The following is a 72,089-nucleotide window of genomic DNA, read 5'->3' as shown; positions in this document are numbered from 1 at the left end:
GCAAACTCGACACATCCACTCCACCTCCATCGCCCACACCCTCCCCGGCCGCCTTCCTCACGACCTTCGCCCTCTACTTCTTCTCAGCAGGCTCAGGCACCACTCTCTCACTAGAACTTTCGGCAGATAAAATAGGACTTGGGTTTAAAAGAGAAAAAATAAATTACAACAATATTAAAAAAGCCAACAAAGGATACCAGATAATCTTCCCTAACCGAGAATCTTACAACGCAGCAAATAAAATAACTCAAATATTCCACGTCACAGTAATCAAACAAACACCTAATTGGCAACAATATACACGAGGCGTAATTAGGGTTAACCCAAGGGAAACAACTGAGGACTTACAATTATACTCTCTAGAAGCTAACATAAACCAAGACCAAAACCCTCAACCCCTAATCACCAGCACGCGTAGAATAACCTCAACTAGAAACGGAAAAACGGTCCCAACCTCCATTGTCATAATCAACTTCAAAAAGACCGCTAAATTCCCTGAAGCCCCCAAACACATATCCTTCGGAGCCCACACCAACTTAGAAGTCAAACCCTATATAAAGCAGGTTAAGCAATGTACAAAGTGCCTCAAATACAACCACACTGCCTCCCAATGCACATACCGTAAAACTAAATGTAAAAAATGCGCACAAACAGACTGCCCAGGCACATGCACACCCTGGTGCATCCACTGCAAATCCACCCAACACACTTCACTCTCAAACCAATGCCCATACAGACACACACTCACCCAGCAGGCCAACAAACACATAAACATAGACACGGCTAAAATCCAAACACGAAAATTTGCTACACCTGCATCTAAACCACTCCTCCCTACACCACACCCAAACACCATCCCACAAACAAACACCACGCCCATAACCGACAGCTCTGTCTGGGGCCCCTACCGAGAAACCGCACCCACCTCACACATACAAGCAGCCACTCAACCAACCACGAACCCTCCCACATCTCACACAGCCAAAACATCAACCCCCGCATGCAAAACAAACCTCAAAATGACCACCACAACACGACCCTCATCCAAGCACCCTACAGCCAATATGGTAACAACGCTCTCCCACAAGCAAGCACAACAACAAAACACAAACACTATGATATCATCAGCTACACCCATCCCACAAACACCTTCACAATCCTCCACATCACATGCCTCCCCCATGGAAACTCAATCAGCTAAACCTAATCTAACCGATGACGAAGATTTCTCCACTACTGAGGAAACAATAGACACTACTCCAACTAAAACAAACCAAACTCCCAAACCAGCCAACACCCAAAACCTAAACAACCTCACCTTACTCCTAGCATACATGCATAGTCAAAACTCACCAAAAGCTAGCATGAAATCCTTCTACAAAGTAGCTTTCAATCTAAAATTAACCGATCTTCCCTTCTTCCTCTTTAACCTCCATCTAAAAAAACTCACCGAAAAAAAAAAAAAAAATAAAATAAATCACCAATCACCTGAACCCAATATTCGAAGGACTAAATATTTTTCAGCGGAACGCCAACGGACTCACCTCCCACGGCCATGAACTAAAAACTAAATTTAAACTAAATAAAGGCCCTCACATTGCTTGTATACAGGAAACCAAATTCTCAAAAAAATCCAAATTCACACTACCTAACTACAACTCAGTTAGAACTGACAGAGCTAAACCGAAAACAAGAAGAGCCGCAGGAAGACTAATCATATTTATCAGGGAAGATATAAATTACGAAGAAATAAAAATAGACACGCCAAACCTAGAAGCCAACGGCATTAAAATCACATTAAATAACCGAAACATAAACATCATAAATATTTACCACTGGGCGGAACAAAAAGTCCAACCTGAGGATCTAAACAAACTACTCCAAATAAGCGATAAATCTACTATATTCCTAGGAGACTTTAACGCTCACCATCCTACATGGAGCATAGATGATAAAATAGATAATCATGGCAAATTAATCTCCGAATGGATAGAAACAAACGACCTAGTACTCCTTAATAGCAACCAACCCACGAGGTACGATAAGATAAACCAAAAAATGTCGGCTATCGACCTAACCATATGCACCGCAGATCTAGCCCAAAGTACTCAATGGGAAGTGCACGACGTCCCGCTAGGTAGTGACCACTTCCCCATAAACATAACCATAGGAAATACAAACGTACCAATCCAAACAGAAAACCAAGAACCAAAATTCCATTACAATAAAGCTAACTGGGACCAATTCCAAGATATCTGCAACGAAGCTAACCTAAACGAAATAGAAAATAATGATCCAGAAACCTATTGTAAAAACCTAACAGACTATATAATAAACGCAGCCAAAACCTCCATCCCCTTCAAAACATCTAAGACAGGCAAACCGACGGTACCATGGTGGAATGAGGAAATAGAACAGACTAGACGAAAACGTAAATCAGCCTTCAATAAAGCAAAACGCGACTACAAATATTTAAACATAGCCCACGAACTAAACCACCAGGTTCAAAAACTAGTCCAAATAGCCAAAAGTAGAGACTGGAAAAAATTCTGCGAAGGTATAAATAACCGTACAGATGCCAGAACGGTCTGGCGCAAAATCCACGCCATCAGAGGCTTAAAACGACATAAAAAAAACCCTAACATTGACAACTCAACCAACCCCTGCCCAAAAAGCAAATAATCTCGCCAACCACTTTTCGGCCGTTAGCAGTAACACCAACTTCAGTAAAAATTCCAAGATAAACTTAAAACAGAAAACAAACCCACAAAAGAACCAAACAATAACAATCTAGAAATAAATCAACCTACACAATGGAGGAGCTCCTCTACGTAATCCAAAACAGGAAAAAGGGCACAGCCCCAGGATTAGACCTAACTTCTTACCAAATAATTTAAAAACTCCCCCTAAAACTACTCCAGGCACTACTCAAACTATACAATCTCATCTACCTAAACGGACAGGTTCCTACTCCCTGGAAACAGGCCCTAGTCATACCAATCCCTAAACCTAATAAACCAGCTAATCAAGCTAACTCATATAGACCAATATCCCTAACTTCAAACTTATGTAAAGTAATGGAATCAATGGCTAAAAATAGATTACAACATTACTTAACCCAAAATAACATCATAAACCCAGATCAAAGCGGTTTCACTCCTGGCCGCTCAACCCTAGATAACCTCACCCGACTAGAACAAGATATTAAGACAGGACAGCTAAATAAACAATATACCACAGGCATCTTCTTAGTCTTCTCTAAAGCTTTCGACATGGTATGGCACGATGGGCTAATACAAAAACTTAAAAAAATAGGACTCAAAGGTCAGATAATAAACTACATCCAGGACTTCCTAAACAATCGTAAAATAACCGTGGGTATAGACCAAACTCTATCGGACCAATGTCCCCTAGAAAATGGTACTCCACAGGGCAGTATCCTCAGCCCCACCCTCTTCAATATAATGATAAACGATCTATTCGAGGGCCTATCCCCTAAAGTAAACACATCAAAATTCGCGGATGATGGAGCCATCTGGATCCGCACTAAAAGCATGAACATGGTCCAAAATTTACTCCAAAAATCTCTTAATAAAATACAACAGTGGGCTGACAAATGGGGCTTCTCCCTTAACTCAGAAAAAACAACAGGAATAGTATTCAAACATAAAAACATGAAACCTGCCTCCCCAATCCTCCAGCTAAACAATCAAACAATCAAATTTCAAAAACAAACCAAATTCTTAGGACTTATTTTCGATGAACATCTCACCTGGGATGCTCACATCCAAAACCTAACAACTAAATGCAGTAAAGACCTAAACACCCTAAGATGCCTAACTGGTTCTAACTGGGGAGCATCCAAAGATACCCTCCTCTCTCTCTACATATCACTAATTAGATCAAAACTAGACTACGGCTGCGCCATATACAACACCCTAAACAACTCTCTATCTAAAAAACTTGACTCAATACAATATCAGGCTCTCAAACTAATTACACGCACCCAACATGGCACCTCCTACACCTCACTTCAGGCCTTAACAGGAGAAATGCCACTAAGTCTACGCAGGGAACAGCTAAGCTTAAATTTCTGGGCCGCGTCCCAATCAAACCCTCTCATCCAAAACTTAATAAACCAAAACATCAGCCCCAAAAACCAAGCTCTAGCTCGTAAACACCCCTTACTTACCCCAATATCCCAAAGAATAACAAACTACCTAAATGAACACCAAATTAAAAATCTTAAACAAAACTGCAAACAATCAAATATCTTCACCCCTAAACTTAAAATACCCAAAATAGACACAACACTAGCTAGCCAAATAAATAAACAAACCGACCCAAACATAGCTAAAACTACCACACTAGCATACATACACGAAAATTGGCCAAATTGGTGTCACATTTACACGGACGGATCCTCAGATCCGACCTCCAAACACACAGGTTTCGGAGTCCATACCACACAACCAACTAAAACCACACAATCCTTCCGACTCCCAAACAACCAATCAATATTCACGGCAGAACTAATGGGCATGGCCTCAGCCCTCCATAATCAAGAATCCAAAAACCACAAAAAAATCCTAATACTTACCGACTCCCTAAGTGGACTGCAAGCCCTCCAAAACAAAAATACCAAAAACCGACCTAAATTAATAAATCAAATACTTAAAAGCTCCAACGACCTAACTAAGGCAGGCAAACAAATAACCTTCTTGTGGATACCCGCCCACGTAGGAATATACGGTAATGAAAACGCCGATAAAGCAGCTAAACTATCCCTCAAAATCCCAGAAATAAGCTTAAACTTACCCATCTCAAAATCAGAAATTAAAAGTGTAAACAAGCAAAAAATCACCAAAAAATGGCATAACCTATATCTAAACTCAAATAGCCAAATCAAAAAAGTGCTCAGCAAACCACTAACCAAACCAAAAATTCTCCATCCATCCAAAAAAATCGACAGAGTAATCACTAAACTCCAAACAGGACACACCAACCTAAATAACCACCTAAAAAATTAAAAAAAACACACTACAGGTAACTGCCCACACTGCAAACAACCAGAAACCCCAGAACACGCACTCATCCACTGCACACACTACCTAACACATCGAACCGCATTACAAACCACCCTCAATCTAAACAAGGCTCTAACTCTAGAAGCAATACTAAACCCACAAAATAAACTAGAAAACTTCAAGGCCTTAGGCGTATTCTTAATCAAAACGGAACTAATAAAACGCATCTAAAAACACAATAACTCACCAAATCAAAATCACTTAAACAAACAAACATCCACCATACCCAGCTCCCTTAGTTCTCCTCCCCAATCCCATCGGCATCTATTCCAAATCTCAAAATTCCCAAATTCTATATAAGCAACCCCTAAAACCCCCCTCTTGGGTTGCACAGACCACCTTCGCCCCTTTCGGAAACACATTAAATGGCCTGGCCGGGCCCGTGTGCGAAATACGCATCAGTCGGAAAGCGCACGTTAAATCTCCAAAGTAAGTAAGTAAGTTGAGACCAGTCAGCCTCCATAGCAAAAAAATGGCAAACCCAATGGGACGCAAGTAAGATCGGCAGATGGCTATACAAAATTCAACCCAAGGTCCAACAAAAGCCAAACTCATACTCAAATGAAAGGGAAATTGAAACTGCTATCTCACGCCTCAGACTTGGTCACAAAAAGCACTATGACAAGGTTTGTTCATCTTGCAATCAGGCTGAAACCATTGACCACCTGTTACTAGAATGTCAAGACCATGTCCCGGCCCGGGCTAGGTTAAAACAAGAATTGCAGTTAGATCCGCTATCTGTCATAGATCTCCTAAAGCCAAGAGATGCAATAGCGAAGGCCAAACTAACTCTATTTCTGAGAGATGGACAGCTGCTCGAACCTATATAAACAGAGCAGCCAAGGATAAAAATGAAATCATATCAATATAAGAAAATAGAAATCATATCAATGCAAAAACAGAAATTATGTGAACACCGAACTCACAATAGATATGTGAACCCTTCTCACACACAGGAGTCCCAAAGAGGGACAGGTCAGCCGAAATTGCCTAGGCAGAAGGCGACCTCTTAAACACCTCATGCAACAACAACAATGAGACCAGTCAGTTCCAAAATATTCTACTTTCTTCCAGATATATTCACCATTTTCCCACTAACTTTGAAATATGAATAAGATAAATGTGTACGTCATGGGACACAGTTTTGTCAAGAGGCTAAGCACTCATGCTCATGGGGATTTAGATCTCAATGGGGTCACAGCACATTTTCGAGGGATAGGTGGTGCTGATGTAGCCAGAATGATGGAAGAGGTGAGGCAACTCCCTCAAGGATTCTGTGGGATAATTTTCATGCAGATCGGTAAGTAAAATATGTATTTGCTTTTGTAAGTGATTTTGTTATTAGATTTAGCTTAAGATCCCTAGTCATAATACCGGCCATTCACCCATGGTCAGAAAACTAATATTGGACTTAATTAAATTTAATCATAAATATCAAATTATTTAGGGTAACTGTTTGCTTATTTTGTTTATTTTGAAGGCTTATAACACCCAACTCCATTGTCCAATCTTTTACAACTATTGTATTTTTCAGGCGAGAATGACATCAGTTCTGCAAGAGGCGCTGGGGAAATTGTAAACGCGATGGAAAGACTTGCTTCCCATGTCAGTGCTGCAATGCCAACATCACATCTGATTCTTGGATCTCTATTTGACAGACTCAAGCCAAGGGGCATGAGCAGAAATGCTTATAGTAAGAAAATGAGGACAATTAACAAGACTCTCCAGGAACAATTGGGTGACAACCCTCATGTCACCATATGGGACCACAGCCGCCAGTTTAACATGCGGGATTCCTCGTTTCTGCCTGATGGTGTCCACTAAGTGAATAAAGGGAACTCTAAATTTTACCATTCAATAAACAAGGCAATTGTATGCAACATGCCCCATTGATTGACAGAAGATTGACTGAAGGCTGTAAAAATAAATAAAATATTTGCATGTAAGCACATGAAATTTTGAGCGTCATTTTTGTCTTTATTTACCAGGATGACCAGTTATCTATGGGGTGAAAAAAGGATCACTGAACAACAAATTTGGTTATAAATACCAGTTCTTTTGGGTCAGTCCAATGACAATAAGTGAATGGCAGTTGATTCTGGTTGAAATCTTTATAATTATTCAGGTTGTAACATTTTGTGTTACAGTGTCAATGACACGGTTAAGAAGTTCCTGGTGCCTGAAGGGCACTTGATTTTTGTAGTTATGCCTTTGTATTTATCTAATCCATGTCAGATTCCAATTTATCTTCTAATTGAGGCTTTAGATTTTAGTAGGTTCAACCAATATCCTTATTAAACAGTCAACTTAGCTGAAGTAATGATTCATTACATACATGTTTTGGTTTAGGCTATCAAAATCAAATAGGATAATCCATTTCATAGTGTAGATTAATTGGCACATTCAGCTTACTCCGTTGTATGAGGACAGCCTGTTAACAACCCACACAATTGTTATAGCAAGCAGGATCCCTTCCAGTTGGGGTCACTCAAACCATTAAGTCTCCTATTGCAAGTACTTTCCTGAGGACTTGTTTATGTCCATAAAATTCACAATTTATATCATTAAACAATAATGCCCACTGAGTTTAAGCTATCTGAAAGGCAGAGGGGGGAACTTTTGTTGTTTTAGTGTTTACTCCTTATGAAGTTACACTATATGTAAGATAAAACTGATTTAATCTCAAACATTACTGAGGATATTGAGGAATGTGATGACTCAGAAAATCACTGCAGTTGAATGATATCCCACACTGACACATTTATTGTTAAAAAATACATGAAGAAAATTTGCATCGGGAAACCTTCAGCAACCTTCAAATCTCTTGGTATTTTCAAGATTTTTATATGTTTCACACTTAAGTGAACAAAATGCACCCCCCAAATTTTGACATATTTTTTGGAAGGTTTCCGGAAGGTTTCCGGAAGGTATCCGGGCCGGATCCAAAATGGGAAGACGGAAACCTACACTTTTTTTGCTGTGAATGCTTTCATTGGATTTATCAAAAAGGACCATATCAGGTTTGCTCGCTTGAATACGTCTGACTCTGTATGTGGGCGTATTCCAAAGAATTTTATTTGAATTATCATTTCCCACGACGCCCTCTGCATATTCTGGGTTGTACCATTGATGGTCTGGAGTCAAAACCACACATTACGGTAACAAGAGGATCGAACCATGCCAAAGATACTGTGTTTGTGTCAAGCTGGACATCAACTTTGACACAAAATCACACATTGACGTTTTCGAGTGGCAAGTGACTGGTTCTGGGTCGATTTGATATGGCACTTCGCTTGATTGACACTCATTTATGTACCGTCCAGCACCATCAACAAAATAAACATTAACATTGATATTCAGTACTGCATCAATGGGTCGTTTAGGAAAATCCATTGAATGACTTGTTTTCAGTCTTGACATGCTTCACAAGAGGATAAATAAATATGTGCATTAGTGCATGATTAAATTCAATCATGAAAGGCCTCCTTGTTAATCAGACCATAGACGTTAAAATATGGTGATGATCCTCATCATAAACAACTATCATCATCATTATCATTATAATGTTTATGTTCCCGTCACAGTACATCGTATTTAAAGAAAACAAGGTATAAATATCAACACATTTGATGATACATCCATGAGTTTAAAGTTGATTTTGACAGCCCGGGCCAAGTCGGACCCAACACAAGCAAAACACTTTTGATAGAGACTATGTTGAGAATGTAGAGGGAAAAGGGCTTCACTTTGAGCACCAAGTTTTCTTTAAATACAGCGAACGGAGACTCTTTAAAGTGGTATATAGGTAGATATTAAACTCGTTTATAGATGAGAATACATTTGAATATTCATCTGTGAGGTTTAAGTTGATTTTGACAGCCCGGGCCAAGTCGGACCCAACACTTCAGACAGAGATTTTCTTAAGAAAATACAGTGAAAGTGTTTGACTTTAACGGACCAGTTTTCTTTAAATACGATGTACTGTGACATTATAAAGTGGTATATATGTAGATATACCCGGGCCCAGGCCAAGTCGGACCGAACACTTCTGACACAGATTTTCTTAATAAAATATAGTAAAAATGCTTCACTTTGAGCACCTTGTTTTCTTTAAATACGATGTACCGTGACATTATAAAGTGGTATATAGGTAGATTTAATACTAATCTATAGATGTTAACATATTTGAAGATACATCTGTGCGTTTAAAGTAGATTTTGACCGCCCGGGGCAAAGTCGGCCCCAACACAAGCCAAACACTTTTTATAGAGTCTAAGTTGAGAATGTAGAGAGAAAAGTGGCTTCACTTTGAGCCCCTTGTTTTCTTTAAGTACAGCCATCTGACAAACTATAAAGTGGTATTTAGGTAGATATAATACTAATCTATAGATGTGAATCCATTTGATGATACATCTGTGAGGTTTAAGTTGACTTTGACAGCCCGGGCCAAGTCGGACCGAACACTTTTAACAGGGATTTTCGTAAGGAAATACAGTAAAAGTGTTTGACTTTAACGGCCCAGTTGTCTTTGAATGCGATATACTGTGACATTATAAAGTTGTGTATAGGTAGATATAACACTAGTCTATAGATGTAAATACATTTGAAGATACATATGTGTGTTTAAAGTAGATTTTGACCGTCCGGGCCAAGTAGAACCCGACACAAGCCAAACACTTCTGATAGAGACTATGTTAAAATGTAGAGGGAAAATGGCTTCACTTTGAGAACCATGTTTTCTTTCAATACAGCGACTTGAGACACTATAAAGTGGTATATAGATAGGTATACTGCTAGTCTATAGATGTAAAAACATTTGATGAAACATTTGTGTGTTTAAAATTGATTTTGACAGCCCGGGCCAAGTCGGACCCAACACTTCTGACAGAGATTTTCTTAAGAAAAGACAGTAAAAATGTTTGACTTTAACGGATCAGTTTTCTTTAAATACGATGTACTGTGACATTATAAAGTGGTATATATGTAGATATAATACTAATCTATAGATATTCACACATTTGAAGATACATCTGTGAGGTTTAAGTTGATTTGACAGCCCGGGCCAAGTCGGACCGAACACGTCTGACACAGATTTTCTTAATAAAATATAGTAAAAATGCTTCACTTTGAGCACCTTGTTTTCTTTAAATACGATGTACCGTGACATTATAAAGTGGTATATAGGTAGATTTAATACTAATCTATAGATGTTAACACATTTGAAGATACATCTGTGCGTTTAAAGTAGATTTTGACCGCCCGGGGCCAAGTCGGCCCCAACACAAGCCAAACACTTCTGATGGAGGCTATGTTGAGAATGTAGAGGGAAAAGGGCTTCACTTTGAGCCCCTTGTTTTCTTTAAGTACAGCCATCTGAGACACTATAAAGTGGTATTTAGGTGAATATAATACTAATCTATAGAAGTGAATCCATTTGATGATACATCTGTGAGGTTTAAGTGGATTTTGACAGCCCGGGCCAAGTCGGACCGAACACTTCTAACAGGGATTTTCTTAAGAAAATACAGTAAAAATGCTTCACTTTGAGCCCCTTGTTTTCTTTAAAAACGATGTACCGTGACATTATAAAGTGGTATATAGGTAGATTTTATATTAATCTATAGATGTAAACACATTTGAAGATAGATTTTTGTGTTTATAGAAGATTTTGACAGCCCGGACCAAGTCGGACCTAACACAAGCCAAACACTTCTGATAGAGACTATGTCTAGGATGTAGAGGGAAAAGGGCTTCACTTTGAGCACCTTGTTTTCTTTAAAGACGATGTACTGATACATTATAAAGTGGTATATAGGTAGATATAACACTGATCTATAGATGTAAACACATTTGATTAAACTTCTATGTGTTTAAAGTTGATTTTGACAGCCCGGGCGAAGTCGGACCTAACACAAGCCAAACACTTTTTATAGAGACTATGTTGAGAATGTAGAGGGAAAAGGGCTTCACTTTAAGCCCCTTGTTTTCTTTAAGTACAGCCATCTGACACACTATAAAGTGGTATTTAGGTAGATATAATACTAATCTATAGATGTGAATCCATTTGATGATACATCTGTGAGGTCTAAGTTGATTTTGACAGCCCGGACCAAGTCGGACCGAACACTTTTAACAGGGATTTTCTTAAGGAAATACAGTAAAAGAGCTTGACTTTAACGGCCTAGTTGTCTTTGAATGCGATATACTGTGACATTATAAAGTTGTGTATAGGTAGATATAACACTAGTCTATAGATGTAAATACATTTGAAGATACATATGTGTGTTTAAAGTAGATTTTGACCGACCGGGCCAAGTCGGACCCAACAAAAGCCAAACACTTCTGATAGAGACTATGTTGAGAATGTAGAGGGAAAAGGGGTTCACTTTGAAGACCTTGTTTTCTTTCAATACAGCGACTTGAGACACTATAAAGTGATCTATAGGTAGGTATAATGCTAGTCTATAGATGTAAACACATTTGATGAAACATGTGTGTGTTTAAAATTGATTTTGACAGCCCGGGCCAAGTCGGTCCGAATACTTCAGACAGAGATTTTCTTAAGAAAATACAGTAAAAGTGTTTGACTTTAACGGACCAGTTTTCTTTAAATACGATGTACTGTGACGTTATAAAGTGGTATATATGTAGATATAATACTAATCTATAGATATTAACACATTTGAAGATACATCTGTGAGGTTTAAGATGATTTTGACAGCCCGGACCAAGTCGGCCCCAACACTAGCCAAACACTTCTGATAGAGGCTATGTTGAGAATGTAGCCCCTTGTTTTCTTTAAGTACAGCCATCTGAGACACTATAAAGTGGTATTTAGGTGGATAAAATACTAATCTATAGATGTGAATCCATTTGTTGATACATCTGTGAGGTTTAAGTGGATTTTGACAGCCCGGGCCAAGTCGGACCGAACACTTCTAACAGGGATTTTCTTAAGAAAATATAGTAAAAATGCTTCACTTTGAGCACCTTGTTTTCTTTAAATACGATGTACCGTGACATTATAAAGTGGTATATAGGTAAATTTAATACTAATCTATAGATGTAAACACTTTTGAAGATACATCTGTGCGTTTAAAGTAGATTTCGACCGCCCGGGCCAAGTCGGCCCCAACACAAGCCAAACACTTCTGATAGAGGCTATGTTGAGAATGTAGAAGGAAAGGGGCTTCACTTTGAGCCCCTTATTTTCTATAAATACTGCGATCTGTGACATTATGTAAAGTGGTATTTAGGTAGATAGAACACTAATCTATAGATGTAAACACATTTGATGATACATATGTGTGTTTAAAGTTTATTTTGACAGCCCGGGCCAAGTCCGTCCAAACACTTCTGATAGAGACTATGTTGAGAATGTAGAGGGAAAAGGGCTTCACTTTGAGCCCTTTGTTTTCTTTAAATACGATGTACCGTGACATTATTAAGTGGTATATAGGTAGATTTAATATTAATCTATAGATGTAAACACATTTGAAGATAGATTTTTGTGTTTATAGAAGATTTTGACAGTCCGGACCAAGTCGGACCTAACACAAGCCAAACACTTCTGATAGAGACTATGCCTAGGATGTAGAGGGAAAAGGGCTTCACTTTGAGCACCTTGTTTTCTTTAAAGACGATGTACTGATACATTATAAAGTGGTACATAGGTAGATATAACACTGATCTATAGATGTAAACACATTTGATTAAACTTCTATGTGTTTAAAGTTGATTTTGACAGACCGTGCGAAGTCGGAGCGAACACAAGCCAAACACTTTTTATAGAGACTATGTTGAGAATGTAGAGGGAAAAGGGCTTCACTTTGAGCACCTTATTTTCTTTAAATACAGCGAATTGAAACACTATAAAGTTGTATATAGGTAGATATAATGCTAGTCTATAGATTTAAAGACATTTGATGATACATTTGTGTGTTTAAAGTGCATTTTGACAGCCCGGGCAAAGTCGGACCTAACACAAGCCAAACACTTCTGATAGAGACTATGTTGAGAATGTAGAGGGAAAAAGGGCTTCACTTTGAGCTCTGTGTTTTCTTTAACTACTGAAATATGAGAAAATAAAGTGGTATATAATTAGATATTATACTAATCTTTAGATATAAAGAATGTTAGGAACTTTAGAAGTGCTTGGACAGTTATTACCACGTGTCAGTCCTTTGACATTCGCGAATATCCACTTCCAGAAAACATCCTGTGTTGGTTTAACACGAATTAGTAAAGGTTAATTAGGGATGCCCAACACGTTAATTAATGAAAGAAGAGTAGTCAAAACTCTGTCGTTTCCTGCCCAGGACATCACACCCCTACACGCCAAGGTCGGTGAGAAGCATTCTAATCAAAGAATACACACAGTCAAGACACTGACTTTTCCACGAGACTCACGGTATGTAGTCATAATCATCAGTTTATTACATTGTTGAAGGTGCATTTTTATTCAAACTCAATTAAATGAGCAAAACTATACGTTTGTGGACATTTGAGATCTGCCTAGATATGCGCGTTTCGTTTTATTATTCTGCAATCCATTTTTAGTATTACCCGCTGGCCCGGCCCGGGCCGACTTTTCTTGGCCCGACTTTTAGGCAATTCCCGGTAAAACCACTAATTGGCCTGGCGGGCCCGTGTGTGAAATACGCATTAAATCGGAAAGCGCACGTGAAAACAGCAACTCTCTCTTTCTCGCTCACTATCTCTCTTTCTCATTATTGTGGTGAACGTTTTGACATATGTCATGCATTTCAGGGTTTGAATAAATCTTAAACTGAACAACTAACAACATATCGAGAATATTAAGAACTACTAGACCAAATGAGACATGCTTTGACATATTTCAATAGTACATACGTTCCTTGATCGTTTTAGATAACTATTGCAAATAGAAAAAAGAAGTTATTCAGAATGGTATATCAACACAGGCATTTAGAACCAAAAATAATTGTTGTCCGAATGCAAAATCCGTTCACTAGTTTCACTTTTATATGTTTCGCTATTGTTTGTTGCCGCCGTGGAATGAACTCAGTAGGGGAGGTAATAACCTGGGCCCCGTCCCTCATTTCAAGTCGACGACGCGCATCGGGAGCCGGGAGTTAGTGAGTGAGTGAGTTGAGTTTAACCCCGCTTTTAACAGTATTCCAGTTATATCGCGGCGTGTCAGCTTAATGTGGGAGGAAAGCCCGAAGTGATGCAGGTCTCAGACGTTTACCACTTCGGTGAAACCCATGAGCACGAGTATGGTGCTGACAAACCTAGAAACATAATCGGGAGGAACCGTCGGGAACCGGGAACAAACTCTCACATTGTACAACATATTTCTGTGAACGAGTAGCGGATGACCCCTAGTGAGAAATATCCTCTGCATGAGATGTCAACATCAAACATCACCCAATGTGTTAATAATATTTATAAGTATTTAGACAAGTCTAGTGATCACGAGTGTTCGTACATCAAGTGTCGGCAATCTGGTTCCCCGCTCATCTCACTGACTAAGATTCTATCTTAATAAATGACAAAAAGTAGGAAAAACAGTTCATAAAACATAACAACCTTAAATCATCGTGAAGATTATAACACAATCAGTAATCACATAACTTCGTTGATACATGGCAAGAAAATAAACTACAAATTTGCTGTAAATTTTGCAGGATTCTTGAGTTTCACAAACGGTTTTTAATCTATTCCATTCTTCACGTTCATTGGCGGCTCGAGCATAGGAACAATCCGCGCACACCTCAGAACAATCTGCTGATTAGTGAAGCCTTCTTTGGTTTAGGGCATCTTTTGACCCATTGGACGTCGAACAGGAGCCGGATGTGGTGGAAGGGATGGAGATGAGGTTGCCGCTGCCTCCGGTCCAGGGACGTAGGTCTCCTTTCTCATCATCATCATAGGGTGCGGTGGCAACGGTGAGCGTACTGTCAGGCTGGAGCATGGGGTCCTGAAGGTGAAATGAGAACATTATATTGACTGAACCCTTACCATAACTAAAAGGAAATACACATTTTTAGATTCATTATTCAAAATTATCAGAGTGTTTTCTAAACACAAATATCTTTGCTTTAAAATAGCATATTTGCCTTGATTACTTCTTGTCACTAATTAACTCTTATACTCTTCAAAAAAGGAAACTTGACACTGACTTTCAAAATGTAATATAATGCGATTGTTTCAAAATAGGACACAGAAATCATAATTGAAACACTGTTTGAAGATCAATGTACACAATGTTCAAAACATTAATCGTGTCACCTAGACAGACACACGTACACGATACAGTTAATGTCACAGGGGTACAGAAAATGTCAGTATCGGTTGTGCCCACCACGTGCATCAATCACCGTTTGACACCGACGACCCATAGATGCAATCAATTTGTTAATAACACGCTGTTGGATGTGCTGCCAATCATGCTGAAATGCATCAAGAAGCGCCGGAAGTGTTTGGGGAGGTGGATTCCTTCTGCGAACGCGTCGATCCAACTCGTCCCACAGATGCTCAATCGGGGATAAATCTGGTGACCGGGCTGGCAAAGGTAATATCTGGATGTTGTTGTGCTGTAAGAAGTCCTGACAAACACGTGCAATATGCGGTCGAGCGTTGTCCTGCTGGAACTGTCCGCCATGAACGTTGACGTGAAGAAGAACGTAAGGCTGTAGGATCAAGTCTCTGTAACGCACACCTGTCAATGCACCTGCCACATGCACGAGAGGCGTCCTACCACCGTGATGAATTCCGGCCCATACCATGACACTCCCGCCGCCAAACGGGACAACCTGCGGCACACAGTTGGGGGCGTAACGTTCAGCCCGAAGTCTATAGACACGTGCGCGCCCATCAGCACGTGTGAGTAGGAAACGGGACTCGTCAGTAAACAGTACATTTCTCCATCTTGCACGTGCCCATCTAACCCTCTGTTGGCGCCAAAGCAGACGGTCCGCCAGATGACGTGGGGTCAATACATGACGTCGAAGAGGTCTTCGTGCAAAAGTCTAGCCTCCCTCAGTCTGTCGCGTACCGCTTGATCTGATATTCTGTGTGGTTGTAGACGTGGCTGTGGTAGTGCGGTCTCGGAGGTGTCGCAGCCGGATGTATCGATCTTGTGCTTGGGTTGTCACCCTTGGTCTTCCTGACCTTGGTCTGTCGTCAACTCTGTTGGTGTTGTTGTATCGGGTCCACAGTGCGGAGACTGTCTGTCTGGATACGCCAAAGTGCCTTGCCCATTTCTTGCTGAGTTGCTCCAGCTTGTAATCTCCCAATGGCGTTGTTCCGTTGAGCTGCATTCAGTCTTGGCATTCTGTCACCGCCTCTACTGCCGTTATAATGACTGTATGAACAGCCGTTATTTCAGTGACAATCGTGTGACGTATTGATGACTGTGACGTTTCTCTGTATTCGTGCAGTTGGTGATAAACAATAAAACAGGGTGAAAGCCTGAAAGTTGAGAAAAGTGATATATTAATTGCAGTGAACATTACACTTGATATTTCATAGCAGTGAACATAACACTTGATATTTCACTGAGTGACCATAACACTTGATATTTCACTGAGTGAACATTACACGTTGACGGAACTATTTGTATACAATAGTTACCTCCCCTCACATTGTCTCCCTTTATTGTAAGTGTCTGGCACGTACACAAACTGTTGACTGTTTACGTTAGTTCCACATTGTCAAGACAAAAATTAATGACATTTATGGAGTTAGTATCGCTTCTTGCCATTTGTTATTCTCTTGAAATTGTTTAGTTATGAACTGTAAATGTCTCATTATAACTCGTCCATCGATACTGTTCGTTTCGCAAAGCGCCATTTTTGTGACTTGACCAGCATGCATTCACCAGGCTTCCAACAGCGGTCTCGTAGTTTTCAAGAATATTTATTTTGAAGTTGATTTTGTGTATAACCATATCCAAATCTAGGATTTAGAATTTTAGTGACCTCAAATGTTTTTTATTACTTTTGTTTATATTTGTTAAGACCCGGAACTACTTTTTGAGGCGTAATTACAAGGGGTACTGAAACGTCCTTGTGTGTTAGGTAGGGAGAATTTACGTTTCAAGGTTTTGCATTTGGAATGAAATAATAAAAATGTACCGGTAGAACTACTCCAACAGTATATAATAAACAGGATATTCCATTTGTAGTGTGAAATATCATCTTTCTCTCATCAAGTGACGAGTAAAAGGAGATATTTTCACCAGTGGCGAAACTAACGAGCACTGGTATGGTGCTGACAAACCCAGAAACATTATCGATGAGAATCGGGATTCGAACCCACAAGCATAGGGTTCTGGCGTGCCCAAGGGACGCAACTCTGCACATCGAATCCCAGCGCCTCAGACGGCGGGGCCACCTGTGCCCCCTTAAGTGTTTTTTTCATGTGTTTTGTTCTGGGTGATTATTTAATTAGGCTGGACAATGAATTCTTTTTGAAGAAACAAAATACAGCAGAAGAAAGGCAGAATATTGCATACTGGTGAATAATATCGAATCCCATCTTTCCAGACATCTGACCCAAATCAGCCCGACTATCATGTTCGTGTCATTGGTAGTGTGCATCGCATCACTCCCTGGTCAAACAACATCATCCGCCTTTTGTACCGTTTCCAGAGAAATCATCCAGATGAGCGAATGACAAATCAGTGGTACGTATTAAAACTCATCTGTGACGTCATTCTATTGTTTGAACGCTCCATTATTTTTCAGGAATGGAAGGTTGTTTTTTCAACTATACTTTATATTGAACCAACATTTGAATGAATTTCCACTTGGAATGGACGGAACTATTTTTAAAATTTATTGACAAGAGAATAATTTCGATTTTTTTTCCCTAAAATATGTGTCGCCTGCAGGGCCTCTGCTCCATTATTTTTAAATAATGGAGAGTTACTCGGACATTCCCCTCTACGTAATGTCCTTTAATTATACCTACTAGCAGCATCAGTCCGTACACCGCAGAAATAGGGTTTAACCTATGTAAACACTGTTCAGCATCTTTGTGTACACCCGTGTGCAAAAACATACTGACAAGGCAACACGAGTTTTGTCCCTTTACTTAAATCAATACGAGCACGCTTTCAAGCGTAATATGAGTCTAACATTTATTCCAAATTGATGTAATGTTGATATGGTATATTTTGAATACAAAAATATTTTCGTGATTTACATATTGTATATAAACCTGTTCTTGGTGTTAATGGCTTGCTACTGGTCACATCTAGTGACCGACGGTAACGATGTTGTGATATACACGTTTAGGTACCCGACTTCCGCATTATATTATAGAAGATACAGTTTTGAAACGTTGAGGTGTTGAAAGAAACTGATTGGGTGTTGCTAACTGGCTATCCTGAGTGAGTGAGTTGGGTTTAACGCTGCTTTCAACATCAGCTGTATCACGGCGTGTCAACGTGATGTTTGTGGAAGACTGAGAAGGTGCAGATCTTAGAAGTTTACCACCTTAGTGAAACCCACGAACACAAGTGTGGTGCTGTCAAACGTAGAAACATAATCAGGGTGAACAATCACAGGTTCCTGGTATGCCAAACGGATGCACAGAGAATTGCGTCTTAGGCCACTTGACAGCCAACCCACCCCCCCCCCCCCCCCCCCCTAATTATCGTGGGGTACAAGGCATCCCAAAAGTGGTACGAACATTAGCGTCTCATCTCATACTGGTGTCAGTGTGTCGTTCCTATAATGACGTACGGTCATCTCGAATCGGGCATAAATAGTGTTACAACTTGTACAACTCAACCATATTATGACTGAGGAATGTACGAATTTGTGGTTTGTACGAATAATTTAATAGAAATATTAAGTCAACTTCTTTGGCGCAGTTTTCCACACACACTTAGTTGGTGCTCAAGGCGCACTTATTAACCCCGGTCGGTGGATCAGTGTGCACACCAATTTTTCTCAGCTCCCTGTGGGGCATACAATCCAAGGTACATTTCGAACAAAGCCACTTGCAAAGGAGACACCACACGTGTGCTTCAGTGCGGGGCAGGACAGAAGCCCTTGAAACTCTCAGGAGCCAAGCTGCCGAACACGGCCACCTATCCAATGACTTTCCGTAGTTGTAGAGGTGGTCGTGTTGGATTTTAACATTCGTCAGTCGTGGCATGTTTTCGCTTTTCACTTGCTGTAATATTGTGATGGCAATCACATGAAAACCCAGTGTTTTAAAAACCCAACAAGTGATGTTCCGCGTGCATGTCAGGGTGGTGTGATTGGGCGCCAGGCATGACGACAGTGACATAACCATAGTTGAATTGGGCTAAAACCCATTTGAAATGTAGCATTAATACATAGTGATATCTTATTCATTAATAAGACGTGTAAAAAGAGAAATCAACGAATATTTCCCTTTATCCCTGTTTCTTCTTTAAATACAAGGTGATGTGAAATCAGGCGCGTGTGTGTGTCTGCTTGTACTGGTCCTGACTATTGTTGATTATATTGACCTAGCCAGGTAGGGCAGCAACAAATACCATCTGTGAACGTCATTTAGTACGAGGGGGTCAGTGGTTGGAACCACCGACCTTCTCCTTACCCCTTCTTCCTACTTCATGTAAGCAGTCCAAATAGACACATGTACACATCTTAATTCTTTAAGTCTTCTAGCGCGCCGCAATTCGATGTGCAGAGTTGCGCCCCTTGGGCAGACCAGACGCCTATGAACATTGGTTTGAATCCCGATTCGCGACGATTATGTCTGTCAACACCATAACCGTGCTCGTTGGTTTCACCAAAGTGGTAAACGTCTGAGACCTGCATTACTTCGGGCGTTCCTCCCACATTTACCTGACACGCCGTGATGTCACTGCAAAATTGTTCAAAGCAGCGTTAAAACCAACTCACTCATTCTTCGAATAAATTTATTCTTTTTCGCATATGTACACATTTTTCTAAAACGTCAACATATTATTACGAACTGTTATTTTACAGTTAGTTTCGCTTTTGATTGTACTTTTTTGAACGCGATTCTCGGACAGTTCTCGGGGAATGATGTTTGTAACACTGACAGGTTAAACATCAAAACAAATGATGTATGTCAAACAATAAGAAGAACTTTAATTGTTTCGTGAAATGATTACGGAACGTACTTTCTGGGGTTGATATATCTCACACATCTCTCATCTGAACATGATATATACCGCATGTAACATAATGTTTGTTTGTTGTTCAACGCCATACTCAGAAATATTCCAGCTATATGACGGCGGTCTGTAAATAATCGAGTCTGGACCAAACAATCCAGTGACTGACATCAAGAGCATCGTTTTTATGGTGTAGCTGACAAAAAACAAAGTTAAAGCCTGTATGTAAATATAATAAAAGCAATGCGATATTTCGAATGCATTGTCGAATTAATGCTGTCATATGGGCGTGTCAGAAACCTTTGATCGTGGGTTCGAATCCCGGTTCAACCTGATCATGTTTGTGGGTTTGTCTGTACCTTCCATTCACCAAAGTGATATGAAGCGACAAGGGGATCGAACCACCGACATTCCACTTACATGTACGCTCTATCCACAAGACCACGGAGGCTCTCACGCCCCAAATATCATTCTACGTTTGTCAGCACCATACCCGTGCTCGTGAGTTTCACCCGAGTGGTAAACTTCTAAGACCTGCATCACTTTGTGCTTTCCTGTAATATCAAGCTGCGCACCGTGATAAAACTGGAAAACTGTTAAAGGGGAAGTGTACACGCAAAAATCACTTTCTTTCTTTTTCTAAACAAAACGCAATTGTTAGAATTAGTTAGTATCTGTGTTTGAAAATATACACTCATTTTTTTTCACAGTGAAAGTAGGAAGCTCACAATAGTGTTAAAATGATATGTCGTTATTAGGCCTTCGTTTTACGAGTGAAATAGGCCTGAGTTATCCCCCTTAGATTATGACGTAATTGGTGCCAATTCAACTGGGTCCCTGTCTATTCTCAACGCAAAAGATATCAAGGACCAGTTTGCGGTAAAACAACATGGTCTACGACACACTCCGGCGCAGTGGTGACTCAGCATAACACAATTCTGGCTGGCATCTGAGACGCTAGAATCACAAAACTGTACCTACACCACGTGAAGCGGCTCTAACAAAGCATGATGACGTCATAATGTTTATAAATTGGCACCAATGACGTCATATTGCAAGGGGCATAAGCCATGGTGTTTTTGTTATGGAAATAGAACACTTGGTAAATGTGAAAAATATAAATCGTTTTAATGCAAAAGATATGTTAATTAAATATAATGTTTTTATATTTTTGTCTATGACACTTCTATGTTAACACTTTTAATGTGGAAAAAGTACAAGAAAAATTGGTTCATTTCCGTGTGAACTTGCCCTTTAAACGTGACTTTTAACCTAACGCACTCAGGTTACTTTAGGAATTTTCTCAACATGTATGTGAAGTGGTGCATATTTTAGGCTCAGGTTTAACACGTCTGTGTTATGTATCGTGCAGAGTCAGCCAGACATGAATCCCGAGGAATCCCACTCGTCTTGCGGTGTAACCGGATGTACACATGGTGCACGCGTCGTCACATCTATAAATAGATATGTACTGAAGTTATATAATAGGAATAGCTGAATATGCTGCTTGTATGCTTGTGTGTAGTGACGATAGTCCACTGTCAAGACTGCACACCCATACACAGGTGTACACACACGGAAACTGTGACGAGGACGCAAACAGCGAACAGTAAACAGTGAATCTTTGGTTTTCTGCAGAACAGAGGATCACTGATGTGCCCACAGACCACCGTTGAGATTACCGTTAGCAGTGGATCATTTGAGAGTTCTTATCAACAGAAGATCACTGACGTTTGACATAACAGAAGATCACTGACGTTTAGACAGAACAGAAGATCACTGACGTTTGACATAACAGAAGATCACTGACGTTTAGAGAGAACAGAAGATCACTGACGTTTAGACAGAACAGAAGATCACTGACGTTTAGACATAACAAAGATCACTGACGTTTCACATACCAGTATCAGAAGATCACTGACTTTTAGAGAGAACAGAAGATCACTGACGTTTAGACAGAACAGAAGATCGCTGACGTTTAGAGAGAACAGAAGATCACTGACGTTTAGACAGAACAGAAGATCACTGACGTTTAGACATAACAAAGATCACTGACGTTTCACATACCAGTATCAGAAGATCACTGACTTTTAGAGAGAACAGAAGATCACTGACGTTTAGACAGAACAGAAGATCGCTGACGTTTAGACAGAACAGAAGATCACTGACGTTTAGACATAACAAAGATCACTGACGTTTCACATACTAGTATTAGAAGATCACTGACGTTTGGATATAACAGAAGTTCGCTGACTTTCAAACAGAAAAGAAGATCAGTGACGTGCGTACAGAAGATCATTGCGGTTACTGTGGACAGTACATCTCTGACGATCTTACAGTTGTTCTGTGGGTATCTCCAGGTAGGCGAATGTTTGTCTTAAGTTGAAGTGTTCAAGTTGTAGAGGTGTGTTGGTGACGAGTCACCCTTATACCACTGCCACGAATGACGTGTTCACAGATACAGGCATTTTATGTAAACAGATATGTCTTGAAGAAACTTTCCTCAGAGGTTAAATAATGTTGTTTTTGTCCTAAAGATTTTGTGTAGCATATTTCAGAGAGAGGATTGTATGACTTGAATGAATGAGTACTATTTTACGGGTGGCCCAGTCGTCTAAGGCGCCGCGATTCGCTGTGCAGAGTTGCGTCCCTTGGGCACGCCAGAAACCTATGATTGTGGGTTCCAATCCCTGTTCGCCCCGATTATGTTTCTAGGTTTGTCAGCGCCATACCCGTGCTCGTGGGTTTCACCGAAGTAGTAAACGTCTGAAACCTGCATCACTTCGGGCTTTCCTCCCACATTAAGCTGATACGCCGTGATATAACTGGAATACTGTAAAAGCGGCGTTAAACCCAACTCAGTCACACTCTAGATCGCGAGATCCCTTACGGTATTCCATCTAACCCTGACGACGGCGTCCAGTATTTAGAAATGCTTACAAAGTTACAGTATACATGGCTCTATAAGTCAACGATCGCGTGTCAAGTGCAGGTACAAAGGCGCAGTGTTATACTGTGGGCTGATAGAATTCTCAAAGAATGACTGTCGCCTGAATGCCCCTGGCCCGTCGTCCATATATGGACATTACTAAACAGGATGTCGGAGGCATTGTCGAATACCTGGCTGTGAGTATAAAACGTCCTTATGCAGTGAAGTGTCGGGTAACTTAAGTGTTAATAGTGTTTGCTCGTCATGCAGTAGTCAGCTATTTGGTTGTCCACATGGGTACAAATTGTGAAGCCGTGATAATGCAGGAATATTGCTACAAGTTTGACGTTAGGACCCACGCTTGTAAACGAATATCTACATCTGATGCTTTTAGTTAATGCGAACTTTGTACGAACGTTCAACTTGTATATTGCCTGCACGTGCGCAGGAACGACAGAGTGCAAGCAGCAGGCCATCATGTCGGATGTAGAAGACAAAGACGTGGGGTCCGAGGATGCAGCGTCAGACGTTCACGAGGATGGTGAAAAATCGGAGACAGCGTTGCGCTACACCCTCTCAAAACCACCTCCGGTTCTTTTCACCCTCGGAGCAGCTTTACAGGTTAGACAAATGCTCTGCTCTACTTAAACCAGGCTTAGAACATTTATTACACGAGCATCCGTTGAGCTAGGTACCCAAATCTTGTGTCGCCGAAACGTCCGATCCGAAAATTCGAACCGATCATTAGAAAGGTTTTCCGAATTTGCTGGCATGTTATATTTGATTTCGGGTCCGCATTTTTACAATTTCTTTCTATTTCAAAAGTAACACTTTTGATCTAACCTGTACCAACAATGCTTAGATTGTTTAAGTGGTATTAAACCCATTTTTTTAAACTTTAAACCGAAAGTTTAAGTTTAACCGAAAACTGTAAATTATCTAAATGATAAAGTTCGAGGCAGGGTTGTGTTTGCTTGGACCTGACACTGCCCTGGGCTAGATGTGTTTTCTTAGTTTTTTTAGATACAAATTTGTTATTTGGGTTAAAGAAACCCTTATTTACACCATCAATATACAAATTCGACCACAGTATAACTCTGTCTGGCACTTCCTTTCTTTTTATTGTTTACCGTTACAGCCAATCAATATATACAAAAATCGATAGTTTTGATTTCCTATTTTTTCTGTTCTGAGCTTCAATCGATCGTGCTAAAAGACACCCTAGGGCGGTCGGTTAGCCTAGTGGTTAAAGCGTTCGCTCGTCACGCCGAAGACCCAGGTTCGATTCCCGACATGGGTACAATGTGTGAAGCCCATTTCCGGTGTCCCCCGCCGTGATATTGCTGGAATATTGATAAAGTGGCGTAAAACCATACTCTCACTCACTCACTTAAAGACACCCAACATCTTTCATGTGGCTGGTTACAACAGCTGGTGACTCATCCCTTCCACCACTTTCACTTTCACTTTCACTTTCACTTTCACTTTCACTTGCCTGCTTGTCGGACGAGGGCTCGCTGCCTTGGTTGATGCATGTCATCGTATCCAAATTGCGTATATCGATGCTCATGATGTCAATCACTGGATAGTCTGGTCTAGACTCGATTATTTACAGACAACCGTCATATAGCTGGAATATTGCCGAGTGCGGCATCAAACAAACAAACAAACAAACAAACAGAACACTTTCACTTTTATTGCAAATAAAAGTCCTTTACTGTTGGTAGGGGCGGTCGGGTAGCCTAGTGGTTAAAGCGTTCGCTCGTCACGCCGAAGACCCGGTTTCGATTCCCGACATGGGTACAATGTGTGAAGCCCATTTCTGGTGTCCCCCGCCGTGATATTGCAGGAATATTGCTAAAAGCGGCGTAAAACCATATTCACTCACTCACTTTACTGTTGGTGTATTTCTGAAAATTCTTGCCTCCATATTCTAGTTATTCCATACGTTTGTCGAATTTGACAGAACAGTCGATAAAAATGTGAGAACTTTTTACATTAATCTTTAAATCTTTCTGTCATTTTTTGGAGGGCATTTAAAACGGTTTGTGTTCTATGTGAGTTTGAAATATACCTACGATACTGTATGATTATTATCTCGAGTTAGATTAGACCTCAACTGATATAGGGTGAGTGAGTGAGCGAGTTTGGTTTAACGCCGCTTTAAGCAGTATTCCAGTAATATCACGGCGTGTCAGCTAAATGTGGGAGGGAAGTCCGAAGTGATGCAGGTCTTAGACGTTTGTCACTTTGTCAAAACACAAGAGCACGGGAACGGTGACAAATCTAGAAACAAACAGGGCGAAGCGGGATTCGAACCCACTATCCTAGATTTCTGGAGTGCCCAGGGGATGCAACTCTGCACAGCGAATTGCGGCGCCTCAGACGATTGGGTCAAACATGCCCCACACTGATATGGAGGTCAGACGCTTTGACAAATTGTGCGTAGGATCCGTGCTCATACTTTCAGTTACTGTTTATGTTTTGGTACTCGATCCATGGCAGGCTGTTGTCTGTAAACAGTGACGTTAAATAACATTCAAGCTAGACAAAAAATAACATTTATAAATCTTTATACAACCTATTCCAACTCTGAAATCCATGTACTGAAACACATTTATCTTATCATACTCATAAAAGTCGGATTCTTATTGGCTGGGAACCTTTCTATTATTTTCTACATACCCCTTAACATTTAAGACACATTTCGTATCTCCCCCGCTCGAATTGTTTGGGTACGAATATGTAAGAATACCACAGTTTTGTATTTATAGCAGACGCGGAAACAAACTTAGAGTTATTGCCCCTGGATCTATTTCATTCGGAAAATATCGTAAATATCCGGGGAAAGGCCTCTCACATCATTAATTCGAGATAAGACATACCTGCATAGATAAGACATACCTGCATAGATAAGACATACCTGCATAGATAAGACATACCTGCATAGATAAGACATACCTGCGTAGATAAGACATACCTGCGTAGATAAGACATACTTGCATAGATAAGACATACATGCATAGATAAGACATACCTGCATAGATAAGACATACCTGCATAGATAAGACAAGCCTGCATAGATAAGACATACCTGCGTAGATAAGACATACCTGCATAGATAAGACATACCTGCATAGATAAGACATACCTGCGTAGATAAGACATACCTGCATAGATAAGACATACCTGCGTAGATAAGACATACCTGCATAGATAAGACATACCTGCATAGATAAGACATACCTGCATAGATAAGACATACCTGCATAGATAAGACATGCCTGCATAGATAAGACATACCTGCATAGATAAGACAAGCCTGCATAGATAAGACATACCTGCATAGATAAGACAAGCCTGCATAGATAAGACATACCTGCATAGATAAGACAAGCCTGCATAGATAAGACATACCTGCATAGGTAAGAGATACCTGCATAGATAAGACATACCTGCAATATCATGAGGTGTGCGGTAAGATACATTCGTTGTCGACCGGTCAGTCGGGTGACATGGGTTGAACATAACCTAACAAAGGCAACATCAACCCATACTTGCTCGGGTGTACCCTCTAGCCTTCGGGGAACATAAACTAACAGAGGGTACACCAACCCATACCCCCTCGGGTGTACCCTCTAGCCTTCGGGGAATATAAACTAACAAAGGCAACATCAACCCATACCCCCTCGGGTGTACCCTCTAGCCTTCGGGGAACATAAACCAACAGAGGGTATACCAACCCATACCCCCTCGGGTGTACCCTCTAGCCTTCGGGGAACATAAACCAACAGAGGGTTCACCAACCCATACCCCCTCGGGTGTACCCTCTAGCCTTCGGGGAACATAAACCAACAGAGGGTTCACCAACCGATACCCCCTCGGGTGTACCCTCTAGCCTTCGGGGAACATAAACCAACAGAGGGTTCACCAACCCATACCCCCTCGGGTGTACCTTCTAGCCTTCGGGGAACATAAACCAACAGAGGGTTCACCAACCCATACCCCCTCGGGTGTACCCTCTAGCCTTCGGGGAACATAAACCAACAGAGGGTTCACCAACCCATACCCCCTCGGGTGTACCCTCTAGCCTTCGGGGAACATAAACCAACAGAGGGTTCACCAACCCATACCCCCTCGGGTGTACCCTCTAGCCTTCGGGGAACATAAACCAACAGAGGGTTCACCAACCCATACCCCCTCGGGTGTACCCTCTAGCCTTCGGGGAACATAAACCAACAGAGGGTTCACCAACCCATACCCCCTCGGGTGTACCCTCTAGCCTTCGGGGAACATAAACCAACAGAGGGTTCACCAACCCATACCCCCTCGGGTGTACCCTCTAGCCTTCGGGGAACATAAACCAACAGAGGGTTCACCAACCCATACCCCCTCGGGTGTACCCTCTAGCCTTCGGGGAACATAAACCAACAGAGGGTTCACCAACCCATACCCCCTCGGGTGTACCCTCTAGCCTTCGGGGAACATAAACCAACAGAGGGTTCACCAACCCATACCCCCTCGGGTGTACCCTCTAGCCTTCGGGGAACATAAACTAACAGAGGGTTCACCAACCCATACCCCCTCGGGTGTACCCTCTAGCCTTCGGGGAACATAAACTAACAGAGGGTACACCGTCCCATACCCCATCGAGACTTCAATCCCCATTTTCCCCTAACATCAAAGAGTTTTTATCGTTTTGTTTCCATGAAATACCCGGAGTTATTGAAATAAATCAAGCGTATTTTTAAGAATTACAGCATTTGTTTTAGACATTTCACTTCAGTAATGAGAGGGAGACAGGCTGAGACTGACCCGGACATGACGGTTATACACCTCATAGGTTTCTGTTCACTCAACCATAAATTGTCTTGTTTTCAGCTGTCTTACTAATGTGTGTCTAAAGAATGCCAGGTCTCCGACACTACACATTATCTGACTTGCATTATCATTTTAAATCAGGTCAACTTTGGCGTCTCGAAAACAGGATACGAAAAGGGGGAATTAACCGCTCGGCGTTTTTAAATACTACATCTCCAGTTGAAAACCAATCAAGTTGATGTCACCAGTCAAGGTTTTCTTGTAAGGCTAGATGTGGCTACGGGTGTCGTTGTACCCGGAGGAGTGTTGCTTGTTTAAAAGCCTTGCTAGAGCGCTTTAATAACAGAACGCCGTGATGTACTTTGTCGGGCAAAAGAAAGTATACATCCTTGTCTGATGGTGGTGATAAAAATGACAAACAAACAAGACATGGTTGATGGTGAAGTATTTGATTCGAGTATCATAGGTGATATTACATGCATCATATCAGTGAGTATCGCACACCAGGTCACGTGCACATAACGTCTCAAGAAACATGGGGGGTCGGGGGGTGTCGCAATTTCACAGTCCACAGTTATGAGCAGAGTGAAGTGAGAATGTTCCAGTATATACTTTCTTCTGCCCCGCAGGTTTGATATAGAGGGACTATTGCTTTCTGTGGCGTCATAGAATACCATTCACTCAGTCGCACATGTCTGCCATCCTTGACAAATTGCGTGTCAGTGTCCCCTTACACTATGGGCGTTGCTCACGCTATCAACCACTAGTTTGTCATTCCCCGACTCCATCATTAACACCCTGACGTGATGTAACAGGATTATGTTGACAGCAGCGTGATAAATCAACAAACAAACAAGCGTAGTTGTCCAATTGATGCGTATGCCAAGTTCGTCCTGCAAAGATATAAGTTTTCTGTGAGTCCGCCATGAATAGGACACAGGGAAGTATGTTGTTTCGTTTGATTAAAGACGCAAATGCATTCACTATTTTATATTCACAGCATACGTTGATGTGCGTTCCTTCATTTCTGGTGATGAGTTTCCTTGCCGCTGAGATAGTGGGCGCAGATCATGACAGTCTTATTAGAACCCAACTCTTTTCTACCGTAATATTTACATCAGGCGCCTGTACCCTGCTTCAGACAGCACTAGGTGCCAGGTAAGTGGTAGCATGTATTAACTGTCACCCTTTGTCTTGTTTGGGGGGAGAGAAGGGTTGCCTCATATGTGGATTCGCCAATCATATCTAAGTTTACCGCTTTAATTGTCTTAACGCTGGGTACACTTCGTGAATATGGTCCCCGACACATAAATCCCCACACCCTGCACCAAACAGAGCATATCCAACACTCACCATCCCTCAAACCCACACACCACACCACACCACACCACACCACACCACACCATACACCACACCACACCACACCACACACCAGATCACACCACACCACACCACACCACACCACACCACACCACACCACACCACACCACACACCAGACCACACCACACCACACCACACACCAGACCACACCACACCACACCACACCACACCACACCACACCACACCACACCACACCACACCACACCACACACCACACCACACACCACACCACACCACACCACACCACACCACACCACACACCAGACCACACCACACCACACCACACACCACACCACACCACACCACACCACACACCAGACCACACCACACCACACCACACCACACACCAGACCACACCACACCACACCACACCACACCACACACCAGACCACGCCACACCAGACCAGACCACACCACACCACACCACACAACACCACACCACACACCACACCACACCACACCACACCACACCAGACCAGACCACACCACACCACACCACACCACACCACACCACACCACACCACACCACACTATACACATTTCACACTTTTACATACACTCAACACACCACACACTACACGCTACACACCACACTCTACACACCACACACCAGACACATCACACACCACACTCTTCACACCACACACATCACTTTTACATACACTCAACACACCACACTCTACACATCACACACCACACACTACACGCCACACATCGCACACCACACGTCACACCACACCACACACTACATACTCCGCACCACACACGTCACACTCTACACATCACACACCACACCACACCACACACGTCACACACCACACTCTACACATCACACACCACACCACACCACACACGTCACACACCACACTCTACACATCACACACCACACCACACCACACCACACCACACACGTCACACACCACACATCACACACCACACCACACCACACCACACTCTACACATCACACACCACACCACACCACACCACACCACACCACACCACACCACACCACACCACACCACACACAAGACACTCAACACATCACACACCACGACACACCACACCACACACACCACACTCTACACATCACACACCACATCACACACCACAACACACTCAACACATCACACACCACACCACACCACACCGCACTCAACACATCACACACCACACATCACACACCACACTCTACACATCACACACCACACCACACACAACACACCCAACACATCACACACCACACACCACACTCTACACACCAGACACCGCACCACACACTACACTCCGACTACAGCGTAACTTGGCCACGTCAATCTACCCGGAAGTTGGTGATGCTTGTTTATCATGGGCCTGTTCAACAAAGGGAACTTCGCGCTAACACTTTCATAACGCCCACTTTTTAACATAGCGCTGATTTCGCTGTGTGCAACGGGCCCCAGGCTCAGGTTATTTAATGGTCGCCTTGAGAAAGATCGAACATAGCCGACTGCGGCACAAAACACGACTCATTCATACTGATTCCTTGTGGCAACTGAGAGTGCCTCGTTGCCATTACTCTTTCCCCAGGCTGCCGATGATCCAGGGTCCAGCGGCATCATTTCTACCTGCCTTGCTGGCAGCCCAGAGAAGCAGGGAGTGGTCTTGTACAGGTGAGTTGATGTGTGTGTGAGTGAGTGAGTGAGTGAGTTTAATGCCGCTTTAAACAGTATTCGAGTTCATGTCGGTGTTAGAGGAAAGCCCGAAGTGAGGTAGGTCTTAGAACTTAACACTTTGTCGAAACCCACGAGCACGTGCATGGTGCTGACAAACCTAGAAACATAATCGGGACTAACCGGGATGCGAACCCATGATCAAATGTTTCTGGCGTGACCAAGAAACGCAACGCTGCATAGCGAATTAGACGAATGGGACACTCAGCACCTGTGCCCCTAGTGAGTTGGTGAGTTAGCGAGCGTGTTAGTGTGCAGGTGAGCGAATGTGTTGGTGGAGGGAGTGGGTGACTGAGTCTGGTCGGGTGGGTTGGTGGGTGGGTGTGGGTGCGGTGGGTTGGTGTTTGGGTGGATGAATGGGTGAGTGAGTGAAAGCCCTGGGTTGGTGTGGGGGAAGGAGGGAGCAGGGCCGGCGTTGTGTTACGTCTATTCTCCAGGAGAGATCGCGCCTGGGATCTTGGGGACAGTACAGTAACTTCCTGATTGAGGCCGAGCAGGTTTCGAGTCATTGTCCTAACATGTCAAAGTCAACACTGTATCCGGGATTGCTAACTTACCCGGGGATGACAAAGGACCTACACTCAGTGATGAAGTCCTCCTGTGACTGTTGTGTGTGAGTGAGTGAGTGTGTGAGTGAGTGTGTGAGAGTGTGAGTGAGTGTTAGTGTGTGAGTGGGTGTGTAGGTGGGTTGCTGAGTGAGTTATTGAGAGAGTGGGTGGGTGGGTAAGTGAGTGAGTTAGGTGGGTGGGTAGGTGGGTGGGTAGGTGGGTCAATGGGTGGTTCAGTGAGTGTGTGAGTGTGTAGGTGGGTTGATGAGTGAGTGAGTGGGTGTTGATTTTTGAGTGAATGTGTATCTGGTCGGTAGGTGGGTGGGTAGATGGGTCAGTGGGTGAGTGTGTGAGTGTGTGTGAGCGTGTGAGTGAGTTTTAGTGTGTGTGGGGGTGGGTTGGTGAGTGAGTTAGTGAGAGAGTGAGTGGGTGGGTAGATGGGTCGGTGAGTGAGTGTGTGAGCGTGTGTGAGCGTGTGAGTGAGTGTTAGTGTGTGTGTGTGGGTGGGTTGCTGAGTGAGTTAGTGAGAGAGTGAGTGGGTGGGTAAGTGAGTGATGGTTAGGTGGATGGGTAGGTGGGTTAGTGGGTGGTTCAGTGAGTGTGTGAGTGTGTAGGTGGGTTGATGAGTGAGTGAGTGAGTGAGTGTTGATTTTTGAGTGAATTTGTATGTGGTCGGTAGGTGGGTGGGTAGATGGGTCAGTGGGTAAGTGAGTGTGTGAGTGTGTGTGAGCGTGTGAGTGAGTGTTAGTGTGTGTGGGGGTGGGTTGGTGAGTGAGTTAGTGAGAGAGTGAGTGGGTGGGTAGATGGGTCGGTGAGTGAGTGTGTGAGTGTGTGTGAGCGTGTGAGTGAGTGTTAGTGTGTGTGTGTGGGTGGGTTGCTGAGTGAGTTAGTGAGAGAGTGAGTGGGTGGGTAAGTGAGTGATGGTTAGGTGGATGGGTAGGTGGGTTAGTGGGTGGTTCAGTGAGTGTGTGAGTGTGTAGGTGGGTTGATGAGTGAGTGAGTGAGTGTTGATTTTTGAGTGAATGTGTATGTGGTCGGTAGGTGGGTGGGTAGATGGGTCAGTGGGTGAGTGAATGTGTGAGTGTGTGTGAGCGTGTGAGTGAGTGTTAGTGTGTGTGTGGGGGGGTTGCTGAGTGAGTTAGTGAGAGAGTGAGTGGGTGGTAAGTGAGTTATGGTTAGGTGGGTGGGTAGGTGGGTCAGTTGGTGGTTCAGTGAGTAGGTGAGTGTTGGGTTTGTTGAGCGAGTGTGCGAGTAGGTAGGTGAGTATGCGAGTGGGTAAGTGTGTAGATGGGTGCGTGAGTGAATGGGTGAGTAGGTAGGTGAGTATGTGATTGAGTGTGTGAGTGTGTAGGTGGGTTGGTGAGTGAGTGAGTGTTGGGTTTGTTGAGTGAGTGTGTGAGTAGGTAGGTGAGTATGCGAGTGGGTAATTGTGTAGATGGGTGAGTGAGTGAATGGGTGAGTAGGTAGGTGAGTATGTGATTGAGTGTGTGAGTGTGTAGGTGGGTTGGTGAGTGAGTGTGAGAGTAGGTAGGTGAGTATGCGAGTGGGTAAGTGTGTAGATGGGTGAGTGAGTGAATGGGTGAGTAGGTAGGTGAGTATGTGATTGAGTGTGTGAGTGTGTAGGTGGGTTTGTTGAGTGAGTGAGTGTTGGGTTTGTTGAGTGAGTGTGAGTGTGGTGGGTAGGTGCATGGGTAGGTGGGTCAGTGGGTGGCTCAGTGAGTGGGTATGTGAGTGGGTTGGTGAGTGGTGGCTAGGTGAGTCGGTTGGTAGGTGAGTGAGTGAGTGTTGCTTTTGTGAGTGAATTTTTGAGAGAGATTAAGTGGCTTAATGGACAAATGGTTGGGTGGATTGGTACGGGTGAGTGAGTGAGGCAGGTAGTGGATTTTGTCCTTGTTTGCTGTGTGGCTAGGTTGTGTGTGTGAAGGAGGGATGTGTGGAGAGAGAGGTGAGAGAAAGGGTTCCAATAATAATACAACAGCAACAACAACAATAACAATGGCAATAACAACACCAATAATACTAATACTTATACAAATACTGATACTAATAATTCAGGAAAAATATGGCAAATATGCGGACCGCGCTTTCGAAATGTAAAGGTTGCATCCAAAGTACCAAGTTGTCCGTCTCCCATTTGTTCTCGGTGCCTTAGGTTTGGTCCCTCCCAATCTGTTGACTGACATTGGGAGAGTACCCGGGTTTGCTGCCAGGAATACAGCCCTTCTGACAATCTGGGTAATGCAGAAGGCTGTAGTGTTGGGGAGTCTTCACACCCTCCGAAAAGTTCTGGGTGGGTTCGACTAGGTAGCGCTTCCCTGGGAAGTCCCATTCGTTGTTACGGCTGCGTGTAGAGGTGGCAAGGGCCCTGAACTGATGATGAGCCTAACTAGACTGACTGTGCCAATAATAATAATAATAGTAATAATAATAATAATAATAATAATAATAATAATAATAATAATAATAATAATAATTCCTTTGCAGATAGCAGCACAGACAACAACAGCACAGACTACAACAGCACATACTACAACAGCACAGACTACAACATCACCGACGATGGTTACAACAACACCACCTCAACTCTTGATACTGTTCCAAGGGCCGACTTGCCGACCTGTTTGAGTCCCGAAGACAAACTGAGAGAAGTATGTGTATCGAAGTTTCGTACAATGATTGTCATTGCTTTGCAGAAGGTGTTTAATGGTGGGAGACTAAAGATCCTAATTAATATAACGCCGCGCTATTTCAGTTATATCATGTCGGCTCAATGTGGGAGAAAAGCCCAAAGTGATGCAGGTCTTGTTGTTTACCACTTTGAAGAAAACCGCCAGAATGGAACTTGGAAACATAATTTGAGCGAACATGGATTCGAACCTAGGACGGAACGTGGACCTATACCGTGATTTGATCTTCCTTTATGCACACTTCCCTTATCGGTCAGTGAGTGAGTGAGTTGTGTAACACTATTTCAGTTACTTGTATATCACGATGTGTCAGCTTAATGTGGGGGAAAAGTCCGAAGTGATGCAGGTTTCGGACGTTTACCACTTTGGTGACACCCACGAGCACGGGTAAACACTGCTACCACACGTCTGCCGAAAATCTTATAATGCTTTAGGTGAGGTGAAAGGGGGTTCAAGATTATCGCCCTTATTCATCATCCAAAACTGGTTCCCATAGGTGAGATCAAGCGACATCAACATTGTAGGTATCGCTGCGATGAAATTGCATTATAATGCCTTGCAGACCATTCTACCAGGACATTGGTGAATGCCTGATTCTGATTGGTTATAAAGAGTTTGCCTTTTTGCTACGGAAACACCTTTCAAATATATTAAACCTTTGCACACAAAAAACGTGCGTATGAATACATCGATAGCCTCCATATCGATTCATGAAAAAATGACTGCCGATCGATCATTCCCATATGAGCTGTACAACATATCTATATCTGTATATATATTTCCCCTATTACACGATGGGTCTCAAACACAAGCCAGGACTCTAAGACACGCTGAGTCAAGGGCTCTCACGTAATTAATAGACGACCTAGCATCTAATAGAGGAAATACGGTAGTTTGATATCGGATGTTTTCGGCGTTCTTGTCCGCAACCCTGACTGCGACGTTGATGACATTACAAAATTTAACGAAGACATATTTTGTTCCATGCAAATGAAATGTTTGTGAAACTCTTAGGGACATTCAATGGCGACAAGAATCCTCATTGAAAAAACGACAATGACAATTAAAACAAGAAAACATTATAAAGCATGTTTGATGAAACGTTATTCATGACAACATGTGGTTAACAAACCTTTTTGAGATCGATATTCATTGCCATCTCCTTCTACCACCACCGTAAGGATTTGGCAGGATAGGGTGTAAAAGTCCATCAGAAACACTCCTAGATTCTCTCTTCGAAAGGCAAAAACAATGTCCCGACATCACTGAAGTCAAAGCACACTCGATCATAGCAACCTTTCAAACTTGATGAGATTCATTTCAGAACACGCACAATTAAGAAAATCATTCACGGAATTAAACATTGTTTCTGGGCCACAAATGTCACAATAATTTTCTTTCACGCGTGAAAACTTAAAGTTGACAGGTTAAATCATGCAGATTCCTCGTGTCTAAATAGCCGACGTGTCTGCAGTCGCAAAAGCGTCTCGCCTGCAGCCTGAAAAGCGGCTGTTCAGTCATACTCCCTTTCCATTGGTAATGACGTTGTACCAGCAGGCTCATTACCCGTGAATCTACGGGTTAATGTTGACCCACATCATATATCGGGGTTGTCATCTTGCTTCGTAGTGAGTGAGTGATTTGTGTTTAACGCCGCTTTTAACAGAATTCCAGTTATATCACGGCGTGTCAGATAAATGTGGGAGGAAAGCCCGAAGTGATGCATGCATGTCTTAGACGTTTACCACTTCGGTGAAACCCACGTGCACGGGTATGGTGCTGACAAACCTAGAAACATAATCGGGGCGAACCGGGATTTGAACCCACAATCATAGGTTTCTGGCGTGCCCAAGGGACGCAACTCTGCACAGCAAATCGCGGCGCCTAAGACGACTGGGCCACCCGTGCCCCCTCTTGCTTCGTAACCTGTCTGCTGAGGCACGGAAAATGTAAACATTGGCAGCCATATTAACAGCTTTGAAGTTGTAACTGTGATGTAGGTCAAGTTCTGCCACATCCAAGTTCGGGGTGGAGAGGCGTTTATTTTGAGTTTTTATTATTTACTTGGGGTAATTGCTAACTAACAAATAGACTTACACATGCAAAATAAATAGTAAAATGTTAATTCATAAGGTGTGTTGTAGAAATATATTTGTTAAGCGTTTTAAAAAAAATCATTTCTACAACCTGTCGCCCCTACAATGGACATGGCATGTTCGATGTGGGACTACATCAAATTTCAAATCACAGTAGATTCATCTCCTTATTCTGACTTCATAATCAAACAACATCACCAATGGCTCTGCTACTGAAGCTGTGAGCAGTACTTTTTTACACTTAAGACACCGCTTATTACTGTCTACAAACGGAAAAAATTGGAAGAATGATGTTGGATGATAAATAAAATTTCACCATCGTGTCTCTTGATATATTTGATATCAAAAGACACGAGGGTGGTATTCCCTATATAGCGGCGTGTGTGTGTGTGTGTGTGTGCGTGTGCGTGTGCGTGCGTGCGTACGCGCGCGTGCGTGTGTGTGCGTGCGTGTGTGTGTGTGTGTGTCTGTGTGTGTGTGTCTGTGTGTGTGTCTGTGTGTGTGTGTGTGTCTGTGTGTGTCTGTGTGTGTGTGTGGCTGTGTGTCTGTCTGTGTGTGTGTTTGTGTATGCGTGTCTGTGTGTGTGTTTCTGTGTGTGTGTCTGTCTGTGTGTCTGTGTGTGTATCTGTGTGTGTATGTGTGTGTCTCTGTGTGTGTCTGTGTGTGTGTCTGTGTGTGTGTATATGTGTATGTGTGTGTATGTGTATGTGTGTGTGTGTCTGTGTGTGTCTGTGTCTGTGTGTGTGTCTGTCTGTGTGTGTGTGTCTGTCTGTGTGTGTGTGTCTGTGTGTGTCTCTATGTGTGTCTGTGTCTGTGTGTGTGTGTGTCTGTGTGTGTCTGTCTGTGTGTGTCTATCTGTGTGTGTGTCTGTGTTTCTGTGTGTGTGTGTGTGTGTGCGCGCCTGTGTCTGTGTGTCTGTGTGTGTGTGTCTGTGTATGTATGTGTGTGTGTCTGTCTCTGTGTGTGTGTGTCTGTGTGTGTGTGTCTCTGTGTGTGTGTCTCTGTGTGTCTGTGTGTGTGTGTCTGTGTGAGTCTGTGTCTGTCTCTATGTGTGTGTGTGTCTGTGTCTGTGTGTGAGTGTATGTCTGTGTGTGTGTGTTTGTGTCTGTGTGTGTCTGTGTCTGTGTGTGTGCCTGTGTGTGTGTGTCTCTGTGTGTGTGTGCCTGCGTAAGTATGTGTGTGTGTGTCTGTGTGTGTCTCTCTGTGTGTCTGTGTGTGTGTGTCTGTGTGTGTGTCTCTGTCTGTGTGTGTTTGTCTGTGTGTGTGTCTGTGTGTCTGTGTCTGTGTGTGTCTGTGTCTGTGTGTCTGTGTCTGTGTGTCTGTGTGTATGTGTGTGTGTGTCGTTGTGTGTGTCTGTGTATGTGTGTGTGTCTGTGTGTGTGTGTCTGTGTCTGTGTGTGTGTGTGTCTGTCTGTGTCTGTGTGTCTCTGTGTGTGTGTGTCTGTCTCTGTGTGTCTGTGTGTGTGTGTGTTTGTGTGTGTGTCTGTCTGTGTGTGTGTCTGTCAGTGTGTGTGTCTGTGTCTGTGTGTGTGTGTGTCTGTGTGTGAATGTGTGTGTGTCTGTGTGTGTTTCTGTGCCTGTGTCTCTGTGTGTGTCTCTGTGTGTCTGCGTGTGTGTGTCTGTCTGTGTGTCTGTGTGTGTGTATGTGTGTATGTTTGTGTGTGTATGTCTGTGTGTGTGTCTGTGTGTGTGTGTGTCTGTGTGTCTATGTGTGTGTCTGTCTGTGTGTGTGTCTATCTGTGTGTGTGTCTGTGTGTGTGTGTGTGTCTGTGTGTTTGTCTCTGTGTGTGTGTGTATGTGTGTGTGTCTGTGTGTGTGTCTGTGTGTGTCTGTCTGTGTGTGTGTCTGTGTGTGTGTGTTTCTGTGTGTGTGTGTCTGTGTGTGTGTCTGTGTGTGTGTGTATGTGTGTGTCTGTGTGTGTGTCTGTCTGTCTGTCTGTGTGTGTCTGTGTGTGTGTCTGTATGTCTGTCTGTCTGCCTGTATGTCTTTGTGTCTGCTTGTACAAATCCTGGTCCGGACTAATGTCGGTTTCTAGTGCCAGCCCACTGAGATACCATGCCGCAAATTAAAATGGAAACGCCACTCAGACACAGTATATTGACATCGAGCTGACCAGTTCCTATTTTTTCTCGAGCGCAAGGCAGGGTAGCAGCAAGTACTATCTGTCACGTCTTTGGTATGAGTGAGTGAGTGTGGTTTTACGCCGCTTTTAGCAATATTCCAGCAATATCACGGCGGACGACACCAGAAATGGGCTTCACACATTGTACCCATGTCGGGAATCGAACCCGGGTCTTCGGCGTGACGAGCGAACGCTTTTACCACTAGGCTACCGGACCGCCCCTCTTTGGTATGACGCGGCCGGTAATAGAAACACCGACTTCCCCTCTCCGGTTGGACGCTCTATCCACTAGACCATGGAGGGCGGATGACAAGGAATAATAGTGATGATGATGATGATGATGACGATGATGATGATGATGATGATGGTAAAAGTTGTACTTTCAGATATCTGGAAGTTTAATGGCTGCCTCGGCTGTTGAGATCCTCATTGGCGGAACAGGACTTGTAGGTCTTCTCATGAAGTTTGTAGGACCAGTTACAGTGGCCCCTACCATTGCTCTGGTGGGACTGAGTGTGTACAAGGTGCCCATTGCCTACACACGGTCGTCATGGGAACTATCCTTACTGTAAGTACAAGTTTCTATCACATAGTGGATAGTGTTATCGACAATATAAAGCGACGAAACTCTGTCCTGATCAGTCATTTGTACGATACCGACTATATCATAAGCATGTGTTTATGAATCACTAGTCCTGCACCATGTCCGTGGGATATATTTATTTTATGAAAAGAAAATAATCTAGAAATGCAGACAAAAGCAAGTCTAGCCAGCTCAAGCTAGCTCTATTCCACAGTCATGTCATCTGAAATCAGCATAGGGAATTTTTTTTATTTTCAGAGTCAAGAAGGATATTGTGTAATATAAGATTTCAGAGACTTAATAGTGATGACACCAGGGAAGCTATTCCAATAAACGTGTGTGTGAGAGAGTTTGGCTTTACGCAGCTTTTAGCGAATATCCCAGCAATGTCATGGCGGTGGACAACCTATTGTACAATTGTAGACCAAATTAATTAACGTTAAAAGTGAAAATTGTTGCCAAAACATTATGATGTCCGTATCAATTTTTTTTTTAAACATCACCATCGAATGTTGTTTCATTTCTAGCCACTATAAAACATGGGTGTATGCTCTATTGTTCCCGGCAGTTTATCATACATTAGAATGGAAATATATATATGTAAGTTACAGAAACAAACTCGGATATAATCTCACGTGATGTACACACAATATCTAAGATTCATCGCCATAGAACGTTATACTCAGAACAACTGGCACACCACATATCTAAACATGTGCAGCTCATTAGTATGCTCAAAGAACAAAACAAATTGTTTAAATGTTTTTTCACCAGAGGTGTTGTGTTGGTCGTGCTGTTTGCGTTGTACCTTGGCCATATCGCCGTGCCCTTCCCCACACGGAGCGCATGTTGCGCACAGCACAGGAGGAGAAAGAGCAAGACTCATGGCGTGCTCATCTTTCAGCTACTTCCGGTACGTGGAAACAGTCATGCGATTATCAGTAAACATTTATTCTTGAGTCAATTTTAAATGTTGTTATAAGTGAGTGAATGTAGTTTATGCTGTCAGAATATGACAACCCGAAACCAATTGAAGTCAACTCTTTCAAGTTTGAAAAACTGGGTACTTATTCTGACCCAGAACCCGCATGGTGTGAAGCCTAAACATGATTTATCATCCAAAACTGGCTCCAACAGGAGATGTCGCTAGGGTGAGATCAAGCGATATCTACTTTGTTGTGGCAGTTGTTGTCACTGTTGTAACTGTTTTCATAACTGTTGTGACTGTTGTAACTGTTTGTGACATGTTGTAACTGTTGTGGCAGTTGTTGTAACTGTTGATTTAACTGTTTTTGTGACATTTTGTAACTGTTGTTGTAACTGTTGTTGTGACTGTTGTTGTGACTGTTGTAACTGTTGTTGTAACTGTTGTTGAAACTGTTGTGACATGTAACTGTTGTGGCAGTTTTTGTAACTGTTGATGTAACTGTTTTTGTGACATGTTGTAACTGTTGTTGTGACTGTTGAAAATGTTGTTGTGACTGATGTGACTGTTGTTGTGACTGTTGTTGTGACTGTTGTTGTGACCGTTGTAACTGTTGTTGTGACTGTGGTAACTACTGTTGTAACTGTTGTTGTAACTGTTGTTGTGACTATTGTAACTGTTGTAACTGTTGTTGTGACTGTTGTAACTGTTGTTGTGACTGTTGTAACTGTTGTGACTGTTGTAACTGTTGTTGTTACTGTTGTTGTGACTGTTGTTACTGTTGTTACTGTTGTTGTGACTGTCGTGACTGTTGTTGTGACTGTTGTTGTGACTGTTGTGACTGTTGTTGTAGCTGTTGTTGTGCCTGTTGTTTTAACTGTTGTTGTGACTGTTGTAACTGTTGTTGTAACTGTTGTTGTAACATCAGGTCCTCCTCAGCATCCTCGTAGTGTGGGCCGTATCTGGAATCCTAACACATGCAAACGTGTTCCCTACAGACCCCGCCAATCCAAGGTTCAAGGCCAGGACAGATGCCAAATCTACGATGTTACATCGCACACCTTGGTTTTACGTCCCCCACCCAGGTAAACAACACTGTTAAAGATTGTTTGTTTGTGGTTTAACGCCCCATTATTCCAGCTTTATGACAGCAACCTGTAAATAATCGAGTCTGAACCTGACAAATCAATGATCGATATTGTGAGCAACGACCCACGCTGTCTGGGTACGATGACAAGTAATCAAGCAAGTCACCGAGTCTCACCAACAGATCCATGTGGTCACCTCTTACGACCTGCATTGGAAGCTGGGGATCTATCCTGACCCTACGGGGTTGTTAAAGATAGTATCTGAGTCTTGCTAACTGGCTGGAATAATAAACGTGACCCGAATACCTCACAACGGAAGTCCCTCTCTGCAGCAAGACTTGATTTTGAAAGATTTCGCGAAACAATTAAGTAATTACGTGAAAATGTCCTCTTTTTGTAACGCAAAGCCTACGTATACGGTCATGCCGTTTGCGAAATGCCCGCTTGTTCGCTACATTTATTGGTACCCAAATATGGAAGAGTTCTGGGTGAATTAAATTTTTTTGTGATTGCCTGAACATAAATTACGTCATGTGAATTGCTGAGAAGTTACGATGGCGCTACTTTCGATTCATTCACAAATGTGACCCGTGAAGATCCGGGCTACAATAGGTCTTCAGCAACCCATGGTTGCCGTAAAAGGCGACTATGCTTGTCGTAAAAGGCGACTAACGGGATCGGGTGTCAGGCTTCCTGACTTGGTTGATTCTTGTCATCGATCCCAATTGCGGGGATCGATGCTTATGATATTAATCACTGGATTGTCTGGTCCCGACTCGTTTATTTACAGACCGCCGTCATATAGCTGGAATATTGCTGAGTGCGGCGTTAAACAACAAACCAACCAACCAACCAATCATTCACAAATGTACAACCAGCCACACGATCACAAAACACGAGGCTAACTGCTGTTTAGATTTCAAATAAAAGGTATGTGTGTGTTTTCTAACAAATGATATTTCTGTATTCTTTTGCAAAAAATAATTACAAAACTAATTTGCCCCTTTCTTGCAGACTATATTAAAGTGTCGCAAGGATAAAGTACGTTATTTTTGTTTATTAAAAAAAAGTCAGAATTGAGCACCTGTTTATGTTATTGTGCTTACCGTCAACTTTGGTTTTGCAAGGTGAGTTTCAACAAGTTCATGTACATATATGTTTAGTGTACACCACCATGTCTTCTACTGTTTCAGGCCAGTTTGGAATGCCGTCGTTCAACATAGGACTGTTTATAGGATTCATAGCAGGGTTCCTTGCCTCCATTATTGAGTCTGTAGGGGACTACTTTGCTGCGGCCAAAGCGTGTGAAGTCACCACTCCACCGAAACACGCCATCAACAGGGGGATATTTATAGAAGGGCTTGGGGGACTACTTTCTGGAGCGGTGGGATTTGGCCTCTCCACAACATCGTACACACCCAACATTGCTGCTATGACTCTGACTAAAGTATGTTCACTTACTCAAAAGAGCTATTTTCTCGGGATATAAACAAGTTGCAAGTGATTTCGTGGAATTTGATTGGCTGACCATTAGGTCACGCCGACTACGGGCTTCTGATTTTTGATTGGTAGATTGTAGAATGACCCGGCTTTGTTGTATTGTTGCGCTGAACGACATAGCTGATTTCTTTTGTTGTCCTCAGTCCTTGGTTGTTGATTATTAAATAAGTGGTCTGTGAACGTGTCATTGTTGACGTATGTATTCATAAGAATTGACTTCAATATGGGTTTTTTTGCGTTTCTGGAGTCTTAAATGTATAAACCGGCGTGCACACCATTGTGACCCTGCATTGTGGACTTGTTTTTGATAAGACCGATTTTAAATGGCCAAACTGAGCTAAATACTTTGATTGATTCGTACCATGCCACTGTTGCAGACAGCTCACCGCTACATCATGTACAGTGCCGGTGCCATTATGCTGGTGCTGTCGGTCGTGGGGAAGGTCGGCGCTGCCCTGGCCACAGTACCGGACCCAGCTCTAGCAGGTGCTATCGTAGCGACATGTGGCATGATGGTCACCCTCGGACTCTCTTCGTTACAGTACGTCAATATGAACTCTTCCAGGAACCTCCTCATCGTTGGGATGGCTCTGTTCATTGGCATATTTTTGCCAGAGTGGTTAGAGAGACACCCTGAGGACTTCGAAACAGGTTTGTCTCTAGCACTAATAGTCACCGATTTTTCGTGCACACCTGTAGGTGAAAACCCTTTTGAGATCACTGACAGCAAACATGTGTGAGATCGAATTTCAGGTCCGTGATTGGCTACTCCATGGCGATTACCTGAGGACTTCATCTGTGACGAAAAACTTTATGATTTTAGAGAGTTTCATATATATTCTTTAATCTTTCTAGTTTGCATTATCATCGTTGCCTTGATAATCCACAGATATGGCAGACCACTTTATGTCGAGGGTCACACTAGGTGTGGGTAGTAAGCAGTAAAGAGGACGACGTCACTCATGACCTTTCTGTTATGTATTAATGCGCCACTGCGAATCACGAGAATGGACACAATTCTAAAATGGTGCGACCTATAGGTGTATAAGAACCAGATTACTGCATTTTTCCTGCCATATACAATTTATCTTTCAATTCGTTGTTGTAAAACGTACCTTTTGCTCACTAGATAGCTGCAAGATAGATGGTGTCTGACAGATAATAGTGTGGCCCGATGTGATATGATTCTCTTTCAGGGGTAAAGGACCTTGATAAAATTCCGCAACTTATTCTCGGAACTCCGATGCTTCTTGGTGGCCTCATCGCCATCTTCCTGGATAACACCGCGAAAGGTAAACATTCTTACCAATCACTAAACACTCGTCATTGAATTACGATTGAGTCAGGGACCAGTGCCACATGGCGCTACGGTGATTTTAACTCCCATACTGATAGGCCTACAATTGCCGTAGCACTAGGATCGCTTCGTTGGACAAGGGCCAGATCTGTTGAGAATATATGCGATTCAGGGAACTGTAAATACTACATTAATACATTTAACGAGTTTTTCACAGAAGGGTACATGTTTTCACCCGGAACAGCTTTACTAATTTCCTCGATATTTGTAAAAGAATAACATGTTCCCTAAATTGTTTGGGATAAAGTAATGTGTCCAAAGGCTACAAACAAAAGAATTGTCCACTGGACATATTAGATGTTCTGTAAATAATGAGTTGTAGTCCCAAAATACTTGTTTGGCTCAAGTTACTTGATTGAAACCTATTTCTCTTGTATTCTACAGCTAACTGTGTGGTTTTGTCGACCTACTCCCTCAAGAGGATTTGTTTGTTTGATGTTTAAGGCATCACTCTGCAATATCCCATCCATATGACTGCGGTTCCCACAAGATGAGCTTAGTGGAGCGTTCCAATCATACTCGAGGGTTGCCTCGTGAATGTATTGCCTCCATGTTCTCTGTGTGGTTGCTTTGTAGAATAGAGATGTGAATATAAAACCCCTTTTTCAACTACACCTTTTACAGGATCACGGAAAGACCGAGGTATTGACGCTTGGCAGAATCTTCTTGGGACCAACACCAGCATCACACAGAAGCCCATGGAGACGTCATCAGACAATACGTATGGATGGTTCTGGCAAGGTCGACTGTATCAGTACCTGCCCTGCTGTTCACGGCTCCCCTTCATGCCTCCAGGGACAGGGTTAGATCGTACCCTCACGTCTCCATCCCAGCCAGGTGGGACGCCGGATAATGTCAGATCACTCTTGGGAAACTCTAGTGTGTAGTTCCTCTTCGGGCCGTGCATTTTATATTCTGGGGTGGAGGTGGTATTTTCAAAGAACACCCCCTCCTCATCAATAAGTATCATGATTTTGGTCTCCGGCCGTATCATTTTCAACCCTCATCGGAGGAAAGTTTTATTTTCCAGATTCCAAGGGCAGGCAACTATGACAAGCCATTTCAAAATCGAACGTACAAACTGCCCATGACGCACGGTGCCTCTCGTGTCTGTGCAGGTGGTGTGTTGGGGGGAGATGATGAGGTCCTTGTTGTGGACGTGCCAAGGACGTTTAGACACCATGTTAACTTTTATGAATCGCTTCGATAATATTAATGTTTACAAAAAGGTAAAATTAAGCCTCGTCATAGTGTCATTTTAGATCAAACAATAAGACAAAAAACATAGTGCATTTTACTTTTGGGCTTAATAAACTGAAATTTGTCATCGGGTTTTACAAATAGAATTATTTGCTCACGCTGGTCATGCAGGAAGTTCCACAAAAAAAACTTTGTTTGATTCGATTTTTTCAGAGATACTATGTTTTGATATGCTTAAAATTTGTTACCCAAGCTGCCTGCTTACAACTCGTGTGTGTGTGTGTGTGTGTGTGTGTGTGTGTGTGTGTGTGTGTGTGTGTGTGTGTGTGTGTGTGTGTGTGTGTGTGTGTGTGTGTGTGTGTGTGTGTGTGTCTGTTTCTCTGTCTCTCTATATACCTGTAAATTGCTTTGAAACCGACGTGTTAATTTTAGCTTTGGATATGACAACATTTCAGGTTCGAAACCACTAAATTGAAACCAAGGCAGGTTTATTTCCATTCTACCATGACAGTGATGACATAAGTGCGGACTACGAGTATAATGACCTTCTGTTGACCTCACTTTTCCACGTATGTACATGTATCTGGCCTGGACACATTTTGTTATTCATATTCCACCGCAATAAAATCTTCCCAACAGCTGTGTTTTCTGTTTTCCAATGTTAGCGGAATATGTCATATCTTGAGAAAATTTCACCATTTTCTCTGTTGTACATGGACGTCGTAATTTCATCAATATGAAACATCAACGCTGGGGAATAATCATCCCGATTATCTGCCCAAACAGATTCCACTGGGCATAAAAGGCAAAATAGTGGTGTAAATGATATGAATGGATCATTGAAAATTAGTAATGACACCAGGTGAACGCGAAAAGGGAAGTCATGACCTGCTCTACAAGTAGCACCCGCCACTCGCAAATTAATAAAATAGGAAGTGTTGCTTCCTGTCTAACGCAGCACAGCACCAACGTTGTTTGTACTATATAATGTGTGAGTCAAGTGTGTGTTTAAGTAATGAGATTCCTTTTCGAACCCAGGCCCCAATTGAACAATGTGATCTTTCCACTACGACTGTAATAAGCCTAACTAGTGAGAGTTAGGATCATCTTAGCGCTGAGATCGATTTGTGCATGTGGACCCATGTGCGTAAGACTCGGTGAGCCAGATTGGGTGGCTGGGTGAGTGAGTGTTTTATCGACGCCTTGAACAACAGTATATGAGTTATCTATGTTGGCTTTAGATAAACCATAAGTGGTGAAGTTGTTAGACTCTTACCACGCAGGTGAAACAAGAGCACGAGTATGTTGCTGACAAACCTAAAAACATACCTACGATCAATGGTTACTCGCACATCATTGCGACACGGTTTTCCGGATCGCCGTCATATGGCGTGAAATACTGCTGTGTGTGGCGTTGATAAAATGGCAAACAAATAAAAATGTAACCCTTTCGTCCAGTGCTCCGGTTATTTCACTAAGATGATACCTTAAAATGGTATACAAGGATGTTCTTAATCTACATGTACCATGTCAATGACACACCATGTCAATAAATGCATGTTTTTGACGGTGGTAAGACAATCCAGTGACTGACATCATGAGCAGCGATTCACGCAATTGGGATAGGATGACATGCATCAACCAAGTCAACGAGCCTGACCACCCGATCCCCTTTAGTCGCCTCTTACGACACGCAAAGTCGCCTCTTACGACACGCAAAGTCGCCTCTGAAGGCCATCAGGGGTTGCTGAAGACCAATTCGGTACCCGGAACTTCAGGACGAAATTAAAAAGAGTAAAATGAGACGTCGGTATATCTAAGGGTTGATCAACACAAATCTCGCTTGGACTTGAAAAATTATAGTTACGCATTACTGTAGTAACCAGTTGTTTCTGAAATGCTTCATGAATTACTTTTGACAATAAAACATATGAACTATTTTTTTTCATCGTTTTGATGTTTGTTAGAATATTTAGAAAAATATAAGCGACAAAACCCTTTCCACATTCATAGAAAGTTTCTGTTAAAAACAGAGTGGATTGTACAATTCTGACTATATCATGAGCACGTGTTTATGAATCACTGTCACATAGTAATGATAGCAGGTGTTCGCAAAAAGGCATCCTAACCCAGCGGGGCCCACAAACACAAGCATAGAAAAGTCTATTGTTCACCATTTTTACAGCCTATTGATTCTATTATTATCTTTTAGCAGAGTTTTATTACGATTATGGAAAGTGTTTTGTCTCTTTCATACATGTAATTGGTCAACGTAGTTCTTGATGCACAGCAAGAATAAGTTTGGGTTCTCTTTCCGGAAGATAAACAGGAAATTTCTGTATACCTTCCCACAACGAGTCCTGCCCGGAACACTACATACATACAAACAAAGATATCTGAACAATGAAGGTTACTGAAGGTGTTCGGTAGGTCAGGATTAAGCGATGCAGATTCAAATTGTCTCCATGTTCTGTTTCTATAGTATATAATGTAAACCGGGGAATATATCTGACAGTTGTAGTAATATTCATTTCATTTTAGTCCTAAATATCCCCTGAAAGCTGTGATGTCTGGAGACGTTCTTTCGGGAAGACAACTTTATTGACAAAGAATCCTTTAAACACTCTCAGATGGTGAGTGTTTTGATGAACAGACATTAGTTTTGTTATGATGATACAGCTCTGAATTCAAGACTAAAGAGTTAGAAACAACGCTTCGGTATCTAATTTTAAGGGTTTCATTTAAAAGCACAATCGGCATTCGTGAGCTACATTGACAATGAAGCAAAACCTCAAGTTTCACTTTTTTCTATTAAAATACCGTTCAGACTCATGGTACGACCCTCTACAATACGAAGATAAGGTTTTGTGTTAATCAAATATCCATTATACATGGATGTGTATTAGCTTACATATCAATTTGCCAAGTTCATCATTGAATTATTTATCTGGAAAAGTTGTAAATGGGTAAGGGTTGTAGGTACATGTTGGAAGGAGGGCTTGCAAAAACAGCAAGATTGTTGTTTGAATGGTTTTGCTGATCTGCATTGTGTTGACACTACATCGTGTCAGTTCTATAGTAATCATGATACACCAAGGTGTCAGCTTTATACTAATCATAATACTACATCGTGTCACCTCTATAGTAATCATAATGCTACACGGTGTCAGCTCTATAGTAATCATAATACTACATCGTGTCAACTCTATAGTAATCATAATACTACATAGTTTCAGCTCTATAGTAATCATAATACTACATTGTGTCAGCTCTATAGTAATCATAATACTACATCGTTTCAGCTCTATAGTAATCATAATACTACATTGTGTCAGCTCTATAGTAGTCATTATACTATATCGTGTCAGCTCTATAGTAATCATGATACTACATCGTGTCAGTTCTATAGTAATCATTATACTCCAGGGTGTCAGCTCTATAGTAATCATAATACTACATCGTGTCAGCTCTATAGTAATCATAATACTCCACGGTGTTAGCTCTATAGTAATCATAATAGTACATCGTGTCAGTTCTATAGTAATCATAATACTACATCGTTTCAACTCTGCAGTACTCATAATACTACATCGTGTCAGCTCTGCAGTACTCATAATACTACATCGTGTCAGCTCTATAGTAATCATAATACTTCATCGTTTCAGCTGTAAAGCAATCATAATACTACATTGTACCAGCTCTATAGTAATCATAATACTACATCGCGCCAGCTCTATAGTAATCATTATACTACATCGTGTCAGTTCTATAGTAATCATTATACCCCACGGTGTCAGCTCTATAGTAATCATAATACTAAATTGTGTGAGCTCTCTAGTAATCATAATACTACATCGTGTCAGCTCTCTAGTAATCATAATACTACATCGTGTGAGCTCTCTAGTAATGATAATACTATATCGTGTCAGCTCTGCAGTAATCATAATACTACATTATCTCAGCTCTATAGTAATCATAATACTCCACGGTGTCAGTTCTTTAGTAATCATAATACTACATCGTGTCAGCTCTATAGTAATCATAACACTACATCGTGTCAGCTCTCTAGTTATGATAATACTACATCGTGTCAGCTCTATAATAATCATAATACTACATCGTGTCAGCTCTATAGTAATCATAACACTACATCGTGTCAGCTCTCTAGTTATGATAATACTACATCGTGTCAGCTCTATAGTAATCATAATACTACATCGTGTCAGCTCTATAGTAATCATAATACTACATCGTGTCAGCTCTCTAGTAATCATAATATTACATCGTGTCAGCTCTATAGTAATCATAACACTACATCGTGTCAGCTCTCTAGTTATGATAATACTACATCGTGTCAGCTCTACAGTAATCATAATACTACATCGTGTCAGCTCTCTAGTAATCATAATACTACATCGTGTCAGCTCTATAGTAATCATAACACTACATCGTGTCAGCTCTCTAGTTATGATAATACTACATCGTGTCAGCTCTATAGTAATCATAATACTACATCGTGTCAGCTCTATAGTAATCATAATACTACATCGTGTCAGTTCTATAGTAATCATTATACTCCACGGTGTCAGCTCTCTAGTAATCATAATACTACATTGTGTCAGCTCTCTAGTAATCATAATATTACATCGTGTCAGCTCTGCAGTACTCATAATACTACATCGTGTCAGTTCTATAGTAATCATAATACTCATGGCGTCAGCCTATAGTCATCATAATATTACGACGTGTCAGCTCTGCAGTACTCATAATACTACATCGTGTCAGTTCTATAGTAAACATAATACTCACGGCATCACCTCTTAAGCAATCATAATACTACATCGTGTCAACTCTATAATAATCATAATACTACATCGTGTCAGCTCTATAGTAATCATAATACTCCACGGTGTCAGCTCTATAGTAATCATGATACTACATCGTGTCAGTTCTATAGTAATCCTAATACTCCACGGTGTCAGCTCTATAGTAATCATGATACTATATCGTGTCAGTTCTATAGTAATCCTAATACTCCACGGTGTCAGCTCTTTAGTAATCATAATACTACATCGTGTCAGTTCTATAGTAATCATAATACTACATCGTGTGAGCTCTCTAGTAATGATAATACTATATCGTGTCAGCTCTGCAGTAATCATAATACTACATTGTGTCAGCTCTATAGTAATCATAATACTACACGGTGTCAGCTCTTTAGTAATCATAATACTACATCGTGTCAGCTCTATAGTAATCATAATACTACATTGTGTCAGCTCTCTAGTAATCATAATATTACATCGTGTCAGCTCTGCAGTACTCATTATACTACATCGTGTCAGTTCTATAGTAATAATAATAATCACGGCGTCACCTCTTAAGCAATCATAATACTACATCGTGTCAGCTCTATAGTAATCATAATACTCCACGGTGTCAGCTCTATAGTACACGGTGTCAGCTCTATAGTAATCATAATACTTCATCGTGTCAGCTCTCTAGTAATCATAATACAATATTGTGTCAGCTCTATAGTAATCATAATACTACATTGTGTCAGCTCTCTAGTAATCATAATACTACATCATGTCAGCTCTATAGTAATCATAATACTACATCGTGTCAGCTCTATAGTAATCATAATACTACATCGTGTCAGCTCTATAGTAATCATAATACTACATCGTGTCAGTTCTGTAGTATTCAAAAGACTCCATGGTGTCAGCTATCTTGTAATTTTAATTCTACATCGTGTCAGTTCTATAGTAATCATAATACCAGATTTTGTCAACTCTAAAGTAATCATAATACTAGATTTGGTCACCTCTATAGTAATCCTTATACTCCACGGTGTCAGCTCTATAGTAATCATAATACTACATCGTGTCAGCTCTCTAGTAATGATAATACTACATCGTGTCAGCTCTATAGTAATCATAATACTACATTGTGTCAGCTCTCTAGTAATCATAATACTACATCATGTCAGCTCTATAGTAATCATAATACTACATCGTGTCAGCTCTATAGTAATCATTATACTACATTGTGTCAGCTCAATAGTAATCATATTTTTGGGTTTGGTTTGTTGTATTACGCCTCACTGAGCAATATTACAGATATATGATGGCGGTCTGTAAATAATCGAGTCTGGACCAGACAATCTAGTGATTTACATCATGAACATCGATCCACGCAATTCGGATCGATGACATGCATCAACGAAGGATCTTCACGGGTCCAGTAATCATAATACTACATTGTGTCAGCTCTATAGTCAAGGGGCTTGGATTTTCAGTCTGTGTACAGCGTACAAGTCACAAGCCAGGGAAAGTTAAGCAACCCCTTTCACGGAAGTTGCATGTAGCTAAATGGGTGACTGCATTAGGCACTCTTGCTAGTTTCTAGGGCTTTGTGCCTGCCTCCACCGAAGCATCTGTAACAAATGTGGCGTCTACTTAGGCAAGCGACTTTGTTCGAAATATGCCTGTTAACCCAGCAGTGAATGGTATAATGGATCGCGGACGACAAGGCTAATTGCATGTAAAAGTGCCATAGTCACATGTCATATAAGCTAATGGGTTGTCTGGTCCAGACTTAAATACTTACAGGCCGCAGAAGTATAGTTAGAATATTACTTCCGATGTAAAACAACAGAGCAAACCAAATTCGCCTATGTTGCCATTTCCATCAGTACATCTGTAGATACAAAACGTCATAACCAGTCTTGATTATCCGCCTAATCAGATTCCATTTGACGTAAAGGGCATGAGTCAGTGAGTCAGTGAGTGAGTATGGTTTTACATCGCGTTTAGCAATATTCCTGCAATATCACGGCAGGGTAAACAAGAAAAGGGCTTCACACATTGTACCCATGTCGGGAATCGAACCCGGGTCTTCGGCGTGACGAGCGAACGCTTTGACCACTAAACTATCCGACCACCCCATTAAAGGCATGAGAGCTTTAAAATTTATGTGAAAGAACAGTGACATTCCGTGAAGACACCAGGTGTTTGCGTGTTCAAGTGACACCAGGTGATGAAAGAAGGATTTCTTGCCCCACCGGTAGCACCCAGCATTAACACAATTTGACACAATTTGGCACAATTTAAGTAAATAAAAAACGTCGTAACTAGTTCCCGTAACGGGACCCAGAAATACGAAGTATCATTGTACACTTGGAAAGTTTCATATCCAATAACCCTCAGACAACAGGACCTTTCCCACATTTTCCCACGGTACTGACATAGACCGTCCCTTGATTTGTGGTCTTATGTGCAATGGAAAAGACTTAACAACGGCTTAATGTACAAAAAAGATTGTGTTACATATTTCCAAATACACGTTATACTATAAGTTTCTAATCAGTTGAAGCCCCACACTTGCTGTAGACATAAAGACACAGTTTCATTACCGTATTTTAACGTGTCATTTATTTTAACTATTCCTTTATCTCATGGATTATGAGGTATTTATGTTGCCACAAGCAGCAACCCTTACTTGTGTATGCACAAGATGTAAGATCATTGCATTCTCCCATTTCACATTGATATTTTATGGGAAGAATTATTGACGGATCAGTGTTTGGTCTGAATTATTCAATTCAGAAATACATGCAAAATACTGTTAATTGGTAGATATATTCATATCTGGGAAAAATTGTACTCCATTTTTACAACCGTCCTTCAAATTCCTTTCCAAATAAAAGAATTATTGTGGAAATGTATAGACCCATTTGTTTCACAAATATACATGTTCCCATGAGAGCCAGTGCCTGAGGTAAAATAGCCAATGAGATTGAATATTGCTCAGAGACACATTTTAACATTGTGGGCCTGTAGTTTTGGTTTTTCAGTCTCTGCGTGCATAATTAAACATTTGTAGTTCAGGAAGAAAGGATAATGCAATCAACCAGTAATTATGTTATTTTGAATTCCTGACCACCTGGCGTCCTTATAATGTATGACTTAAACAATTTTTGTACTAGTATGGACTTTTAAGACTGCGTTTTAAATGGTGGAGTATACTGACAAACAATGGAGAACGGATGATCATCTACTACTTTGACAAACAAACAAACAAACAAAAGTACTTTGACATTTATAACAAAATAACGATTTTAGCAGTAAATCTTTCACCGCACGAAAAGAAAAATGACTGCGACAAAATGAGCAAAGGAGATCCTGGTTAAGTAACAGCACCTACTCAAAATCAAGAGGTCATTATGTGATGTGACCACCATTTGCACGAAGGCTTGTGTGAAGAGTCACAAAAACGGTTAAGGTGGGCTGCTGATATGTTCTTCGATGCGTCCTGCAAGGCTAACGTCAAAGACGGAACGTCATGAAGTGGTAGTAGTTGAATTCGGAGCATACATGGTCAGAGCTCACCCTGCATGTGTATTTTCGGGTTCGGAGCAGAGGATACTGCACGCTCAAAGAGGCTTCAGTACAGGCCACTGTACATTGTCCACATAATGTTGAGCAGTCGTGAATGACAATGGGTCACTTTTACATTGTGTATCAACTGAGCCACAAACACACTGCCTCCTCCAAATCTCTCTTGTCGTATTCTGTTATGTGTGTTCTCTTCCAAGGGCTACACAGAAGCGGGACTCATGACAAAGGACAATTCTCCGAAGGAATTTAATAAGTCTGCAGCCATACTGATGTCAGAACTGAACTCTCCTCACACGTTGATGAATATGAAATGATGTAACGCCCATAAGGCGTACAGAAACGCATTCCACGGGTCCTCAAATGCAGAATCGCTGACCTTGCAAAGATGATTTTTCAATGGCCTATAATGCCATTCGCTAGTGTTCTTGCTCCTTGCCTGAGGCGATCATATAGCTAATGACAGCGAAAAAAGGAAAATTTGTCAGTGAAGTGAAGTGAGGTGAGATGAAATGGGGTTTAACGTGGCATTCAAGATTAATGCACTTATATAGCAATGCGTGCACATGTGTTTGTGTGTGTGGCTGCTTGTACTAGTCCAGACTAATGCTGAGTTTATAGTGCGAGCCCACTGAGATACATACCATGCCACAGTTTCACATGAATACCCCACTTAGACACAGTATACTGACTCAAGCCGACCAGTCCTTGTGTTAGCCCCTTAATGCTGAGCGCCAAACCAGGACAACAACAATTACCATCTTTCAACGTCTGTTGTTATTTGTGAGTGAATTAAGATTTAATGCCTCATAGGCAATATTTCAACCACATTGTGAAGGGAAAATTATACATTGATATAGTTGGATTGAATAAAACCCTGTCATCGATGATTTTGGTAATAACTAGATTATCACATTTTCGAATGTAAAACTACTGGAGAACATTTTAAAGAAGAAATAATTATTCAACAATTCATTATGACATTAGGCTCTAGATCACCTGCAACCAAGGTTAGGCACCGTACTAGCCCCTTTGGAGACTTCAGGTTCTTCTAGGGGCGGTCGGGTAGCCTAGTGGTTAAAGCGTTAGCTCGTCACGCCGAAGACCCGGGTTCGAGTCCCGACATGGGTACAATGTGTGAAGCCCATTTCTGGTGTCCCCCGCCGTGATATTGCTGGAATATTGCTAAAAGCGGCGTAAAACCATACTCACTCACTCACTCACTCAGGTTCTTCTGCTTCCTCCAAGGCATCTCTGCAGAAGGCCACCATCCCTCTGGCTACTGGCCAAGGCGATTGGTTTGTTCCCTCAGCAATATTCCAGCTATATGACAGCGGTCTGTAAATAATCGAGTCTGAACCAGACAATTCAGTGATTGATATCATAGGCGACTATGCTTGTCGTAAGAGGCAACTAACGGGATCGGGTGGTCAGGTCAGGCTCGCGGACTTGGCATGTCATCGATACCACAGACCGCCGTCATATAGCTGGAATATTGCTTATGCGGCGTAAAACAACAAACCAACCAATTGTGTGGATCGATGCTCAAGATATTAATCACTGGACTGTCTGCTCCAGACTCGTTTAGTTACAGACCGGCGTCTAACAACAATCCAAACCATTCTAAATCAATACTGACACGACTTGACAAGTTGGCTAAATATGGTGGGCGTTAAGAAGGCGGAGAGAAATAAGACGTGGTGAATAATGAATGAAATCAGTGTTACTTATATACTCACTTTACACAGCCGCCTTAGTGTAGTACAGGGGATCCTGTCAACATGTTATCAGTTAACGTATGTCAACTTTTACTGATATGTACATGTCACCTACTTGGAGAAACACTGGCCCAAATCCAGGAACACTTTGGCAGGCGTGTTAATCCCAATGACATTGAAAACGATAACTTCATTGATGTTTCTACGGTTTCGAGATTGCACTGTTTCGCTCTGTGTGCAAGGGATTCCAAGTGTCAACATGCGTTCTTCCTTGACAGGAAGATGGAGGCAGCCTTTGAACTCGGACGCGAGAAACAGGATGAAGGGTACCAACTCAAGTGTGGTATGTTGTCACATCAACCTTGGGACCCGTCAAGATCCGGGGTAGAATAGGTCTTCAGTTTCCCATGCTTGCCGTTAAAGGCGACTATGCTTGTCATAAGAGTGGTTAAAGCGTTCGCTCGTCACGACGAAGACCCGGGTTCGATTCCCGACATGGGTACAATGTGTGAACCCCATTTCTGGTGTCCCCCACCGTGATATTGCTGGAATATTGCTAAAAGTGGTGCAAAACCATACTCACTCACTCAATCAATCACTGGATTGTCTGGTCCATACTCGTTTATTTACAAACCGCCCCAATATAGCTGGAATATTGTTGTGTGCGGCGTTACACGACAGACACACAAACAATAATTAACCTTGGTGTATAAGTACCTATTTATCCGACAGCAACATCTAGTTTAAAGCCAGGATTTCCATGACTGGCAACACCAATCTTTCGAAACTTTGAAGTAGATCAACCAGCTATGGTTCCAAGAAAAGAACTCAACTCCCATAAACTTGTCAACGATTTAAGATTTCATCTGAAATAGTTCTGAAATGTTTCAAATATTTTCAGTTGGAAAATAATAATGACCAAGAATGAAAATGTTTGGTAAGCGAGTTATTTCTTCCAGTCATAGGTGTAGAATGAGACTTTAGTTTGTTTGAGTGTTTGTTTGCATTCGGCATTATGATAATCTACGCAAGTGTATCTGAAAGAAACAGTTGCTCAGCGACATAAGACACAGTTGTATTTATGCTGGAATGTTTTAACGAAAATTCCTCACGAAATAGGAAATATGTTTAAGATGTTAGCAATTTCATAAGCTTATGAATCACCATAAAAACGATGATGACACCAGGGGTTTTCAAAAAGGTGGAAACAAGTGGAAAAAGATACAAGGGGTGTGCAAAAAGGAGGAAAGGTTAGAAAAAGATATTGAAAGGTTTGGTCGGTTAGGTGAAATAAAGAAACAAGTCAAAGCATTCCAGCTCATCACCCGATTATTTTAATTCTGTTCCTAATTATCGCCAGGCATAAATATAAATATTAGTAATGTTACCGAACAGTATTATTGCACGTGGCAATAATACGAGCAATGGAAAAGGGAATTTGACACTTCAAACCCGTTCATCAACATAGAAAGCAATGGAAAAGGGAAGTTGATATTTCAACCCGTTCATCAACTTAGAAAGCTATGGAATAGGGAAGTTGATACTTCAACCCGTCCATCAACTTGGAAAGTAATGTAAAAGTTGATACTTCAACCTGTCCATCAACTTGGAAAGCAATGGAAAAGGGAAATTGATACTTCAACCCGTCCATCAACTTAGAAAGCAATGGAAAAGGGAAGTTGATACTTCAACCCGTACATCAACTTAGAAAGCAATGGAACAGGTAAGTTGATACTTCAACCCGTCCATCAACTTGGAAAGCAATGGAAAAGGGAAGTTGATACTTTAACCCGTACATCATCTTAGAAAGCACTGGAAAAGGGAAGTTGATACTTCAAACCCGTTCATCAACTTGGAAAGCAATGGAAAAGGGAAATTGATACTTCAACCCGTCCATCAACTTGGAAAGCAATGGAACAGGGAAGATGATACTTCAACCCGTACATCAACTTAGAAAGCTATCGAACAGGGAAGTTGATACTTCAAACCCGTCCATCAACTTGGAAAGCTATGGAACAGTGAAGTTGATACTTCAACCCGTCCATCAACTTAGAAAGCAATGGAAAACGAAAGTTGATACTTCAACACGTACATCAACTTGGAAAGCAATGGAAAAGGGAAGATGTTACTTCAACCAATCTGTCAACTGTGAAAGGAATGGAAAAGGGAAGATGTTACTTCAACTCGTTCATCAACTTAGAAAGCAATGGAAAAGGGAAGTTGATACGTCAACTCGTACATCAACTTAGAAAGCAATGGAAAAGGGAAATTGATACTTCAACCCGTACATCAACTTAGAAAGCAATGGAAAAGGGAAGATGTTACTTCAACCAATCAGTCAACTGTGAAAGCAATGGAAAAGGGAAGATATTACTTCAACACGTACATCAACTTGGAAAGCAATGGAAAAGGGAAGTTGATACTTCAAACCCGTACATCAACTTAGAAAGCAATGGAAAAGGGAAGTTGATACTTCAAACCCGTACATCAACTTAGAAAGCAATGGAAAAGGGAAATTGATACTTCAACCCGTACATCAACTTAGAAAGCAATGGAAAAGGGAAGGTGTTACTTCAACCAACCTGTCAACTGTGAAAGCAATGTAAAAGGGAAGATGTTACTTCAACCAATCTGTCAACTGTGAAAGCAATGGAAAAGGAAAGATATTACTTCAACACGTACATCAACTTGGAAAGCAATGGAAAAGGGAAGTTGATACTTCAAACCCGTACATCAACTTAGAAAGCAATGGAAAAGGGAAGTTGATACTTCAAACCCGTTCATCAACTTGGAAAGCAATGGAAAAGGGAAGTTGATATTTCAACCCGTTCATCAACTTAGAAAGCTATGGAGCAGGGAAGTTGATACTTCAACCCGTTCATTAACTGTGAAAGCAATGGAAAGGGAAATTGATACTTCAAACCCGTCCATCAACTTGGAAAGCAATGGAACAGGGAAGATGATACTTCAACCCGTACTTCAACTTAGAAAGCTATGGAACAGGGAAGATGATACTTCAAACCCGTCCATCAACTTGGAAAGCAATGGAAAAGGGAAGTTGATACTTCAAACCCGTTCATCAACTTAGAAAGCAATGGAAAAGGGAAGTTGATACTTCAACCCGTACATCAACTTAGAAAGCAATGAAAAAGGGAAGTTGATACTTCAACCCGTCCATCAACTTAGAAAGCAATGGAAAAGTGAAGTTGATACTTCAAACCCGTCCATCAACTTGGAAAGCAATGGAACAGGGAAGTTGATACTTCAAACCCGTCCATCAACTTAGAAAGCAATGGAAAAGGGAAGTTGATACTTCAAACTCGTACATCAACTTAGAAAGCAATGGAAAAGGGAAGTTGATACTTCAACCAGTCCATCAACCTTAGAAAGCAATGGAAAAGGGAAGTTGATACTTCAACCCGTACATCAACTTAGAAAGCAATGGAACAGGTAAGTTGATACTTCAACCCGTCCATCAACTTGGAAAGCAATGGAAAAGGGAAGTTGATACTTTAACCCGTACATCATCTTAGAAAGCACTGGAAAAGGGAAGTTGATACTTCAAACCCGTTCATCAACTTGGAAAGCAATGGAAAGGGGAAGTTGATACTTCAAACCCGTCCATCAACTTGGAAAGCAATGGAAAAGGGAAGTTGATACTTCAACCCGTCCATCAACTTGGAAAGCAATGGAACAGGGAAGATGATACTTCAACCCGTACATCAACTTAGAAAGCTATCGAACAGGGAAGTTGATACTTCAAACCCGTCCATCAACTTGGAAAGCTATGGAACAGTGAAGTTGATACTTCAACCCGTCCATCAATTTAGAAAGCAATGGAAAACGAAAGTTGATACTTCAACACGTACATCAACTTGGAAAGCAATGGAAAAGGGAAGATGTTACTTCAACCAATCTGTCAACTGTGAAAGGAATGGAAAAGGGAAGATGTTACTTCAACTCGTTCATCAACTTAGAAAGCAATGGAAAAGGGAAGTTGATACGTCAACTCGTACATCAACTTAGAAAGCAATGGAAAAGGGAAATTGATACTTCAACCCGTACATCAACTTAGAAAGCAATGGAAAAGGGAAGATGTTACTTCAACCAACCTGTCAACTGTGAAAGCAATGGAAAAGGGAAGATGTTACTTCAACCAATCTGTCAACTGTGAAAGCAATGGAAAAGGGAAGATATTACTTCAACACGTACATCAACTTGGAAAGCAATGGAACAGGGAAGTTGATACTTCAAACCCGTCCATCAACTTAGAAAGCAATGGAAAAGGGAAGTTGATACTTCAAACCCGTACATCAACTTAGAAAGCAATGGAAAAGGGAAATTGATACTTCAACCCGTACATCAACTTAGAAAGCAATGGAAAAGGGAAGGTGTTACTTCAACCAACCTGTCAACTGTGAAAGCAATGTAAAAGGGAAGATGTTACTTCAACCAATCTGTCAACTGTGAAAGCAATGGAAAAGGAAAGATATTACTTCAACACGTACATCAACTTGGAAAGCAATGGAAAAGGGAAGTTGATACTTCAAACCCGTTCATCAACTTGGAAAGCAATGGAAAAGGGAAGTTGATATTTCAACCCGTTCATCAACTTAGAAAGCTATGGAGCAGGGAAGTTGATACTTCAACCCGTTCATTAACTGTGAAAGCAATGGAAAGGGAAATTGATACTTCAAACCCGTCCATCAACTTGGAAAGCAATGGAACAGGGAAGATGATACTTCAACCCGTACTTCAACTTAGAAAGCTATGGAACAGGGAAGATGATACTTCAAACCCGTCCATCAACTTGGAAAGCAATGGAAAAGGGAAGTTGATACTTCAAACCCGTTCATCAACTTAGAAAGCAATGGAAAAGGGAAGTTGATACTTCAACCCGTACATCAACTTAGAAAGCAATGAAAAAGGGAAGTTGATACTTCAACCCGTCCATCAACTTAGAAAGCAATGGAAAAGTGAAGTTGATACTTCAAACCCGTCCATCAACTTGGAAAGCAATGGAACAGGGAAGATGATACTTCAAACCCGTCCATCAACTTAGAAAGCAATGGAAAAGGGAAGTTGATACTTCAAACTCGTACATCAACTTAGAAAGCAATGGAAAAGGGAAGTTGATACTTCAACCAGTCAATCAACTTAGAAAGCAATGGAAAAGGGAAGTTGACACTTCAAACCGTTCATAAACTTAGAAAGCTATGGAATAGGGAAGTTGATACTTCAACCCGTCCATCAACTTGGAAAGTAATGGAAAAGGGAAGTTGATACTTCAACCCGTCCATCAACTTGGAAAGTAATGGAAAAGGGAAGTTGATATTTCAACCCGTTCATCAAGTTAGAAAGCTATGGAACAGGGAAGTTGATACTTCAACCCGTCCATTAACTGTGAAAGCAATGGAAAGGGAAATTGATACTTCAAACCCGTCCATCAACTTGGAAAGCAATGGAACAGGGAAGATGATACTTCAACCCGTACTTCAACTTAGAAAGCTATCGAACAGGGAAGATGATACTTCAAACCCGTCCATCAACTTGGAAAGCAATGGAAAAGGGAAGTTGATACTTCAAACCCGTTCATCAACTTAGAAAGCAATGGAAAACTGAAGTTGATACTTCAACCAGTCCATCAACCTTAGAAAGCAATGGAAAAGGGAAGTTGATACTTCAACCCGTACATCAACTTAGAAAGCAATGGAACAGGTAAGTTGATACTTCAACCCGTCCATCAACTTGGAAAGCAATGGAAAAGGGAAGTTGATACTTGAACCCGTACATCATCTTAGAAAGCACTGGAAAAGGGAAGTTGATACTTCAAACCCGTTCATCAACTTGGAAAGCAATGGAAAGGGGAAGTTGATACTTCAAACCCGTCCATCAACTTGGAAAGCAATGGAAAAGGGAAGTTGATACTTCAACCCGTCCATCAACTTGGAAAGCAATGGAACAGGGAAGATGATACTTCAACCCGTCCATCAACTTAGAAAGCAATGGAAAACGAAAGTTGATACTTCAACACGTACATCAACTTGGAAAGCAATGGAAAAGGGAAGATGTTACTTCAACCAATCTGTCAACTGTGAAAGGAATGGAAAAGGGAAGATGTTACTTCAACCAATCTGTCAACTTAGAAAGCAATGGAAAAGGGAAATTGATACTTCAACCCGTACATCAACTTAGAAAGCAATGGAAAAGGGAAGATGTTACTTCAACCAACCTGTCAACTGTGAAAGCAATGGAAAAGGGAAGATGTTACTTCAACCAATCTGTCAACTGTGAAAGCAATGGAAAAGGGAAGATATTACTTCAACACGTACATCAACTTGGAAAGCAATGGAAAAGGGAAGTTGATACTTCAAACCCGTCCATCAACTTAGAAAGCACTGGAAAAGGGAAGTTGATACTTCAAACCCGTACATCAACTTAGAAAGCAATGGAAAAGGGAAATTGATACTTCAACCCGTACATCAACTTAGAAAGCAATGGAAAAGGGAAGGTGTTACTTCAACCAACCTGTCAACTGTGAAAGCAATGTAAAAGGGAAGATGTTACTTCAACCAATCTGTCAACTGTGAAAGCAATGGAAAAGGAAAGATATTACTTCAACACGTACATCAACTTAGAAAGCAATGGAAAAGGGAAGTTGATATTTCAACCCGTTCATCAACTTAGAAAGCTATGGAGCAGGGAAGTTGATACTTCAACCCGTTCATTAATTGTGAAAGCAATGGAAAAGGGATTTTGATACTTCAAACCCGTCCATCAACTTGGAAAGCAATGGAACAGGGAAGATGATACTTCAACCCGTACTTCAACTTAGAAAGCTATGGAACAGGGAAGATGATACTTCAAACCCGTCCATCAACTTGGAAAGCAATGGAAAAGGGAAGTTGATACTTCAAACCCGTTCATCAACTTAGAAAGCAATGGAAAAGGGAAGTTGATACTTCAACCCGTACATCAACTTAGAAAGCAATGAAAAAGGGAAGTTGATACTTCAACCCGTCCATCAACTTAGAAAGCAATGGAAAAGTGAAGTTGATACTTCAAACCCGTCCATCAACTTGGAAAGCAATGGAACAGGGAAGATGATACTTCAAACCCGTCCATCAACTTAGAAAGCAATGGAAAAGGGAAGTTGATACTTCAAACTCGTACATCAACCTAGAAAGCAATGGAAAAGGGAAGTTGATACTTCAACCAGTCCATCAACTTAGAAAGCAATGGAAAAGGGAAGTTGACACTTCAAACCGTTCATAAACTTAGAAAGCTATGGAATAGGGAAGTTGATACTTCAACCCGTCCATCAACTTGGAAAGTAATGGAAAAGGGAAGTTGATACTTCAACCCGTCCATCAACTTGGAAAGCAATGGAAAAGGGAAGTTGATACTTCAAACCGTTCATCAACTTAGAAAGCTATGGAACAGGGAAGTTGATACTTCATCCCGTCCATTAACTGTGAAAGCAATGGAAAGGGAAATTGATACTTCAAACCCGTCCATCAACTTGGAAAGCAATGGAACAGGGAAGATGATACTTCAACCCGTACTTCAACTTAGAAAGCTATGGAACAGGGAAGATGATACTTCAAACCCTTCCATCAACTTGGAAAGCAATGGAAAAGGGAAGTTGATACTTCAAACCCGTTCATCAACTTAGAAAGCAATGGAAAACTGAAGTTGATACTTCAACCCGTACATCAACTTAGAAAGAAATGAAAAAGGGAAATTGATACTTCAACCCGTCCATCAACTTAGAAAGCAATGGAAAAGTGAAGTTGATACTTCAAACCCGTCCATCAACTTGGAAAGCAATGGAACAGGGAAGATGATACTTCAAACTCGTCCATCAACTTAGAAAGCAATGGAAAAGGGAAGTTGATACTTCAAACTCGTCCATCAACTTGGAAAGCAATGGAACAGGGAAGATGATACTTCAAACCCGTCCATCAACTTAGAAAGCAATGGAAAAGGGAAGTTGATACTTCAAACTCGTACATCAACTTAGAAAGCAATGGAAAAGGGAAGTTGATACTTCAACCAGTCCATCAACTTAGAAAGCAATGGAAAAGGGAAGTTGACACTTCAAACCGTTCATGAACTTAGAAAGCTATGGAATAGGGAAGTTGATACTTCAACCCGTCCATCAACTTGGAAAGTAATGGAAAAGGGAAGTTGATACTTCAACCCGTCCATCAACTTGGAAAGCAATGGAAAAGGGAAGTTGATATTTCAACCCGTTCATCAACTTAGAAAGCTATGGAACAGGGAAGTTGATACTTCAACCCGTCCATTAACTGTGAAAGCAATGGAAAAGGGAATTGATACTTCAAACCCGTCCATCAACTTGGAAAGCAATGGAAAGGGGAAGTTGATACTTCAATCCCGTCCATCAACTTGGAAAGCAATGGAAAAGGGAAGTTGATACTTCAACCCGTCCATCAACTTGGAAAGCAATGGAACAGGGAAGATGATACTTCAACCCGTACATCAACTTAGAAAGCTATCGAACAGGGAAGTTGATACTTCAAACCCGTCCATCAACTTGGAAAGCTATGGAACAGTGAAGTTGATACTTCAACCCGTCCATCAACTTAGAAAGCAATGGAAAACGAAAGTTGATACTTCAACACGTACATCAACTTGGAAAGCAATGGAAAAGGGAAGATGTTACTTCAACCAATCTGTCAACTGTGAAAGGAATGGAAAAGGGAAGATGTTACTTCAACCAATCTGTCAACTTAGAAAGCAATGGAAAAGGGAAATTGATACTTCAACCCGTACATCAACTTAGAAAGCAATGGAAAAGGGAAGATGTTACTTCAACCAACCTGTCAACTGTGAAAGCAATGGAAAAGGGAAGATGTTACTTCAACCAATCTGTCAACTGTGAAAGCAATGGAAAAGGGAAGATATTACTTCAACACGTACATCAACTTGGAAAGCAATGGAAAAGGGAAGTTGATACTTCAAACCCGTCCATCAACTTAGAAAGCACTGGAAAAGGGAAGTTGATACTTCAAACCCGTACATCAACTTAGAAAGCAATGGAAAAGGGAAATTGATACTTCAACCCGTACATCAACTTAGAAAGCAATGGAAAAGGGAAGGTGTTACTTCAACCAACCTGTCAACTGTGAAAGCAATGTAAAAGGGAAGATGTTACTTCAACCAATCTGTCAACTGTGAAAGCAATGGAAAAGGAAAGATATTACTTCAACACGTACATCAACTTAGAAAGCAATGGAAAAGGGAAGTTGATATTTCAACCCGTTCATCAACTTAGAAAGCTATGGAGCAGGGAAGTTGATACTTCAACCCGTTCATTAACTGTGAAAGCAATGGAAAAGGGATTTTGATACTTCAAACCCGTCCATCAACTTGGAAAGCAATGGAACAGGGAAGATGATACTTCAACCCGTACTTCAACTTAGAAAGCTATGGAACAGGGAAGATGATACTTCAAACCCGTCCATCAACTTGGAAAGCAATGGAAAAGGGAAGTTGATACTTCAAACCCGTCCATCAACTTGGAAAGCAATGGAACAGGGAAGATGATACTTCAAACCCGTCCATCAACCTAGAAAGCAATGGAAAAGGGAAGTTGATACTTCAAACTCGTACATCAACCTAGAAAGCAATGGAAAAGGGAAGTTGATACTTCAACCAGTCCATCAACTTAGAAAGCAATGGAAAAGGGAAGTTGACACTTCAAACCGTTCATAAACTTAGAAAGCTATGGAATAGGGAAGTTGATACTTCAACCCGTCCATCAACTTGGAAAGTAATGGAAAAGGGAAGTTGATACTTCAACCCGTCCATCAACTTGGAAAGCAATGGAAAAGGGAAGTTGATATTTCAACCCGTTCATCAACTTAGAAAGCTATGGAACAGGGAAGTTGATACTTCATCCCGTCCATTAACTGTGAAAGCAATGGAAAGGGACATTGATACTTCAAACCCGTCCATCAACTTGGAAAGCAATGGAACAGGGAAGATGATACTTCAACCCGTACTTCAACTTAGAAAGCTATGGAACAGGGAAGATGATACTTCAAACCCTTCCATCAACTTGGAAAGCAATGGAAAAGGGAAGTTGATACTTCAAACCCGTTCATCAACTTAGAAAGCAATGGAAAACTGAAGTTGATACTTCAACCCGTACATCAACTTAGAAAGAAATGAAAAAGGGAAATTGATACTTCAACCCGTCCATCAACTTAGAAAGCAATGGAAAAGTGAAGTTGATACTTCAAACCCGTCCATCAACTTGGAAAGCAATGGAACAGGGAAGATGATACTTCAAACTCGTCCATCAACTTAGAAAGCAATGGAAAAGGGAAGTTGATACTTCAAACTCGTCCATCAACTTGGAAAGCAATGGAACAGGGAAGATGATACTTCAAACCCGTCCATCAACTTAGAAAGCAATGGAAAAGGGAAGTTGATACTTCAAACTCGTACATCAACTTAGAAAGCAATGGAAAAGGGAAGTTGATACTTCAACCAGTCCATCAACTTAGAAAGCAATGGAAAAGGGAAGTTGACACTTCAAACCGTTCATAAACTTAGAAAGCCATGGAATAGGGAAGTTGATACTTCAACCCGTCCATCAACTTGGAAAGTAATGGAAAAGGGAAGTTGATACTTCAACCCGTCCATCAACTTGGAAAGCAATGGAAAAGGGAAGTTGATATTTCAACCCGTTCATCAACTTAGAAAGCTATGGAACAGGGAAGTTGATACTTCAACCCGTCCATTAACTGTGAAAGCAATGGAAAGGGAAATTGATACTTCAAACCCGTCCATCAACTTGGAAAGCAATGGAACAGGGAAGATGATACTTCAACCCGTACTTCAACTTAGAAAGCTATGGAACAGTGAAGATGATACTTCAAACCCTTCCATCAACTTGGAAAGCAATGGAAAAGGGAAGTTGATACTTCAAACCCGTTCATCAACTTAGAAAGCAATGGAAAACTGAAGTTGATACTTCAACCCGTACATCAACTTAGAAAGAAATGAAAAAGGGAAATTGATACTTCAACCCGTCCATCAACTTAGAAAGCAATGGAAAAGTGAAGTTGATACTTCAAACCCGTCCATCAACTTGGAAAGCAATGGAACAGGGAAGATGATACTTCAAACTCGTCCATCAACTTAGAAAGCAATGGAAAAGGGAAGTTGATACTTCAAACTCGTCCATCAACTTGGAAAGCAATGGAACAGGGAAGATGATACTTCAAACCCGTCTATCAACTTAGAAAGCAATGGAAAAGGGAAGTTGATACTTCAACCAGTCCATCAACTTAGAAAGCAATGGAAAAGGGAAGTTGACACTTCAAACCGTTCATAAACTTAGAAAGCTATGGAATAGGGAAGTTGATACTTCAACCCGTCCATCAACTTAGAAAGTAATGGAAAAGGGAAGTTGATACTTCAACCCGTCCATCAACTTGGAAAGCAATTGAAAAGGGAAATTGATACTTCAACCCGTCCATCAACTTAGAAAGCAATGGAAAAGGGAAGTTGATACTTCAACCCGTACATCAACTTAGAAAGCAATGGAACAGGTAAGTTGATACTTCAACCCGTACATCAACTTGGAAAGCAATGGAAAAGGGAAGTTGATACTTTAACCCGTACATCATCTTAGAAAGCACTGGAAAAGGGAAGTTGACACTTCAAACCCGTTCATAAACTTAGGAAGCAATGGAAAAGGGAAGTTGATATTTCAACCCGTTCATCAACTTAGAAAGCTATGGAATAGGGAAGTTGATACTTCAACCCGTCCATCAACTTGGAAAGTAATGGAAAAGGGAAGTTGATACTTCAACCCGTCCATCAACTTGGAAAGCAATGGAAAAGGGAAATTGATACTTCAACCCGTCCATCAACTTAGAAAGCAATGGAAAAGGGAAGTTGATGCTTCAACACGTACATCAACTTAGAAAGCAATGGAAAAGGGAAATTAATACTTCAAACCCGTCCATCAACTTGGAAAGTAATGGAAACGGGAAGTTGATACTTCAACCCGTACTTCAACTTAGAAAAGAATGGAAAAGGGAAGTTGATACTTCAACCCGTACATCAACTTAGAAAGCAATGAAAAAGGGAAGTTTAAACTTCAACTCGTACATCAACTTGGAAAGCAATGGAAAAGGGAAATTGATACTTCAACCCGTCCATCAACTTAGAAAGCAATGGAAAACGAAAGTTGATACTTCAACACGTACATCAACTTGGAAAGCAATGGAAAGGGAAGATGTTACTTCAACCAATCTGTCAACTGTGAAAGGAATGGAAAAGGGAAGATGTTACTTCAACTCGTTCATCAACTTAGAAAGCAATGGAAAAGGGAAGTTGATACGTCAACTCGTACATCAACTTAGAAAGCAATGGAAAAGGGAAATTGATACTTCAACCCGTACATCAACTTAGAAAGCAATGGAAAAGGGAAGATGTTACTTCAACCAACCTGTCAACTGTGAAAGCAATGGAAAAGGGAAGATGTTACTTCAACCAATCTGTCAACTGTGAAAGCAATGGAAAAGGGAACATATCACTTCAACACGTACATCAACTTGGAAAGCAATGGAAAAGGGAAGTTGATATTTCAACCCGTTCATCAACTTAGAAAGCTATGGAACAGGGAAGTTGATACTTCAACCCGTCCATTAACTGTGAAAGCAATAGAAAGGGAAATTGATACTTCAACCCGTACTTCAACTTAGAAAGCTATGGAACAGGGAAGATGATACTTCAAACCCGTCCATCAACTTGGAAAGCAATGGAAAAGGGAAGTTGATACTTCAAACCCGTCCATCAACTTGGAAAGCAATGGAACAGGGAAGATGATACTTCAACCCGTACTTCAACTTAGAAAACTATCGAACAGGGAAGTTGATACTTCAAACCCGTCCATCAACTTGGAAAGCTATGGAACAGTGAAGTTGATACTTCAACCCGTCCATCAACTTAGAAAGCAATGGAAAACGAAAGTTGATACTTCAACACGTACATCAACTTGGAAAGCAATGGAAAGGGAAGCTGTTACTTCAACCAATCTGTCAACTGTGAAAGGAATGGAAAAGGGAAGATGTTACTTCAACTCGTTCATCAACTTAGAAAGCAATGGAAAAGGGAAGTTGATACGTCAACTCGTACATCAACTTAGAAAGCAATGGAAAAGGGAAATTGATACTTCAACCGTACATCAACTTAGAAAGCAATGGAAAAGGGAAGATGTTACTTCAACCAACCTGTCAACTGTGAAAGCAATGGAAAAGGGAAGATGTTACTTCAACCAATCTGTCAACTGTGAAAGCAATGGAAAAGGGAAGTTGATACTTCAAACCCGTCCATCAACTTGTAAAGCAATGGAAAAGGGAAGTTGATACTTCAACCCGTCCATCAACTTGGAAAGCAATGGAAAAGGGAAGTTGATACTTTAACCCGTACATCATCTTAGAAAGCACTGGAAAAGGGAAGTTGATACTTCAAACCCGTTCATCAACTTGGAAAGCAATGGAAAGGGGAAGTTGATACTTCAAACCCGTCCATCAACTTGGAAAGCAATGGAACAGGGAAGATGATACTTCAACCGTACTTCAACTTAGAAAGCTATCGAACAGGGAAGTTGATACTTCAAACCCGTCCATCAACTTGGAAAGCAATGGAAAAGGGAAGTTGATACTTCAAACCCGTTCATCAACTTAGAAAGCAATGGAAAAGGGAAGTTGATACTTCAACCCGTACATCAACTTAAAAAGCAATGGAAAAGGGAAGTTGATACTTCAAACTCGTACATCAACTTAGAAAGCAATGGAAAAGGGAAGTTGATACTTCAACCAGTCCATCAACTTAGAAAGCAATGGAAACGTGAAGTTGATACTTCAAACCCGTCCATCAACTTGGAAAGAAATGGAACAGGGAAGTTGATACTTCAAACCCGTACATCAACTTGGAAAGCAATGGAAAAGTGTAGTTGATACTTCAAACCCGTCCATCAACTTGGAAAGCTATGGAACAGTGAAGTTGATACTTCAACCCGTCCATCAACTTAGAAAGCAATGGAAAACGAAAGTTGATACTTCAAACCAGTTCATCAAGTGGAAAGCAATGGAAAAGGGAAGTTGATACTTCAAACCCGTTCATCAACTTAGAAAGCAATGGAAAAGGGAAGTTGATACTTCAACCCGTACATCAACTTAGAAAGCAATGGAAAAGGGAAGTTGATACTTCAAACTCGTACATCAACTTAGAAAGCAATGGAAAAGGGAAGTTGATACTTCAACAAGTCCATCAACTTAGAAAGCAATGGAAACGTGAAGTTGATACTTCAAACCCGTCCATCAACTTGGAAAGCAATGGAACAGGGAAGATGATACTTCAAACCCGTCCATCAACTTAGAAAGCAATGGAAAAGGGAAGTTGATACTTCAAACTCCTACATCAACTTAGAAAGCAATGGAAAAGGGAAGTTGATACTTCAACCAGTCCATCAACTTAGAAAGCAATGGAAAAGGGAAGTTGACACTTCAAACCCGTTCATAAACTTAGAAAGCAATGGAAAAGGGAAGTTGATATTTCAACCCGTTCATCAACTTAGAAAGCTATGGAATAGGGAAGTTGATACTTCAACCCGTCCATCAACTTGGAAAGTAGTGGAAAAGGGAAGTTGATACTTCAACCCGTCCATCAACTTGGAAAGTAGTGGAAAGGTGAAGTTGATACTTCAACAAGTCCATCAACTTAGAAAGCAATGGAAAAGGGAAGTTGATACTTCAAACCCGTTCATCAACTTAGAAAGCACTGGAAAAGGGAAGTTGATACTTCAACCCGTCCATCAACTTAGAAAGCTATGGAAAAGGTAAGTTGATACTTCAACCCGTCCATCAACTTGGAAAGCAATGGAAAAGGGAAGTTGATACTTTAACCCGTACATCATCTTAGAAAGCACTGGAAAAGGGAAGTTGATACTTCAAACCCGTTCATCAACTTAGAAAGCTATGGAAAGGGGAAGTTGATACTTCAAACCCGTCCATCAACTTGGAAAGCAATGGAAAAGGAAGTTGATACTTCAACCCGTACATCAACTTGGAAAGCAATGGAAAAGGGAAGATGTTACTTGAACCAGTCTGTCAACTGTGAAAGCAATGGAAATAGGGAAGTTGATACTTCAACCCGTCCATCGAGTTAGAATTTGTATAATGAAAAAAAATAAAATAAAACAAGCGTATATTCGACTAAGTCATCTATATCCACCGCCCGTTTTAACACGTTATGATCCCAAACCAGGTAACTGACGAAACGTTTCTCTTAGCCAATGTCAAAATAGCTGCAATGGAAATTCTAAAATAAACATTTCTAAAACTCCTCAATATCAAGTGGCACCAGTTCAGTATGTGCTTTATATATAGACATGCAACGTTCGGCAATGAAATATTCTGGACATAATGCCCAGTAATATAAATTTCTAAAATTCATAAATAGCAAAAGGAAACAATTCAACATATGTCTGATAGATGTGGAAATTTCCGGAATCGAACCCGACCCTTATTGTTTTCTAAGTCCAACTTGTTGCCATGGAAACGTAAAAAATAATAATTTCTTTAAGTGCTAAATATCAAAAGGCACCAGTTAAGTATGAGCCTGGTAGACATGCAAAGTTTTGTAAGAAAGTATATGACTGTTTTTGAGTTACGCTTCTGAAACAAACACCACCCTTTAGATCGTAAGTCCAACTTGTTGCCTTGGAAACGTAAAAAATAATTTTTTTTCTAAAATTCCTAAATAGCAAAAGGCACCAGTTCAGTATGTATCTGGTAAACATGCAAAGTTTTGTTACAAACACTGCAAAAAAATCCATCTATACAAGCTTGTATATGAGTCACACAGAAATTGTTTATACTCCAATAATGACTTTCCTATGATAAAGTTGTCTTTCATAAGTGAATAAAATGTTTTACAGTTGTTTATGTGAAAAAAATATGAATTTATTCAGCGTCCGAAAACCCATAACACGGGGATATATGTTGTATTAATGTCTTATGTTTAACAAAAGATAAGTAAGTACAAAGGTAAGCTTTTCTCAATATGCTTCAACATGGGAAAAGGGAAATTGCACGTTTGTAGCAGTATTGCTCCCAGGTGGCGGCAGCGTCCACTAACACCTACATCCACTGATGCCTACAGTCTAGTGATTTTCGACGACACCTGCTATCAGTGCTACCCAACCTCTAACTGGACAAGTTCACTTTAGTGGAATAATGCCTATAGGCGACAATTGTATGAAGTCACTTTTTATTTCACATTGCCATAACACTAACAGTAATAATTTATGATTTCTGCATCATTGCATTAGTTCTTATAGTATACACCAGCAGATATTTGTTGATTTCAAAGAGTTCATTCCTAGCATGGGTATGTTGTTTTTATTGTGTAGGCATTATTCCACACTGCTTTATTTTTTTGTAGGCAATAGTAACTGTAGGCAAAAGTGGACGTAGGCATTAGTGGCTGGAACCCAGGTGGCCGGGTGCGCGGAAGCTATTCCCGATTTTTTAAAAGTACTGATTTAACTCCGAAATTTTACTGCATCCGCCATCTTTGTTTATTTGACTTTTGCCACTGTTACATTTGTTGGTATGAATATTGTCCAAACGGCACAAATTTGTTTAAAATGCAATCAAATGTTTAAAACAATTCTGGGGGCTCAGCCTAATATCGTTAGCAAAGTCAACAAACTACGACCGTAAATGTAATGTACAACAGGCGCAAGAAAATTTAAAAAA

General features: G+C 41.2%; 1 protein-coding gene across 1 annotated transcript; it reads left to right on the top strand.

Annotated features, from left to right (window-relative positions):
* Positions 1-28,970: 28,970 nt before the first annotated feature.
* On the top strand, positions 28,971-45,783 carry LOC125379263 (solute carrier family 23 member 2-like). The gene is made up of 10 exons (XM_048395526.1): positions 28,971-29,122; positions 30,913-30,995; positions 34,088-34,251; positions 38,895-39,076; positions 39,866-40,004; positions 40,945-41,101; positions 42,298-42,551; positions 42,982-43,255; positions 43,801-43,896; positions 44,586-45,783. Exons 1-10 carry the CDS (start codon positions 28,974-28,976, stop codon positions 44,846-44,848), a joined length of 1,761 nt encoding a protein of 586 aa, XP_048251483.1. The 5' UTR covers positions 28,971-28,973; the 3' UTR covers positions 44,849-45,783.
* The last annotated feature ends 26,306 nt before the right edge of the window (positions 45,784-72,089 follow it).

The sequence above is a fragment of the Haliotis rufescens genome, unplaced genomic scaffold (genome assembly GCF_023055435.1).
Source record: "Haliotis rufescens isolate VD_foot unplaced genomic scaffold, xgHalRufe1.0.p SCAF_14, whole genome shotgun sequence".
In the NCBI taxonomy this organism is placed as follows: Eukaryota; Metazoa; Mollusca; class Gastropoda; order Lepetellida; family Haliotidae; genus Haliotis; species Haliotis rufescens.
This window is presented reverse-complemented; position numbering and strand designations above follow the sequence as displayed.

What these genes read in the sequence shown, in the direction of transcription:
- LOC125379263 (XM_048395526.1), top strand. Translation starts at nt 28,974, where the DNA reads ATGTGCGTTCCTTCATTTCTGGTGATGAGTTTCCTTGCCGCTGAGATA. An exon ending in TCATGGGAACTATCCTTACT is followed by an intron (nt 39,077 to 39,865) that starts GTAAGTACAAGT and finishes TTTTTTCACCAG; the next exon opens with AGGTGTTGTGTTGGTCGTGC. An exon ending in GTTTTACGTCCCCCACCCAG is followed by an intron (nt 41,102 to 42,297) that starts GTAAACAACACT and finishes CTACTGTTTCAG; the next exon opens with GCCAGTTTGGAATGCCGTCG.